Source organism: Lontra canadensis, unplaced genomic scaffold, assembly GCF_010015895.1.
Source record: "Lontra canadensis isolate GAN:19392208 unplaced genomic scaffold, GSC_riverotter_1.0 scaffold5, whole genome shotgun sequence".
In the NCBI taxonomy this organism is placed as follows: domain Eukaryota; kingdom Metazoa; phylum Chordata; class Mammalia; order Carnivora; family Mustelidae; genus Lontra; species Lontra canadensis.
Window position 1 is genome coordinate 1,807,594 of NW_022630999.1, and position 71,738 is coordinate 1,879,331.

General features: G+C 42.3%; 2 protein-coding genes across 3 annotated transcripts in view; both read right to left on the minus strand.

The window, feature by feature from the left end:
• Positions 1-11,483: 11,483 nt before the first annotated feature.
• On the minus strand, positions 11,484-45,564 carry AGXT2 (alanine--glyoxylate aminotransferase 2). 2 transcript variants are annotated; one of them, XM_032851308.1, is made up of 14 exons: positions 45,418-45,564; positions 38,773-38,858; positions 37,059-37,243; positions 34,153-34,276; positions 32,808-32,902; positions 31,231-31,324; positions 30,465-30,558; positions 26,434-26,534; positions 25,778-25,870; positions 23,332-23,464; positions 21,030-21,121; positions 19,348-19,497; positions 14,704-14,802; positions 11,484-11,632 (listed from the first exon to the last, which is right to left on the minus strand). In XM_032851308.1, the coding sequence occupies exons 1-14, from the start codon at positions 45,503-45,505 to the stop codon at positions 11,525-11,527; spliced, it is 1,542 nt and encodes a 513-aa protein (XP_032707199.1). In that variant the 5' UTR covers positions 45,506-45,564; the 3' UTR covers positions 11,484-11,524. The 2 variants fall into 2 exon arrangements, with proteins under 2 accessions (XP_032707199.1, XP_032707200.1); XM_032851309.1 differs by lacking the exon at positions 38,773-38,858 and having other exon boundaries at positions 45,418-45,507.
• An 18,100-nt stretch (positions 45,565-63,664) lies between these two features.
• PRLR (prolactin receptor) overlaps positions 63,665-71,738 on the minus strand; it is a 16,846-nt gene continuing 8,772 nt past the window's right edge. The window contains exons 5-9 of the mRNA XM_032851310.1: positions 69,523-69,664; positions 68,171-68,270; positions 67,557-67,626; positions 64,751-65,723; positions 63,665-64,653 (exon numbers count right to left, since the gene is read on the minus strand). Coding sequence (XP_032707201.1) covers positions 64,595-64,653; positions 64,751-65,723; positions 67,557-67,626; positions 68,171-68,270; positions 69,523-69,664 — 1,344 coding nt within the window. The 3' untranslated portion in view covers positions 63,665-64,594. The remainder of the gene's footprint in view (positions 64,654-64,750; positions 65,724-67,556; positions 67,627-68,170; positions 68,271-69,522; positions 69,665-71,738) is intronic.

Sequence of the window (71,738 nt, forward strand, 5' to 3'; positions counted from 1 at the left end):
TAGACCCAGGTCTTATTTTCTTTAAAATTTAATTAACATTTAGTTTAATTCTTTGTCCTCATCAGTATTAGCACAGTCTCGCTTCCTGAGAGGATGAAGTAATGACCTCTCCCCATTATCACCCTTTGAGGGGGGCTGATAATAGCATTATACATTTTTAAATAGCCTATTTGGGAATTATAGGGGTTGATTTGTTACTTCTGTGGAAGCCTTAACATCCAAAGCTTCATTGTTAATTTTTTTAACACATGGCTTACCTTATTAAGCACAAACTCCCAATCTCTTGATCGATTGTCATTTGTGCCTGACACTTTCCTTATGCGCCATCAGCTTTATCACAGGATGGAAAACAGTGTGACCTGAGAGCAGACTGGCTGGGGGGATGCCGAGATGCCCCAGTCAGTGCAGATTCATGGAGACAAGCCATCAAGGGAAGCCTAAGGCATTTCCTGACACCTTCAAGGAAAGAAAGTCTTCCATAGTCCACATTCTCAGGTCTTTCCAATTTCCCACATCGTTAGCGCCACTCACATCCATACCCACTTAGAAACATGCCTGCTCTCCAGGAGACCTTGGAACACCGGACTGAGCGAGTCTCTGACAAGCACATCCCGAAGTCACCGAGCCCAGACCCTTCAAAAATCCACTTCAGCTCTGTTTCTAGGAAAAACTATACCACAGCCCTCTCAATGTACCTGCTACTTGTTTAAAATTTCAGGGAGCAGCAAAACACAAGTGCCGATATGGATCTTAGAGTTTATCTATCTAGTTCAACCTGCTCGTTTTACCCAGGAGAGTGCATGCTTCAGGGAACAGAATGTCCCTTGTTTTGGTAAGGGATCTCAGTGGACAGTGATCACTGCTGGTGTTTACATCTACTTGCAGATGTAAAATTCCAAGAGGTCCCGCAGACCCAGGGTTTGGTATTGAGAAACCCAGACGCAAAGAGAAGTCATGTGTCCTCTGTGCACCAGTGAACATTTTTTTCGCAACCAGATACAGAGAAGTGGCTTTAAATCGGCTGGCTTTAAAGCAATGGATTCCCTGTGTCATTGCGTTGCTTTGTGTAATCTAAATCTCTATGTTAATCCTGCATTTTGTGCTTGCTGGAGAAATTGTTCCCTACACATGAGTATTTTCTTTGCAAAAATGTTTAAGCTCATAAAATTTACTGTTTCCATTATTTCCAAGTGCACAAGTCAGTGGTATTAGGTACATTCACAGTGTTGCATGACCATCATCGCTATCCATTTACCAATTTTTCATCACCCCACACAGAAACTCTGGACCTGCTAACCAATAATTTCCCATTCCCTCCCCACCCAACCCTTGCTAATCTCTATTCTACTTTCTTTGTCTAAGAATGTGCTGGTCTGGGTTCCTCACACGAGCAGATCCATAGAGTAGTTGTCCTTTTGTGGCTGGCTTATTTCACTTAGCGTCATGTTTTCCAGGTTCAGACGGGAGGTAGCACATGACAGGACTTCCTCCCTTTTTAAGACCGAATAACTATTCCATCATTATGCATAAGCCACAGCTTGTTTACCCATTCATCCAGAAAGCACTTGGTAATTTCCACCTTCTGACTCTTCTGAATTTGGCTGCTACAAACACAATTGTACAAATATTTGTTCAAATCCCTGCTTATTTTTTTTAAGATTTTATTTATTTATTTGACAGACAGAAATCATAAGTAGGCAGAGAGGCAGGCGGGGCTGTGGGGAAGCAGGCTCCCTACTGAGCAGAACGCCCCCCCCCACCCCGCCACCCCTCTGAAGGCAGAGGCTTAACCCACTGAGCCACCCAGGCGCTCCCAAATCCCTGCTTTCAATTCTTTTGGAAATGTACCCAGGAGGGGAACTACTAGATTGTATGGTAATTCTGTGTGTTTCACTTTTGGGGGCACTACCACACTGCTTCCATAATGGAAAACATTCCCACCAGCAATGTACAAGGTTTCTAATATCTACATATGCCATCCCAATACTTGTTACTCTGTGTCTGTACGTGTCTGTATGTTTGGGTAATAACCATCCTAACAGGTATAAGTGATATCTCATTGTGGTTTTGATTTGTATTTCCCTAATGACTAGTGACGTTGAGTTTTTTTTTTTTTTTTTTTCCAACGTGCTTATTGGCCATTTGTATATTATCTTTGGAGAAATGGCTAGGGAAGTCCTTTGCCCATTTTTGAGTTGGGCTGTTTTGTTGTTGAGTTGTAGGAGTTCTTGATATATTCTCGATTCCTAGTCCTTATCAGACATATGATTTGCAAACAAATTATCCCATTCCATGAGCTGTCTTTTCACTCTCTCAATACTGTTCTTGATGCACAAAAGCTTTTAATTCCAAATAACCCCAATTTACCTGTTTTTTCTTTTGTTGCCTTATCCAAGAAATCATTGTCAAATCCAATGGCATGAAGATTTTTTTTATTTGTGTTTTCTTCTAAACTTTTAAGGTTTTAGCTCAATATTTAAGTCTTCAGTCCATTTTGGTTAATTTTTGCATATGTTGTAAGGAAACGGTCCAGCTTCATTCTTTTGCATATAGGTATCTATATGCAATACCATTTGTTGAAAAACCATCCTTTCTCCATTGAATGGTCTTGGCACCATTTTCAAAAACTAACTGACCATTTACAAGAGAGTTTATTTGAGAGCTCTCTATTTTATTCTATTCGTCTTAAATTGTGTCTTCATTCCAATACCACACTGTTCTGATTACTGGAGCTTCATAATCAGTTTTGAAAACAGGAAATGTTTTCAAACATCAAAATCCTTCAGTTTTGTTCTTCTTGTTCAAATATATTCTTTTAAAATGGTGCATTGGGACAGTATACAGTTCTAAAATATATTTTCAAGAGTGGAAAAATCTGAATTTTCAAAACTTTGATACAGAAACTAAATGGTTTTTTGCGTTTTCTTTGCTGCACTAAAAGGATTAAGTGAAGATGCATCTTGCTCCTTCTACCCAAACTCACCACCTCCCCCCACAATCCTTCCCAATGGGTTAGATGAGTAAGGGAGGAGTTGATTCTGGGGGTAAAGATTCTACTTCAAGAAGCACAAAGAGAGGCATACATGTAGGGGAAGGCAATGCTTCTGGGAAGGGAAAAAGCTTCCTCCTAAAAAGAAGATGGAGGGTAGAATATTGCTAAAAAGAAGGAAAGTGTGTCTAGGAGTTGACTCAGGGCTGTTACCAAGGATGAAGAGGGCCGTCTAGCCCAGGTAGGTGGAATTGACTCAGGACCCGTAGAGGAGCCTGGATCAAGTCCCGATGCCAGGTCCTGGTGGGTGGCAGTGCCGAATGGAACTTGCTAGAAGAGTGGTTTTTAATGACACCTCTGCTAAAGTTCATTTACTATATTGATGTACCCCTAGTACCATCAGAGGAAGAAAAAAAAAATCCTAAAAATATTTTATTCCTGGCATAATTTCATTCTCTCCTCCTACCTTTTGCTTTTTAAAATTTTGCTCCAAGTGGCAATCAATGATGCTTCCACACTGAGGCTCTGAGCTAGAATAGAGAAATAGTTAGATAACAGGAACCACCAATGGTTTAACTCTTGCATGGGTGAGGATGGGGACGACTGGCAGGGTGGGCCATGCCACAAGGAAGGAACAGGGCAATTAGCAAGACAAAGAAGGTCCAAAAGGTACCAAGGGCCATTGCTGAAACACTCCCAACTAGTCATGATGGCCAGGGCTAGGGCAGTTAGAGGAGATGAGGAAGCTGTGGCCAGCAGGTATGGGGTAGCACAAAGGGATGGCAGGGAGGCAAGCTGGAGTTGGAAGTTTGGGCTGGGTGGGTGGGGAATTACCGGCACCAAGAACTTAGAGGAAGAAGGGGGCTGGATCAACCTGCGTTCCAGGAAGGAGGAAGAGAAGGCAGAAAGCATTTAGGGGGAATGTTCAAGAAGTTGCTGACAGCATGAGTCTCTAACCCATGAGGCCATTGTTCTGGAGCTACTTCTGGGAATCCTCAGCATCTAGATAGTCAAAAGTCTGACATCATGGATCATGGATGAAATCACTCAGCTGAAGTATATAGAGAGGGGGGAAAAAGAGCTTAAGCTAAAAATACCTGGGGTATAACAGCATCTGGAAGCAAACTAAACAAAAACCAATGTATAAGAATACAAAAGGCTCAAGAGGTGGTTAGATGGTGGGAGAGTATGGAGCAATTATGAAAAAAAAGTAGAAGAAGAGAATTTCTAGAAGAAGAATGTGACCAACAGCCACAGAGATGCCAAGTAAGGTGAGCGCTGAAGACATTCTGTTGAGTTTAGCAGTTCAGGGGGTGTGTTAGCGCCCTCCAGAGAAACAGAACCAATAGAACTGGGGTCCCTGGCTGGCTCAGTTGGTAGAACATACAACTCTTGATCTTGAGGTTGTGAGTTGGAGCCTTACACTGGGTATAGCGATTACTTAAGAATAAAATCTTAAAAATAAAGAACCAATAGGATCTAGCTAGCTAGCTATTTAGCCATCTATCTATGTAAATAGATTTTCCACATGTATATATATCTATGTAGAGAGATATATAGCTATATCTAGAAATAAATTTATTGTAAGTTATCGGATCACATGATTAGGGAGGCTGGGAAGTCCCACAGTCTGTCGTCTGCAGGCTGGAAACTGGCCAGCTGTAGTTTGAAGACCCGAGAACCCAGGAGAGGAGACAGAGGTGCACATTCCAGCCTGGGGCTGAAGGCTTGAGAACCAGGGATGCTGGGCAGGAGGAGATTGATTTCTCAGCTGGTCAGACAGAGACAGGGCATATCCAGTCTTCCTCCACCTTTTTGTTCTAGTCAGGCCCTCAGCAAATTGTGGGATGCCCACACAGGCTGGGGAGGTCCATCTGCTTTCCACTGTCCACCAATCCAATCACCCTGATAGACACACCCAGAAAGAAAAGTTAATAAGAAATCTGGAAAAATCTCATGGCCGGTCAAGTAGCCACATAAGAATGACCCTTACAGGGGTTCCAGGGGACTTTCAAAGATTTATTTATTTGTTTGTGAGAGAAAGAGAGAAAGAGAAAACAAAATAACTAGAGAGCGAGTGTGGGTTTGAAGTGGGGCAGAGGGAGAGGAAGAATCTCAGGCAGACTGTGCACTGACCATGGAGCCCAATGTGGGGCTCAATCTCACAACCCTGAGACCATGGCCTGAGCCGAAACCAAGAGTTGGATGCTGAGCCTACTGAACCACCCAGGCACCCCTAGTTACTGGTGACTTTTAAAATAACACGTTTTCAGGAGCCAGCCTGCAGGACACTGAGGAAGTGGGAGGGAGGAAAGTTTGGAGCTGCACCCCACAATTTCTTCAGAGCAACATCACTTTTAAGAGGAGGAGATGAGCTTAAAGAAGTTTTTTTTTTTTTTTTTTCTATAGGACAGAGAAGTGCATTTATAGGTTGAGAGGAAGAAGGAAGAAGAACATAGAAGAGGAAAATCCAGCAGAGAAAGAACGATTTATGCAGCAAGATCCTAGAGAACACGAGTGATTGAGGGGGAGAGAACAAAGGTTTCTGTGAAATAACAACCCGTCCCTGAACGTGGCTGTGGGCTCACAAAGGATGAGGAAGCGGTGGGTGGGAAAGCATATGAGCGTGGCGGGGGCAGCAGTGCGGGGGGGGGGGGAACACAGGAGGGTGAGCACAGGTCCTGGGAGAGGGAGACCAGTGTGAGCACAGCAGGGATGTGAACTGGGGACCAGAGGAGACTGCTAAGAATTGGGACATCCCCTTGGAGAAGGTAAGAGAGGTATCTGGGAACCCTTTCAATTCTTTCTGTGGATATAGGGTCTTCTCACAATTCATCCAAGGGCTGCTTCCTTACTTTCTAAAATAATCCCAGGGGCACCTGGCTGGCTCAGTTCGGGGAGCATGGGACTCGTGAACTCAGGATTCTGAGCTGGAGCCCTCTGTTAGGTGTAGAAATCACTTAAATAAATAAAACGTAAAGAAATAAACAAACAAAATAATCCTAGGTACTTTGTTACCTGAAACTCTATACTTATGTAATATATTTCCAAATACATATTTCTATGTTATATATGTTTCTAATTACATATTCCACATGTTTAAGAATATGTACTATATATATTTCTAAACATAGAGGTTTCTGAACAAACATACACACGAGCCTGTATCCGATGGCTCATTGTTTATTTCAGATGGACTAATTGCTCTCTTCAACTGTTGGTGACATTGCAGCATCTATGGATAAAAAGCAGAGTTGGTTCTTGCCTTTCTGTGAGGTGCACTACATTAGGCAGGCCCATGAGGATGGAGAAGACAAGGTCACCTGCCAGTAGCGTCAAGTCTGAATAGGGAGAGGAGTTGTATATGGGAGAATAAACGTTAGCCCGAGGTGGTGAGGCCAAGCACGGACCAAGGCAGTTCTGTGTCAAAAGGCAAGGGACGCCAAGGAAAGAGTTAACATGAATTGAGCAGCTGTCTGTGTATTGTCTTATTTAATCCTCACACGGGTCCCACAAGGTTCTATTATTCTCTGGACAGGGGAAGCTTTGGCATAGGAAGGGGAATTTGCTGGAAATAAATCAAATGGGGAGAGGGTGCAGGCTCACTCCCTTGCATCGTGTTGCTCCGACTAATTAAAAGTTCGTGTCTGCCCGAGCTGCCATCTGCAGTGACCCTCCCTGCCCAGTTCTTAATTAGATTGTGTTCTTGACATCTCTTTGTGTGGCTGCTCCTTCATCATGGACGCTAGCATGACACGTTGCGTTTTGCCAAACACTTCCTGCGTCTGGACTGGTACAAAGAAGCCTTTGTTTCTGCACCTTCGCTCTTACTGAACAAGGAGGACCCTTTGTTTTTGTTGAGATACTTTGTGGAGTTGTATTCTGCTGTGCCCATTTTTAATGGGGCAAAGCTATGACCTGTTTCTACTGCTTGTGCCCAGTAGGAAGGGAGCTTTCAACTTTAATGAGCCCAGAGCGATGGGCTGACGCCGGGCCCCGCAGCCTTCTATCTGCTCTGCCCATGACAACGATGCTCTGGGGTTGGCATTCTGATGACTGAGTGGCAAATGTTGTGATTTTTTTTTTTTTATTATTCTTTCATGTTTCTTTATAAGAAAGGGAAGATTTAAGTGGGATTCAAAAGGTAGAAGAACTAAGTCCCCCCATAGTTTAGAGATACCTTCTGAGGGTAGCTTGAATTAGCCGAAAGTCAAAAACTACACTGATATAAAACAATGGAGTTTTATAAAACAAATAAGGGCATAGTTTGCTATTCCGTTATCTCTTTATAGTGTTATTTTGCATCTCTTTATAACCATTAATAATGGTATAACCAAAGATTGATTTGATGAGGTCCTTGTTTTTTTTTTTTTTTTTAATTTTAATTACTCCCTCCTGCGTGGATTGGCATTTGAATGCTTAAAGAGCTGCGAACATTTTACTGTTTTATTCTAATCACATGATGAACTGTCGATATGTTCCTTGTGTGGAAAAAAGTTTACTGGAGTTGAGTGTTCATTACCTTCACTCTAGACCATTTTCACAAGGAAGGAAATAAAAAAGAGCTTGGCACGAATGTGGGCTCCTTGCATTATGTAAGCTGGCTTACCTCCCACCTCCTGTGGGTAGAGCAGAAAATGGAAGGAGGGAAATGGGGGTGCGAAGCTTCTGCCCACGGCTCCAAATGGAAAGAAACAGGCATCCGTCATGTCTATAAACTCGTGAGAGCAGTGAATGACCATCCAGCCTCGGAGGCCATAATTTTTGCCCTTTCTGCTCCATGCCTCTGATGGCTTGTGCATCTTAAGTCCCCAGATACTCTTTAAGAAAGAGGAGCAGCTTCTCCCCACCAAGAGGCACTCAGAGCCACGCAACCGTCATAGTCAGGAAATGAGGCCCGGGACCCCCTTACCGGGCAGAATTCCATTGCCGGATTTTACTCTAGAGGGACCCCTGGAGGTGAGAGAGTAAAGTGCACCGTTAGGCATACGCAGGATCCCGTAAGACTCTGGAAGCCACAGGGAATATGTTTTAGGAATTTATCTGAACCACTAAATTCCTTTAGCCCATTTCTTCCAGGATATGATGTCCTAGCATTGGCAGGGACCTGGACTAGAGTATGGAAACATTTTGTTTTGCTTTGGTTTTATTTAAATTTGTGTTTTATTGTTTCCTCTGCACGTTTTGCTAAATTCCCAAATGGTTATCATAAACTTTATTTTCAGTGTTCTTCCCTTTTACTTTATTTTTAAAGAAAATGAGTATTGAAAATGAGAAGGCTTTGAAGAAGAACAAAGAAGTAAGTCTTGGTTTCTTTGTCCAATCCCTCTGACCCCATAATTTCCTTGGACAAGGAAGAGAGGAATAACATTCCAGGTAGAGGGAACTATAGGATCAAAGAACCTATGTGCGTAACATGGAAGGAACAGCAAGAGTAAAGCTCAAAAAGGTGGTTTGGGGGCAAATTGTGAGGTCCCTTGAATGTCATAATAGTTGGGAGTTTGGACTTTGTTCCATGGACAAGAGGGAACCCTCAAAGTCTTCAGGAGATGAGAGATGTGATCATATTTATTGCTCAAACAGGTGGCTCTGGTATCAGTGCAGAGAATGGATTGGGAAGGAGTCCAGAATACCAGTTAGGAGGTAGTTTAAATCGTTTAGAAGAGAGAATGATGGTCCAAATTAAGGCAGTTTCGGTATAAATGGACATATAACCAATATAGTATTGGCTAAGAAAAACAATGTTGGAGAACATATTCATGAGACTTAGTCATATGAAGGGCAAAACAACTTGAAAGAAAATAATGCCCTAAGTTTTGAGGCCAACACCAAAAGGTATCACTAATCCAGAAGGAGTTCCTTGGAGGAGAGATATTCAGTGTGTTTTATGTCAGAAATGCTGAATTTGAAGTGTCCTTGTGACATCCACATGAAGGTGTCTAGACAGCTAGAATCTTGGGGTTGGGGCTCAGAATAAAGGAGGAGACGGAAGATGAATATTTGGACATCATCAGCATAGTCAGGACAGGTGAAATTCCTTGTCCTGGGAAATTCCCTATTCTACTTAGAGGAGAGAGTATATCATGGAGGAAGTGATGGCCCAGGACAGACCCAGGACAGAACCTTGAAGTGGAAGAATTGCCAGGAAGGAGACTTAGGGGGAGCCATCTGAGTTAGAAGGACCACACTGTAGAAGCCAAGAAAATTATATTCAAGAAGGAGCAGTTGTTTAGAAAGAACATTCAGGGATGCCTGGGTGGTGTAATTGATCAAGCGTCTGCCTTCGGTTCAGGTCATGATCCCAGGGTTCTTAAATGGAGCCCTACTTCCGGCTCCCTGCTCAGTGGTGAGCTTGCTTCTCCCTCTCTTTCTATGGTTTCCCCTATTTGTGCTTTCTCTCTCTCTCTCAAATAATTAAGTAAAAGGAAAAAAGAAGAACATTTAAAGGAAACATTAAATTTTGGCCATGAGGAAGTCACTGATGGCCTTTTGACAAGATAGTTTCCAAGGAATGAGAGGTGGCAGTGAAAATTCTAGTCGTTGAGACATGGGCAGGAAGCAAGAAAGGATCACTGAAGCACAAAAAACTGTTCTTAGGAGTTTTTGTAGTAAAGGGAAGAAGAGAAATGGAGCTTGAAGGGAAGAATTTCTATTTGCATAGTTCAAAGTGCTTTTACATTCAGTAGCTTACTTGATTCCCAACACAACTCATGATGTAGGAAGGGCAAGTATCGATAAGCCTGGGAACAAAATGAGGTTTAAAAATTGGTTAGAAGGCTCACCCATCGTCATCTAGAGCAAATAACTGGTGGAAGAACTGAGCTTAGAATTCAGATCATTTGGTTCTCAGTTCAATGATCTTTCCACTTGTCAAAACAGAGCATTTCGGAAATGTTTGCTCTGTTTGGAAACTGGATACAGGAGGGCATGGAGCTCCTTGTGAAAGGGGTTTTGATCTTTTATTTGTATTTTTATTTTTTAAAAGATTTTATTTATTTATTTGACAAAGATCACAAGTAGGCAGAGAGGCAGGCAGAGAGAGAGGAGGAAGTAGGCTCCCCACTCAGCAGAGAGCCCGATGTGGGGCTTGATCCCAGGATCCTGGGATCATGACCTGAGCCGAAGGCAGAGGCTTTAACCCACTGAGCCACCCAGGCACCCCAAAGGGGTTTTGATCTTATCCAGGGTGCAGTGGGGAGCAACTGGAAGGTTTCGTACAAGGGAATGCCATGTTTAAGTCGATATTCCCCGGGAGACAGATTTGGCAGTGAGGTGTAGGATGTGTTAGTGGAACAGAAACCCCAGGGGGTAGGCCACAGGAACATGACATCAAACTGGACACAGTTCAAATAAACATCTAACTGCATTCTGAGAAAGTTGTTTCCCTTTCAATTCTGTGGACCCTCTTCTGTTAGTGTTTAGGAGAGGGCATCAGTTTGCTGGTAGTTTTTGACACCCTTCAAATACTCTCTAATCTCCTTTTGAACAAAGAGAGAACAAGCCTCAGACTGGGAACTTCTACAAGCAATGTTGTCTCGCTAGAAATAAATCACGTTGCTTTGCATTCATTTTATTTGTATGAGTACTTTCCAGTATGACAAGAAGTACTGATTTCCCATTTCTTATTGTTATAGAAAGGTTACCATCAAATACATCTAAGTGAAACAAGTTAAACTAAGGAAAAATGTTAAGTCAATTCTAAGATGGGTGGTGCATCCATACGGGCAAAAACACTAGGAATGTGCATTCTAATGACTAAAGTTTGGAAAATTCTAGTCTTGGAGGCTATTGCAATAGGAGTAATGAGGATTTAGTTCCAGGTGAGGTGATGGAAGCAGAAATTGAGAAGAAGGTTCTGATGGCTATTTTAAGGGAGTTAAAAAAGAAGGGGACAGTTATCTACCTGGGGTATTTTCTGCATCATTTCTTAGGAGGCTTATGGCTGCAACCACAGATAATAATTTTCAATCAAAAAGGCTGTGCAATGCACAGAGTTTATTATCTCATATAACAAGAGGCTCCAAGGTAAGAATCTAGGATTGGTTAAGTCAGAGGCTCATTGACCTTACTAAGGACTCAGCTTCCTTCTACTTCCAACATCAGCAAAGAAGCTTTGTCTTCATGGTCTCAAAATGGCTGACATAGTTTGAGCAAGAAGACATGTCTTCTGGTGATGAAGAATGAAGAGTAAACAAAACTTCACCTTAAGGCATCTCCACCAAAATATTTTCTTTCAGGATTCGTTGTCCCCAAGTATTGTCACACGTGATGCATCAACCAATCACTGGCAAGGGGAACTAAATGACCATAACCAACCTAGAATAATTAGGATTTATTCTCTGAGTTAGTTAGTTTAGATCCTTTCTTGGAGGATGGGTTTCTCAAGATAATGGAGGCTCTGGTAACACATTTGGCTGGTGGGCAGTCAACCATGTCCTATACAACTTACACCAATTATCTAATGGAATTCCTTAAATTAACCCTTGAACAGAAGTGGAAAGTTCTTGAAGCTTATGGATTTTATTTTTAAAAGTTTTATTTAGCTCTTCTCTCCATGTGTTGGATTAAGGCAGACCGAAATACTTCCACTGCAAAATGAACATCTGGTTTAGTGATGCACATGGAGGGCGCGATGCGGAATGTCTGAGGAGACAAAGGGAAACAGCAACAGATCATCATAGAATCAAATATTGCTTTGAGAAAATGCACTAAGCTAAGACTCTTACCTTATTTTTATGACATGTCTTGTATTGCCCTCCTGGGTTGGTCTCCTCCCTCACCAATGCTGCACCCAGGCCATTTCCCTTCTAGTCTAACAATTCTGGTGCCATCTGGCTCTGCCCCTCTTCCTTTATTGCCTTCTGCTCACCTCCTGGTCTTTCCACCACCTTCACTACACCTTCACGGACACCTTAGCTACACCTCATTTCTGCGAGTGTTGAGGCTGGCCTCCACGTCTGGGTATACAACCCTACGAACTAGCTTCTCAGTTTCCTGATCGCTGTGACTCCGCACCCCCTCTCCCCTCTCCTCCAAACTCAGCCTGCAAACAAGGAGACTTACAGGTCTGCCAGCCCAAATTCAAACCACACCAAACAAAAAGCTGTCACCTCCCCCACTTCTAGCCATTATACAAATGCTATTGTCTCCTTTTGCCCAAACTGACTCAAAAGAGGCGTTGGGGCTTATTGGCCATTACTGTTCACTCTGCCCTCATCTCTTCGCATCCCAACCCAGGGCAGCCCGGGTTGGCTCTGCTCCATCAGCCTTCTGACGCCACTCTCACCACAGCCGCCAGTGAGCTGTTAAGTGGGGAGCCTGGGTGGTAGGCATTTTTCAGTCCTCACCCTCCCCGCAGGGACACTGTCTGGGTCACCTGGGTCCCTCTCTCCCCTTGAGCTTTGCCCCCTCCCTCCCACCTCATGTCTCTTGGGCTTGCTAACTCTCCGGGCACCTCTGCCCTTGCATTTCCTCCATCTGGGCACCTTGCCTCCCACCGGTCCTGTAAACACTGGTGCCCCCCAAAATGTGTGTCCTGCTCTCACTGCGTTTCCCATGAAGACTCCCCCGCAACCTCCGAGACTTTCTCCTCTCACCACTGAGAGGCTGACAACTCAAAAAGTCGTGACTTGGCCCCAATTCTCTCCTCTGAGCTACCAACTTATCTGCAGAAACAGATGTCCATAAACTCCTTAGCCCAAGCATGTTCAAAGCAGCGTTCATCTTGGCCATGTCTCAACCAAGTTAGACATGAGGCTTGGTCCTCGACTCTCCCTCATGCTTCGCATCCCAGTCTGTACACTCCACACTCCTGGAGTTGTTTTCTGAATGTCCCCTTAATCCCAACACTGTGGAGTGGGTTCAAACAGCACCATCAGCCACCCCACCCACCCACTCACTGCTCCCTGTCTTGGCCCCTCAGGTTTGTTCTTCCCAGAGGACAGACTCAGAAATCAGGCTGCCTGAGCTTGGATCTTGGTTCTGCCACTAACTCTAGCTGTGTGACTTGGACAATTTACGTAACCACTCTGTGCCTCTTTTTCTTCATCTGTAAAATTGGAACAATAGCAGTATTTATTTCATAGGCTTGTTGAAAAGATTAAATGAGTCAATGCAAAATGTTTATAACAGTGCCTGACCAGCATTAAGGTTTTGTATTATTCCACTCAGTGCCTCAAACCTTATGCCTCAGCCACACTGGTGAGTGTGTAGCTCTTCACACTCTGCAACATTTCTACCCAAGCTTTAGGTGTTTATTTCATTGTGTAAGGCTCAGCCTGGTTAGAAAATCTGGACCAGGAGTCCCTTGTCTTTCCTCCTGTGATACCCCTTTATTATAGCTGTAGATGAGCTTGCTACATTGTATCCTAATTGGCTGTTTATATGTCTTTCTTTCCTGCCAGTTCTGAGAAGGGAGGGACTGGATCTTATCATTGTCACATTAGTTCTAGCATAGCAAATGCTGCCTAGTGTTTGAATATTTTCCAGATAACTAAGAAATAACTAAGTAAGTAAACAACTGTTTCATGTTTTTATAAGTTATAGGATTTTTAATCATTAATTTGTAGAGAAAAAATATTTGTGACTGGGACTAGAAATAACTCCTCGAGGATGTCCCACCAAAAGTGCTCATTCTGGTTTTGTTTGAGGTGGTTTGGTTTGGGTGGGAGAGCTTTAAGCTTATTTCTTAACAGGGTGAGGGGAGGTTGAGGAAAAGTTACAGATACAAGAGAACACAGTGATGTCCCCTTGAACAAAGGTAGAAAGTGTCGGGAGTTAAGATCGTCAATCCAGATCTGACAGGAGAGACACCTCATTCCCTGAATCTTCAGGAAAGGAAGTAAGAAACAGATGTGGGGAACAGATGAGTTTACACAGAGATCTTATTTAAGAGCTTCTGTGTTCTCCGAGAAGTAGGAGGCAAGCACGTTCACTCAACTAGAATGCGGGGCAAGAAGGGAGCAGGAAAACCAGGAAGAAGGACGGACATTTAAAACAGGACAGAAAGAGGACAAGGGACAAGAACAAATTAGGGGAGGAGCAGAAGCTACCCTAAATCTTACATGTCTGCCCTGGAACCACTTCAGAGGGAGGGTCCTGCTGGTGTGAGAGATCTGGGGAGAGGGCTTTCCTAGCAGGATCAGCACTCGCCCACAGCACCCACGGTGCAGAGCTGCCCCAGGACCACACCTGCTGGGGCTATCCCTGGCCTTTTCAAGAGGGAGCAGGGAGAGCTGGACTCTGCATGGGTGAAGGGCGCTGGGAGTGGCTGATTTTGGGTTCTCATTAGGGACCCAGCCAGGGTGGTATCCCACCTCTCCTGAAGGGTCACCTGGGTCGGCCAGGACTGTTAGGTTCCTCCTGACTGGAATTGCTTTCACAGGGTTAGAATTAATTCATACATGAGAGAAATTAGTCACTGCATGATTGTGATGACTCCACTGTGACCTGTACTGTAAATCCTCTGGTTGGTTGTATATCTCTTTATTATTTTGGTTGTATATCTCTTGTTAGAGCCTAGAGCCCCGTTAACTAAACAATTGGAACACAGCGCCCCCGCGTGGTCTTCAGGCTTCACTGCACCTTTTTCAGGAAAAGATCAGAGCATTATGCCCAGAGGAAGTGGGGCTGGGTCGAGAAGCAAAGAGACCAGCGCTGGGACGTCAGGGATAGGCCTACCGAAAGACACAGGGAAAGACCAGGCTTTCTCTTACCTGGGCAAAAATGCCACCTCGGCCAATTAGAAGCCCCATGCGTTTGCAGTCGTCATGGATTTCATTGACTTCTTCCCGGGGAAGAGGCTGGCAGCTCACCTGCAATACATTTTAAAATATATTTTCTAGGGCACCTGGGTGGCTCAGTTGGTTGGGCGACTGCCTTCTGCTCAGGTCATGATCCTGGAATCCTAGGATCGAATCCCCCATCAGGCTCTCTGCTTAAGGAGGAGTCCGCTTTTCTCTCTGACCCTCCTACCTCTCATGCTCTCTCTCTCCCTCTCAAATAAATAAATAAAAACTAAAAATAAATAAATAAATAAATAAAAATAAAACTGTTAATTGCTGGATGGAGTCTTTTTGGGGGTGGTGTTATTAAAAATATTTGTTTTTATTCCAATTCATTCCAAATGCCTAAAGAAAAAATGAAGTTGAATGCAGATAGCCAGTGAATCTTGGCTCTGCCAATGGCTATCCTGGGAATTTGCTTCTTTCCTAGCCAAATTTGGAGTCGGCTTTATTGATGTGGTAATTCTCAACTGTTCACTTTGTTTTGCTCATGTAAAGGGCTCATTTCAAAGTCCAGGAAATGGTTCCAAAGTTACACAAGGGCATGAATGATCCAGGCTTTCCCTGGGCCATAGTGTGGCTAGGGCAGCTGGGGTGGTGCCGGCCTTCCTCATCTCTCTGGCTTGTGGAATTTGCTGGGGGATCCAGACATGCCACTTCCCCTTTGGTGCCCACTGGGCTGGGGGCCGGCGCCTTTTCTGTGTGTCTCCTGTCTTCCAAGCCTGAGTACAGACGCCTCCCTCTGTCTTAGTCATTTCAAGTCTGGCTGTGTGTGTGCACCTCCTGGAAGCCTTTCCAAACCACAGACATTTGGGGCTCACGCTCGGCCTATGGAATGAGAAGGCTTGGGGCAGGCCGGGGCATCTGGATTGGTGAAATGCCTGGCAGGTGCCTGTGTGGGAATTGCTGCTGTGATCCTGTCTTGAGCAAGGGTCTGTCTTCTGTGGCACATGGCTGTGGTAGCATCAACACAGGTCTGGCTCTCTGGTTCACATGTAGAGGGAGGCATGATCCTGGCTCCTGGGCCAGCCCCTGTCATCCTTGTGGGACACAGGAGGACCCCCTCTAGGGGTCCCAGCTTTGTCCTTCTCAGGGCTTCCTACCTACTCTCCCTCACTCTCCCTCTAGGCTTCAATATCCATTCCCCTCCCCCAACTCATGCCCCAACCCTTCCTTCCTGCTCAGATCTCAGTGTCTCAGCACAGAATAAGACTGGACCTCCCAGAGATGTTTGTGGTGTTGTCTGTCTTAAAGCTTTGAGATAAGGAAAATAAAATTCAGACTTTCAGATTGCAAGATGATGAGGACCTGGGATGGGGGATGAGACCAGGATCTTCTCACTGATTGTAAAATGTCATCATGCATTCCTGCTTGCCCTTGACATTATCTTCAGGTAGACGGGGAAGACTGAAATATGACAAAATAATTGAGGTAAACTGTGAGAGCCGTGAAGTGGTCAGATATGGTGTGGAGATAGTGAGAGGTCAGAGGGCATTCAGCACCCTCTGGAAAGGTTTCCCTAGGGAAAGTTGAATTGGTGGGGTCTTGCTGGAGAGTGAGGGTCTGCACAGGTGGAGTCTGGCTTCACTCTGGACTGGGCCAGCACCCACTCTGCTCCCTTGCCCATTTTATCATCTCCTAGCCTCAACTGCTGTGACTCGTTGAACATCTTGTATTCATTCCACAGAGAAGAACAGGGCAGAAAACTCTGAGGGACAGCCCCAGGACAGCTGCTCAGGCCCTGTGCTCAAGCCTGTGTCCCAGCTACTTGATAATCGAGTGGGGAAGTTCTAACTGACCCCTTGGTGGGTGTGTAAGTGTCCCTTCATGTTTACCTTTTTCTTGTCCCCACCAAATAGATGTGCAGTTAAATAAAATAATCCATAGTTATTGAGAAAAAACCTTAAACTGAAATGGAGGTGCATGAAGTGGAAAGTTTTCTCTCCCCCAATCTTACTCCTAGGTTTACCCCTTGTTGATAATTTCATGTGAACCAGACACTTTTTCTATTGTTCAAATTCATCTATATGCATATTTAGAAAAATGAGTCCTACTTTATAATGTTTTTCAATTTGGTTATAACAATTTACAGTCTATCTTAGACATCTTCGCATGTCATTGTATTTGGACCTCATCTTCTTTTTATAAAATTTAATTTTTAATTTTTTTAACATATAATGTATTATTAGTCACAAGGGTACAGGTCTGTGAATCGCCAGGTTTACACACTTCACAGCACTCACCATAGCACATACCTCCCCAACTGGACCTCATCTTCTTAAAGGTTACCAGATATTTCATAGTTTGTTAGTAATTTGTTTAATCATCTGTTGTTGGATATTTTTGTTGTTTCCAATTTTTTATGATTATAAACAATGCCACAAACATCCCTGCTCATCTACATCTTTCAAACTTCTATCAGTATTTATTTCGGGCATATTTTTAGAAGTGGAATCGCTAGGTCAAATGCATACTTTAAAATGTTGATAGATGCAGGCAAATTGCTGTGTAAAGGGCTGTACCAATACATGTCCTCACTAACAGCAAATGGGAGTTTCAATTCTGGGTTATGGCGGACAGTGTTATAGGCAAGTTCTGAGCTGTCGTAATTATGTGAACATGGTCTGAATTGTTGCAGGGACCTGAACTCAGTCAACACACACTTTTAAAGTACTTACCATCTGCATGATTCCTGGCCTCAAAAGTGTATAACTTATTTAGGTAAGTAAAATATTTCTATATGAAACCTGAATCAAGAAATACATGGTTTTGAAAGATCTTTTCAGAGGAGCTTTTTAGGGAATGGGTGCTAGGGGGCTTCTCTGAGGCCTGGAGTCCCTGTCTAGGGGAGACACAAACAAGCTAGGGAGGAGGTATGATGAAGAGTTAGACCTGGAAGAAGGCTAGGACTCCACAGGTAGATACAGACCGGAGAGTACTGTGGTCCATGGCTGGGGAAAAGTGTGAGTGGCATTGGATGTAGGGGAGTGAATGGCATTGAATGGATGTTGAATGGGACTAAGGAATGGAGAAGCTGGGATGTAAAGCTGAGTGGTCAGCCTTCGGAGGCTATGCTTAATACTACCAAATGGCAGAGCTCATTCAGTAGATACTATTTGATAGCCTGTTTTATTTTTTCCGTCACACAGTTTGCATACCTTTCTCATCGAACATCTAACTCTGCCATTGTGGGATGGATGTACCATAGTTTGGCTTGTCCTGTATCAGTGGCCATGTGGAGGATGCTGAGGTTTAATCATGAATGATGAAGTCCTGGTGAACATTTTGTTCGTGTGTCTCTGAGTACGCAGAAACTGGGTTTGGAACAGCGGGAAAGACAGGAACACTTTCTCTCTCGTTGGGTTTTCCTCTGTGGTGTCTGGACTTTAAAGCATGGATTCTTTGGGGGAGCTCCTGAGTTGGGGACTAGGATGGACTCTTCTGAGCCTTAAAACAGCTCTTGATTGGACCATAAGCTGAAGATAAGTACTTGTGGCTTATGAGCCAGAAGGCCTAGTCTCATGTTACTCATATTTTGTTGTTTTCTTCCCTTAGCTTTAAAATCCTGTTTAAACATTCCAGTTTTGTACTGGATCTGCTGTGTGGCATTAATGGAAGAGTCTTATATCCATAGTCTTGTCTGAGTCCTAAAATAATTGAGCATCAACCCTCCTCAACTAGGATGCTGTGTTAAGATAAATAGCAAGAAGCCACTTAAGAGAAAGTTGGACAAGAGTTAGGGTGAAGGGGTTAGTTAGTCTGACTTTGTCAGCCTGGTGCCAAGATTCTCCCCCTGTTGCTCTCCTCAGTGGGTCTAGGCTTTGCTTTTATGAAGGGGAGGGACATAGGCTGCAGGGACAGCCATGGAGACACAGGGAAGGATTTGAGAGACTTGGCAAAGAAAGGATCCACAGGACTTGACACTAGAAACAAGGAGAGAAGGATTTTCAAGTTATTTTCTGGTTTGGAGGCTGGGTAATTGGGAGAAGAGTGGAGGGTGAGAAACAGAAACCGCGAACTTGGAGGAATAATTGGTTTGGAGGGAAAAGCCAAGTTCAATTGTTGTCATTCTGAGTTTGAGGTCACAGTGGGAAATGTCATCAGAAAGTCACACCCTGCCTGGTTACTTGGAGATTGAAAAATATTCACAAACAGAAAAATTCAAAATCCTGTAGATCCTTAATGTCCTCACCCCAAAACATCCTCACAACTCTCTCCTGGCCTTCTCCCTCACTTCTTTGAGCTCTCTGGGACACCAGCCGCTCCCCAAATAACTTCCTCCCTTCTCCATATCCATATGTCTGATTCTAAATATTCAGTTGTCACCAATATTCTTTGCCTTGAGTGGCAGGAAAAATACCAGCTCCCTGTTCCAAATGCCCTCCCTCACTCTTCTAGAACTCTTGACCTGCTGGCTTTTGGCACTCCCCACTTGTCTTTGCTGGGCTTAGCTGAGCTCGCTGGCATTGTGTGCTCTCCCTGAGAATGAATGAAGTGACCTTGTGGCTCACGCTTCTTACTTTAATTCTTCCCAACCCCAAGAAGTCACACGGAGCACAGCAGATCAGAACCTACCTTGTCCTTCACCATTTCTATTCCTACCATGAGGCCTTTGCCTCGGACATCTCCGACAATCTCAAACTCATCCCGCAGCTCAGCAAACTTCTGTAGCATGTAGGTGCCAACATCATGACTATTTTCCTGTAGCTTTTCTTCTTTAATCACCTGTTTAGAGAAAGTCGCAAATGGCCTTGCATTAAAAAAAAAAATTCTAATATTGACTGAGAAACATTGAGAGATAAATGTGTACAACCTTCTTTATAGAAACTTAACCAGATGCTTGGAACTGAAAGTCTAATGGAACCAGGTCCTGTATAACAAAGAGCTTTGCTGTAAGGAGAAAAAAGAGGCTTGGTATAGCAGATATGGTCCCCAAACCCTCCTCATCTTCAGGGGTGATTAAAAATATAGGAAAGAGTAAAGACATGTCTCCACGCAGTCTGTAACGCCGACACCATTATCCTGAGGTTCATTATTACCTGGCCTGGCTGAGAAGTAGGATACAGTCGTGGGGAAGACAGTGCTCTGAGGGGAGACCTGTCACAGATTCTCATGCTACTGGGAGCTTACTGGCCTCTGAAGAGTGGCCCTCAGCCAGGCACACACTATCATTGCTTGAGTGTCCCACTATAGGGCAGTGGCCTGACAGACTGACTGAAGACCTGTGTAGGCCCAGAGTCAGGGCCCTGAAGATACGAAAAAATTTTCATCTACTTCCACTCCTGGGAGACACCTGTGATTTTTATCTCCTACACACAATATACCACATTTATATTTAGCTGATAATAATTAGATGACTTAAGTCCTGCTTATTCACCTAAATCCTCTCTACCGGGTCACGGGGACGCAACACTTAAACAAAAAGTTGGCAATGTCTACTGAATGAAGCAAATGAAACACTCCTCCCCCAACTTTTCATTTTGTGATTTTATCCTATTTGAAGAAACTTTTTAATCAGCAAGGGAATTTTTATTTAAATATACTCAAAATTTTTAAATCGGTGAGTCATGTGCCTTGTTCAAAAATCAGAATGTATGAAAGTGTATGCAGTACAGCAGTCCTCGCTGACTCCCATCCCCCAAACACCAAGTCTCCCTCCCCACAAACAACCACAGAGAGTCATTTCTTGGGCATTCTTCCAGTGATACCCTGCACATACTTAAGCAAATGCTCTTATTATGCACATTAGCAAGGGCATTTACCAGAGGAGACATCAGGGAAATTGAGGGACAGGGTCTGAACAACAGCTGAATTACCTCATTGGTCCCGATGAACGCAGTTTCTCTTTATGACTGTACCACCAAAGGAAGGAAGACAATAAAGGCCAGGCCAAAATTAACCTGAATTCAAGGATAGCAGTTGGTGACTATCCATTACATAGCACTCAAATAAAAAAGAAATTTCAGTGCTCTCAGCTAGTGACCTTTTCTTCTATTTCCTATGCATATGAAGCTGATTATGAATTATTTTGTATCTCATACTTCAAGCACCCAAAGTAGAACTTTAAAAAGGAGTGAAAGGGCAGAATAATCACTGGAAATTGAACTTAAATGCATGGATTGGTAATTACCTCTTCACTTGAATAATATGATGTGACAGAGGTCGGATAGTGTGTGTGTGTGTGTGTGTGTGTGTGTGTGGTTTTGAAGTAGCCATTCTGTGAAATGAGAGATGTTGATGTGGCTGTTGGAACATACCTCGAGCACAGCTGACCCAATGGCACAGGCCATGGGGTTTCCTCCAAAGGTGTTGAAGTGAAAAAGGCGTGTAGCCAGAGACTTGGCAATCTCTAGGGGGAGAAGATAAAAGGTGAGTAGAGAGTGAGACGTTCTTATCTATTATCTCCCAACACACCATTTGAATTATATTGACTTTTGGGTTGTATTAATAATGTATTTCATGGCATCATATCCAACGCATTCTTCCTTCACCAGAGAGCGGAGGTTATGGGTGGAATTACGTGTCTCCCCGCCCAACGACCCCTCTTCAGATGTTGACAATGTGGATATATTTGGAGATGGGGCTTTTAGTGAAGTAATTAAGGTTAAATGAAGTCACAAGGGTGGGGGCTTTACAGCACTGGTGTCTTTCTAAGAAGAGAAAGAGACACTAGAGCTCTCTCTCTCTTTCTCTCTGAGGAAAAGGACATGTAAGGACACAGCAAGAAGTTGGCCATCGGCGAGAGAGATCTCACCAGAAATCAACTTTGTTGGCCCCTTGATCTTGGATTCCAGCTTCCAGAACTATGAGGAAATAAATATCTGTTGTTTAAGCCACCCAGCGTGTAGTGTCTTGATATGGTAGCCCTAGCTGACTGATCCATGTGTCCAGTGGATCGGGAAAAATTGCTTGTTCACCCCATGAGAAGTGTGATAACAAAATCTGTAATGTGTTGTGTGAGTTGAAAAATACCTTAATGTTTGATTTATGAGAATTTACATGGGATCTTCATTATTAACCTTTCTTTCTATATTATACTCTTGGGACTAAGAAGGAAAAATTTTTCTTTTTTAAAACAACACCAAGGATTTTGTAACATTATTTCTGGATTGTTTCTGGATGAGCATATATTTGGCTCATTATACTTTACTTTCTACATCCACATTTTAATATCTGTAACAGGTAGAAACATAGCATATCTGATTACATATTGTTTCATTTTCCCTTGTTATTGTGACCTATAGTTTAGAAACTTCTGCTTCACCCTGCATGTAGACGTGCTAATCACTGAAGGAATTTTGCTTATAGCTGAGATTTGCATAAACTTTTTTTTTGTTTGTTTGTTTTTTTACCTGAAACCTACATCACTTGAGGAGATAAGGAAGTACAAACAGAAATACCAATGTTATGTTTAAGATTTACAGGAACGAGGGGCACATGGGTGGCTCAGCGGGCTAAGCCTCTGCCTTTGGCTCAGGTCATGATCTCAATGTCCTGGAATGGAGCCCAGCATCAGGCTCTCTGCTCAGAGGGGAGTCTGCTTCTATTTCTTCCTCTGTGTTCTCTCTCCCTCTTTCAAATAAATAAATAAAAATCTTAAAAAAAAAAATTTACACGACACCACCAGATACCTGTAGACAAAGAGCAACTGACCAAGGACAAAGAAGTTACAAGACCTTTCTCAGATATCTACAGACATGGGTCACCTTTGTCTCCAACCCCTTCCTGCTTCCCCCTTTTGCTAACAAACAAGGAGTTTAGACTTCCTGCCCAGGGGAGACATTCCTTAGGATGACAATCTGCCATCTCCTCAGTTTGCTGGGTTTTGTGCCCCCAATCTTGCCTCTCAAATTATTGGCCTGTTGTGTGGAGAGCAAAAGGAGCTTTATTCATTCAATAAAAACACTGAAATATCAGAGCACTTAATTATCCTTTAGTATATCTAAAGTGTGCTTCCTACTGGTGGGAAGAGCAAAAGGGTTTAAAGGCTTTTAATGATAAACGGTTCATAAAAATAATTTTCCGTAAAACCTCACTAAAACTGAAAATAGGGTTTATTCTTATGTTCATTTTATAGAATATTCTGACTAAATGAGATGTATTATATTCGGCTGTTTTGTTGATGAGACAGAAACAGAGAAAACTGTGCACTCTGGACCCTGAGTTTATAACATAGGGGAATAGCAAGCCCAAGGAAGAGTCTCCCTCAAAACATGATTCCCTTGGAAATCTCACAGTTATCTTCAGGTTGGTTAAAAGGGGTCTCTTGTGTGGGTTTTGTTTTTGTGGCACAATTTCCTATACCTTGTTGGAGTGTGAGAACCTGCCTTGCATTGTGGGCGTGGGAGAATTAATCTTGCTTACAGCAAGAGCAAAAAGGACTGGCTTTCTTCCATCTCTTCCACCATCTGGCAGACTGTCTCTCTTTATTATCGCTTCAGAAATGCACGTAGAGCTCCCACCACTGTCTTTAACACACACAAGTTCTGAAACACCTGTTTTCTACCATCGCTGATGGGAGAGACCCAGAAGAAAATGCAACTTCCCTGTTGGCCCTACCTGGGGTTGTTACAACTGCTGCCATGGGAAAGCCATTCCCAATCCCTTTAGCCATGGTGACAATGTCTGGCAGGATGCCATGGGTTTGGAAGCCCCAGAAGTGAGAGCCCAGTCTTCCAAATCCTGTCTGCACCTGATGAAAATAAATGCCAAACCATTGGAAACCTTTCAAGAAATGATGGCTTTTCTGACTTTGATCACTTCCCTCTCCTCCTCTTCCTCTTCTGTATCATCGCTGCCAGTCATCAGCATCACCATCTTTGTAGGATCATGGACACAACACTTAATCTGTGTCTGAGCTTTCAGTTACCAGATCCCATTTACTAGCTTCGTGGGATTTTGGACATATTTCTGTAGTCCTCTGAACCTACGTTAACTCTGTTAAGTAGAAATAGTAATAGCAATACATCACAGGGCTGCTGTGAGGGTCAGATAAGTAATGCACATGAAAGGAACATTCTGGTTAGCCATCTTTAATAAGGATCTCCAGTGGGTAAGGCAGCAGGGGAGAAGCTGCAGTTATAGGGAGGGGATTGGGGCTGGTATGGCTGCTGCCTGATAAAACTGGGGCACCAGCTGGCTGAGTCAGTTGGCCCGCTGATTCTTGGTTTCAGCTGGGTTTGTGATCTTGGGGTCCTAGGTTTGAGCCCATGTGGAGCTCCATTCTCAACAGGGAGTCTACTTGAGATTCTCTCTCTCCCTCAGCCCCTCCCCCACACTCATGCCCTCACTCACTCTCTCTCAAATTAATAAATAAATCTTTAAAAAAACAGTGATAAAAACACCCATCTTAGAAAATTCTGAAAGTCAGGGCACCTGGGTGGCTCAGTGGGTTACAGCTTCTGCCTTTGACTCTGGTCATGATCCCAGAGTCCTGGGATTGAGCCCCATGTCGGGCTCTCTGCTTCACAGAGAGCCTGCTTCCTCCTCTCTCTCCCTGCTTGCCTCTCTGACTACTTGTGATCTCTGTTTGTCAAATAAACAAATAAAATTAAAAAAAAAAAAAAAGAAAATTCTGAAAGTCATATATTTTTAAAATTCAATCTACTTTCTCTCATTGTTAGCCCAACTGTGGCAGCTTCACTAAGTGTTGATTCCAAAGGTTAAAATTGATTCTCTTGCTGATGTAGCAAATTGTTAATCTTCTTCTTCTTCTTTTTTTTTAATAGCAGTTAACTTTCTTCAGGACTATGTTTGGTTTGCATTCCCTAAACTCCCAGTAGCAGGTAGGGGAAGGGGGTGTGCAGTGGGTTGGCCGTGTGTATGTGTGCAGCACTCTGGGGGGCCATCCCGGCCACCTGGGGTTATCAAAAACCTGGCTGCACGTGAGGAAATTACCAAAAAAATTTGCAGAGGGGACAGCCCAAAGACTTCCATAGGGAATGTTTAGTTGAGCAAAAATGTTCAGGTGGAAGACAGCAGGACTGAAACAGGTGGGAAACATAGTCACAAGCGCCCACCTGTTCTTGGTGGGTGGAAGCGCTTGTTTGTAGAATCATGACTGGTTACCCAGGAATGAGCCAGGGGCTCTCTGTGGTCCTGGGGACTATCCTCTGGTCCTTTGACCTCTGTTGCTATTCTCGGCAGACAAAAGACTACTGTCTTTGATATACCCTAATATGAGGTGTGATTATGATAAAATTGTTACCTTTAAAAAAGACACAAGCTAACGCTTGCAGAATTGGTGAATTTTGTTCCCTTTGGAGTGTCCCCTTGGTGCTACTGTATGCTTATTCCTCCAATGATACCTTAACTTCAGCTATTTTAGAATTTTTTTGGAACTAGTTTTTAAATATCTGGAACGGTGGCCCTCTCCTTTCTTAGATGCTGCATTTTTTTTTCTTTTGTGGGAGGAGGGGCAGAGGGAGAGCAAGAGAGAATCTTAAGCAGGCTCCATGCCCAGCGCAGAGCCCGAGCTGGGGCTTGATCTCATGAGGCTAAGATGGTGACCTGAGTGGAAATCAAGGGTCAGATGCTTAATCAACTGAGCCACCCAGGTGCCCCATGCATTTTTTTTTCTTTTAATATCTTTTCCAAACAAGTTTTTTTTTTTTTTTTTTTTTAATTAAGGTAAGATGAATGTTGCCAGGCTGGTTAATACTATTTTGGAAAAATTAGGATGAAAACTTGGTTATGAAATTAAATTTCCTGTGTGGTTTTTGAGCTACCCCTGATACAGTCCCCACATGAGAACGTAGAAAGTGCTCACTAGCCACTCATTTGATAGACTCCAATTTGGATATTTAAGTTCTGTTGTGCTTGTTAAATGGACCAAATAAGACACTAACCAACCAGTCAACTAGCAAAGGCTTCATTAATTCATACCCTCACCCTGGAATTCCCACAGGAGATGTTTTTGTCTTGGATTTCGGAGGGAGGTTCGAAGAAGTTTCTCCCTGTGGCTTTCCTACCCTGGCTCCCTACCCACAGCCGGTCCACAGCTCACCTCATCTGCGATGCATACGCCTCCCCGCTCCCGCACCAACTCGAAGGCTTCCTGTAGAAACCCCTTTGGATACTGGACGACTCCATTTACCCCCTGCAAAAGACCAAACCTGAGTGTCCTCTAAGAACAGCATAGTCCTTTGAAACTATTAAGGAAAAAAAAAAGAAGCTACATCATTATCATCAGTAGTATTAGTAATACTAGAAATTTTTAAAATGGTCTTTAGAACTGTTCCAACTGTGGGTGAAGAGAGGGACCATTACTCTCTGCCATTCCTTTGGGGAAAACGAAGCAAATGCTTATTTCTGAGATTAGATATAAAGTGGATGAAGGGGATTTGGTAAAATTGAAGAGATACTCCCCCTGGAAGTATGGGTATTAAACAACTAAAATATGCTGGGGTTTCCATCTCTTCAGAATTTTAGGAATTCAGTAGTTTCATCTATCTGTTCAACCCAGGAGTGCAGGAGTGTTTGAAGGTCAGTAGAGAATCAGGGGACCTCTTTTTTTCAAGGAGACCAAGAGAATGAATTGAATTGGGAGAGGGACACAGCAATGGTCACTTAAATATTTTTGAATTCTCTAGAATGTCTGAGTTAAAACTCTCTGATAATTTAAAAGTCAGCCCAATTGATGTCTAAGGTCAATATACCCACTTGAATTGGCTCTGCAAAAAATCCAGCAATTGATTTGGCCACAGAAGTGTTCAGAGTATCTTTGAACTGTTCAATATACTGGTCTTTCGCTTGGCAGCAGTCTGCAAAAAACAAGAACCACCAACCAACAAACACACAAAACATAGCATTTGAAGATGTGAGAATGGCATTCAGTAGAATGGGGGGAAACAGAAAAAAAGAAAAGAGGATGAGTAAATTGATTAGAAACCTTAGAATGCAGTAAACAGGAAATGAGGGCATAGCATTCTGAAGGGGGGACATTCTTTTGCAACAACTTGCACTTTAGTTTGAGCAGAGAGAGTAGGAGAACCATACAAACATACAAGAACCACTTCAGTCACTTCCATCTGACGCCCCAAAGTATCACTGAGTCTGGAATACAGAGCTATTGCACCCAAGGATGCCTATCCCCTCAACTGGGTAGATTTAATTCAAATGTAGTTGGAGCGTGGATTTCATCTATTTGAAAATAACTCTATTTACCTTTTATTGCCCCTTAATCTGATGTACCGTTTTAAAGCTATAGAGTGTCTTGATCTTTAGAGTTAATAAATATGTTTATAGAACAATTAGAATCTGGTCTAAAGAGGAAAGTACTGGAGTCCGATAATGTTCACCCATGGTGACAGGGGGCAGGAAGCCTTTCCCAGAGTGACTGCATCCATACACGACTGAAACTTCAGAAATTTTATCCATGTCTCTAATTTGATTCTAAACAGCACCACACAGCCCGTATCCATGGACAGCAGAAGGGTGCAGAGGGAGGTGTGGATGTGGCAGAGCCCCAGTCCCAGTGACAGTGAAAGCAATCTGGGAGGAGAGCCACCACCTGCCATCCCAGCACTTGCTGAGATGCGGGGAGGTTGTCTTATCTCCTGACGTCTAGAGAAAAGGGACAGAAGACTTCCATCATCATCATCAACACGGAGGCACAAATTATATTTTTTACTTCAGCTCTTCATTTAAAAATGGGAAAGAACACTCCCTGGTCCCAAACATATTTTAAGGTACATGTGGTATTTGGGAGAGCTGGCTCGACCAGGGTACCTGACATCTTCGGTTAGTTGGAGTTGGGGGCTGGAAGTGCAAAGAAGGAAGTAATGGAAAGGGAATCAAGTCCAGAAAGCACATTTTTTGTCATCGCTGAAGTTGTTTGATGAACAGGATATGCTAGACAAATAAACCTATGCCTCTAGAGAATGGATTTTTAAATTCTTAGTAAGAAAGGAAGAGAAAACAGTCAAAGTGACTCTAAAGGATGGAACATATGTTCAAAAGATAAAATTTGGACATTTAGCAAGCTGAGCTATAAAGAGAGAGATCAGAAGGTGGAGCAAAATCAACCCTAATGGCTTACATTTGGACAAAACCAACCCAAGACAAGGTTTTGCTTAAACTGGTGATAGACCTTTCATGATTTGTCCCCCACTGCCCACAAGTTCAGTGATGAGAGGGGTCACCTGCTGTAATCAGCTTCTTATTTCATTTCACATTTCACATTTCCTTCCTGAGCTCGTTGCTGTAACTCCAGGTCAGGCTGCTTTTGGAGAGGGATTGGGTGCAGTGGCATCACCATGACAACAACAAGGGTGTAAAGAGTGGATGTTCTCCTGGAGACCATGCGAGCAACAGAGTAGAGATGGAAGCGTTTTTACTTTAGCTGCTAGGGTAGAAACCGTTAAATGGAGCGAAAGGCCAAGAAAGAACAATTCTTAAGGAAAAGGAAACTCATTTTGCAAAAGGTGGGGAAGAATGACATGATAGGTACAAAGTCTGGGGTTTCCAGGGGCTGTGGACTTTAGGAGGTGAATGTCATCATGGGTGACATCTGAAGTTCAGGGTCTGCAATGAACACTTGAAAAGACAAAATCCTGACAAAAGGATAGAGGAAGGTAATGAAGTCTCCCACAGCAGCGACTAGATAAGGCTCACAACATGGACCCTGCTTATGCCCATGTGGACCGTGAGGACCTAATCCTGAGATGAAAGAACTTCTACCAAGATTGGCACCTGTATGCGCCCAGTGAACAATCCCTAAGAGGAATTGAGAACTGGAATCTTCTATACTCAAACTATTTCATACGTTGGCTTACTTCTGCAAACCTATGAATCTGCCATTTTACAACAAGGACCAAACACTTCTCAGTTCCCCAAAGCCCTGGAGGAGGCTGAAGTCCTTTTTTGTATTCCTAGTCCATTTTATATATTTAAATATATATCAGCGGTGTCTCTTGAAGATATGAGTTAAGAAAACAGCTGACTTCAGATATGCCAAAGACGACAGTCCAGAGAAGCAGAAATGGATTCTGTCACTATCATTTAGCCTCCAAATGCCACTAGAGAGATGACCATGGGGTTCTAGCATTTTCAAGTTGGCTTGGAGCCCAGAAAGCCTCAAAGAAGGAGGAGGTGGAGAGGATGGAAAGGGAAAGGGACCCAGTGTGGGGAGGGAAGGCAAGAGCTATCTCTTGAGCACTTCTGCCTGCTAGGTTCCATGCTCATGGTTTTGTGGTTGAGTTGAAGTCCAAGAGGTACATGAAACCAATTGTAGTTCTTGATGCCATTTAGGTTGGATCCACAGGTCTGGCTCTATGGGTACACTTGACATTGCTATTATCTGCCTCCCTGTACAGAAAGCTCTCTTCCCTTGATCTCATGAAGCCTAGTAATGAGAGACGGGTACAGGTGCTGCTATCTCCATCTTCCAAATGAGAAAAAAGACACAATAGGTGGAGCCTTTGCTCATAGCTGAACCAACCGGGGTTGGGAGTGGACTCCTGGTCTGCTGACTTCACGGGTCTCCTAAGTCTGGCCAGCAGAATGGGAATTATTGTCAAGCCTGGGTTCATCCTGCTGGAATGTTAGTGTGAACAAAGATGGCCATAGGCTGGGAGCACTGGTTTGGAGTCAGAAGGCTTAGGGTGAAGTCCTAGCTCTCCAGCCTCCCCACTGTGGGCCTTGGTTTTTTCATTTTTAAAATGGAGGGTATATATCTATCTATCTATAGTAAATAGATAGATAGATAGATAGATAGATATGTACATACACACACACACACACACACACACACAGCTTTAAGTCTCCTTACAGTCTTCAGTTCTGGGACCACAGCATCCTGTTTCAATGCTCATTCTTTCATCCTCCAACCTCCATTTTGCCATTATCCCATCTGAACTTTAAGGAGACAGGGATTTTTCTTCCTTTCAAAGCTCATTTTTTTAAGACTTCCATTTGCATTCTTTTTCTCAAACCCCAATTATTACTCAGACTCTGAGCCAGACTATTTTGTCAAATACCTTCCGCAGAAGCATTTAGCTCTTTCTTTCAGCACTACTTAGTAGCAGCTATTGAAAAGTCTTACTTGATTAGCAAAGAAGAGAGTCTGCTTCCAAGCCTCCTCTCAGGATAAGAATAGGTAAAGAATGTCACTAAAACCGCCATGGGTAAGTGACAGCTTTCCTTTTGAGAACACCTTTAAAACTTGCAAAAGACATCAGCAGCCTTTGGGAAAAATGGCCCTAAGCTTTGGCAGATGCTGTCATTTTGGCTGGCACTCTGAATCCCTGGGGGGGGGGGGGGGGTGTGGTGCGCTTCCTGTCTGGCATTTCAAGAGATTGCAAAAAGTATTCTCCCCCACCCTTCCCCACTGGGAATTGGTAAACAATTCTACCAGCCTTATTTTCTTTTAAAATTGATAGAAGAGCTGTTGCTAATAGAGCTAAAAGAACCCCTTTAATTAAGCACCAAGTGATTGTCTGTTTAGCCCAGCTATGATAGTGTGAGATGCTTTTCCTCACAGCCAGACAGCACTGCGGCTCGAGGCATGGGAAATGATGATTCTATGGGGGTGGGGGTGGGGTGGGGTGGGTTTCTAGTTTTGTTTCCTTGACTCCTCCCGTTTCCATTTTTTTTTTTTCCAATCTGTTCACTTAGGAATGGTACAGCCTTTCTCTAGTTTCCTTGCCCTTCCTGACCTTCCACCACCCACCTCCCTCCCTGACCCCTTGAACCTGGTGCACAGCTGCATTTCCTAATTGTTTGCACTGGAGAATCTCGACAGTGGCTTCCTCCCCAAGGGCCACGGAAAACATCTGGGCACATTGTCTGCAAGTGACAAAAGAAGAAATTTGGCAAACTGGGAAGACAAGGTAGCCAATTTGAAGGAGAATGTGATGCCATCAGGGTAAGAGGGCTTCTTAGTTTGATACTGAGATGCCTCCCTTGCTCCTCTCCCACCTCAGATGAAACTCTAATATTTTGGTTTGAAAAGATAATTTTTTTCTTAGAAATCAGTTATGTGGGCACTTTACAAAGGAAACTGATTTCAGTGTCAGCCTGGAAAGAACTCACTCAAGAGTTTGGAGAGTAAGGGCATCTGAAAGAATAGGAATAATTAGGTATCTGAGTCTTCTGCTGAGGTGGGTATATATAGCAAGTGAGGACAGAAGGTGAATACAGGGATGATGGTTCTATAGAAATCTTAGGCACTCAAGGCTCTGAGAACTAGTTTCAATGTATTTATTGGTAGTTTACTTGATTTTGTTTAAAAGCAAAACAAACTTTAAAAATCTCTATCACTAATTATTACTCAGACTCTGAAGGCCTTTCTAATAAACATTTCCTCCAAGTGGGCTTTGGTTCCACTACATCAAATTCAGCCCCTGATTAACGATAGGCTTTATATTAATTTCGAATCCTAATACCTGGATAATCTGATCAATCATAGCACCTACCCAGCAGACTTTTGAGAAACAAGATAAAAATCCCAGAACTCACTGATTGGCAGCCCATCCCACTGGGGATCTCCATCTTGTAGGGCCCTACGTTGGTCAGGCCAAGTGTGTAAGGACTGCACCCATGGTAGCCTCCTCTACAGAGAAGAAACAGTGAGAAGATGGGGTTAAGTTCATTTTTCTTCAATTCAGTAGAACACCATTGACGTGCAACTCCAGTGATTTCTAAGAAATCTTCAAAGGCTCTGCCAGGAGAATTTACTTATTTGTCTTTTCTCCTGGGGTCAGAGATTTGAAATGGTGAAAGGAAGCTTTGGAGAACATCTGGGCAGGAACTCTGACCTTAACTGATGCCTTACTGGATTCCTCTACAGTAATGAGACCCATCTTTCAGCAACATGCCAGAGATTAGATAGCCAATGAGCACTAGTCTTCGATGTAGTCACCTTGAGAAGCCAAGTATTAGTTCCTGAGATGTGGCTGCTGCACAAATGCCTCAAAAGCCACTTTATTTGGTGTATAAAGATCACAGATTTTGTTTCTTTTTGAACCCAAGACGATCATATTTTGTCCATATCATCCTCATCACCAGTCTTGGCTTCAAAGGGGTTTTGATGGTTCCCTAAATCAAAGTCACCCTGACACGAGGATTTACAACTATTAAGACCATTCAAAAGGATGGTCATCTATCTTGAAGGAGGAGACATGAATGTGTGTTGAACCCCAGTAACACATGACTGTTTTGAATAGATCAACACTTATCTGGACATGTATATTCTGGGATGTTTATTTGGGTAAAACATCAATCACTTTTTTTTCTTGCCGTGTTTCTTTGTTAACAAATGTTTCCTTAGTTACTACATGTGTTTTATACAGATTATGCAGTATTGGACATGCTGTGGTATTCAATCTTCTTTTGAATGGAGACAGAAATTATGGCCAGACAGGTGACAGACCAGGACTACCTCTTCATTCCACCTACTTTGAGTATAAGCTGCTCTTTGACATAAACCTTATTATAAGAGCCTGTTTCAGTGTGCTATATAAAATTACCCAGAGGACACAACTGCAAACAAAATGCTTAATTTTCTATTATTTTAACGCTAGTACAGTTGCCAAGGGTTTATAATGAAGTTATTAAATTATCAGTTTTCAAAAGTCACCAAAAGAAGGAGAAATATACAGGTTAAATATGCATCCTCTGCACTTAAAGAGAATAAAGTTAAAGCCATGAGCATCTGTGGGTGTTGACCAGTCATTCACTACTCGGCATTTGTCCTGGTCAATACCATACCTTCAAAATAAAAAACAAAACAAAACAAAAAACTGACATATGACTATCTCTTTAAATTTATAGGAAGATCTGTGACATAACTAGTACTCCAACCTGTTTGTTACCCATCAGGGACCCATAACTTAGGGACTCCTAACTTGGATCAGGCCAGTTTAGATGGGTTTATCCAGTCATAAAATTCACTGGACTGATTCTTTCCTAACACGTAAAATTAGAACAATACTCCTGGGAAAGCCCCCTTCCCCTCCATGCTATGTTTTAAAGATGCCCATTTAGTACTGGAGTAAGTCAACGTTATTGAGGTTGAATATTTCAGGGCTGGTTACCTGAAGGAAATAATGTCTGCGCTGTTTGAGTGTGCTCTGGCCATCAGCATGGCTAGATCATTGGCCTCTGAACCACTATTCACCAAGAAAATGACCTGGAGGGAAACAGAAGACACATGACATCATACGTTCATTTATTTCCTTTTTACCCAATTAATCTGAAGTTGCTAAAGACTGTATGTCCCAGCCTCTAATTATTAAGGCGAGTTCCCTGTAGACAAGCAGTCCCATCCTTGGATTACTATGTTAACTCTACAGCTTTTCACTGAACAAGCTGCTAATTGCTAGAGATACAAAAATGGCCAAGGGATCATCCCGATTGTGAAACATTCCAAGGTTTCACTGGTTCTCGTCAATGTTCTGCAAAATGCCAAGATAGGGAGACCCGAGGCAGGGTATGGAATGGTTAGTGGGTGAATGCGTCTGAGAACTGGATCATTTAGCTCTTGAACTTCAACCACCTGAGTTTTGAAGGCTGGAACAAGGCAGGCCCCTTGACTCTGTAGCCCCACGGGATGTCCTAGCCTGTCTATTCAGTGTGTGTGAATATTGAAAAAACAAGCAAATGAAGAAAAAGTGCAGCTCCTCCTGGTTAGAAGAAAAGGGAGAAGTGAGGGCACCTGGGTCCTCCGGGCTCAGGGCCTGCGCCCCTGCTGACGTCTCTACTTCTGCTTCTCCATGAACATGACTGGGCTGCACTTAGGTTGCAGCTGGTCCAGCTTTCTTCAGCTCTATAGTAAATAGAGAATCTAGAGAATATAGAAAATAATCCTAAAAACCAACCCTGGGTGCTGGGTACTGTTCTAGGTACGACATATATTAGTTCAGTGAATCTGGAAATGCAAATCTTGGCCAACACTTCAACATCTCAGTTCAGTTAAAAAGAGACCTATTCAGTCATTTTGGATGCAGAAAAACATCTCATTTAGCAAAACTATCTCAGTGCCTCCTAGGTTGAATGGACTGAATGGGATTTAATTTTAGTAAAAAATGGCTCCACTCTGTAAAATGAGCCATGCAAATGACTTTGTAGAGGGGCCCTGGAGCCAAGAGAAGGAACTCTCCCATCATCCAGGAACACAGAGGAGAGTGTCCAGGGAGGAGGGCTGGGCTTCTGTGAAGCGACTTTTGCAAACCCGTGGCCAAGGACAGGCAGAGGCTGGGAGGTGATGTGTGAACATTGCCTGGCTTCACCAGCGATTCTTAAGTCCCTGTCTTCTTGATCCCTTTCAGATATGGCTATTAGTTCACTATTTCAGATGCTCAAAGCATGGACCAGATTCGCTGTTCATATTCCTGCTTCCCTGGGATCATGAGACTCCTGTTCCTTTGAAGAGCATCGTACCTTTAGAGGCTCAGGAAGAAGTGCCAAAAGCTTCTCTGCGAACTCGTGGATTGGAGAGTGGAAGAAGAGGGAACTTGTGTGCCACAGGCGGCCCAGCTGCTTTTGCGCCACTGCGTTCACCTTCCTGGAGCAACAGAGAGCAGAGTTCCCCATGCTGCTGGTGGCCATGTTCCCCCCAACATGCACACACTGGCCATTCAGCCCAAACATGGGGCTACTTCTCAAATAGTTTCAAGAGGCTGGTTTCATCCACACATGGGAAGAACTCTAACCAGCAGAGGCTGGTTAACCAGTAGAGCTATCTGGCAATGGGCTGGGTGGTCTTGAAATGTTGTGGGATCTTCACCAAGGGAGGTGTTCCAAAGGAGACCAGATGACAATCTTGCAGGGATTGTAGAAGAGAAATTCCTACTTCAGGACATAGACTCTTTTTAAATTAGGTTTCCTTATTAAATATCCTTTGAACAGTTTGGAAACTAGAGATGACTAGGTGTAAGACTGAGTGTCTTTTCATTTACTCTTCTAAAGAGTTATAGATCCATCATGCATGTGTATATAAGGACCACATTTCTTTCTTCAAAGGAGAGTCAAGTATCTGATTCCTAACAGTGGTCAATGTTGATGGACATTTTGTGACTCTGAAACTATACTCTGTCAAGGATCAGAGGGCTCATCTTGAGGGTATGTAGGACCTGACTAGGAATACCTTGAAGAGATAGGCCAGGATGTTTGAACTTGATCTAAAGGACAGCAATGGCTAGAGTTAACGCACCAGTTCTATCTGTTAGTAATAGTTGTTCACACATACACACTCACGCAAGTTCAGGGCTAAATAAATAAATAAATAATGAAGAATTAAAAAAAAAAAAGAATAATTTGAGAAATACCAGATCAGACAGATTTCTTTACTCTAGGACTTGCCAGTGCCTTTGTTAGCCAAATACCCACTGTTTCTTCCCAGGAGGGAGATATAGTTTAAAGTGTTTTTAAAGCTTATTTTGTCATGGGATGCTTTACCAACTGACCTCTCCTGAAATCGGGGTTCCACGACTCACTTTAGAAAATTGCAGAGTATCAATAAACTCTTAAACAGAAGAAGTAATTGATAAAAGTGTTGTTCAACAAAATAAACATGTGAGCCATATGAGGGTAGGATAGATAGAGGAAGGCTGGTAATGGTGAGTCAGCCAGGAGGGCAAGGTGGCCTTCCAGGTATGGGAGGAGGAAAACTCCTAGGAGGCCGGGAATTAGTGGGGTACCTGTGGGTATTAGTGGGGGAATTAGTGGGAATTAGTGGGGGGCCGGTGGGAGAGGCATTTCAGCAGAGGGAAAGCTAGACCTTGGAATCAGGTGGGCTAAGGGGAGTGAAAGGCAGGGACGAGTCAAAGATGACCTCACCATTCTTGCCTGTAACGTCAGGGAAACTCCAGGATTAGTCAAGAGATGCAGCCAGTGGCTGCCAGCTCCTGGCAGAGGACCTTTGCAGATTGCGAGGCTCATGTGTGCTCCTTGAATAAATGAATATGCAAGTAGAAACAGTATAGTGGAGGGTATGAGGGGTTTGGCCTCAGTAAGGCTGAACTTCAGCTGATGGTGGACTATCATGGAGAGGGGTGGGGATGTCCTAGATGCTGTGGGAAATGTGGGGCATCCTAATGCCCACTCTGGGTTTATTGGAGTTATAATAGTAGCTTGGTGAGGGGTCAAGTTGAAGAGACAGAGCTGGGAAAGGCTGTGGAAAGTGTCACTCACTGACCAGGAATGGCCCTATTCTATGGGGGAAATAATAAGGCATGAGGAGGTTATAGAGAGAAGAGCAGAAGGCTAAGGAAAGGGTCAGGGGGTCAAAGGGCAAGCTGCAGGGTCAGAGCGAGATCAGGAGAAGCACAAAGGTCATGAACACCATTGAGTGGTCGACTCACAGGGACAACATCTAACATTATTAATGAAATCCAATTTTTTCTCTCCTTTGTTTTTCTTTCCTTCTTTCATGTGTGCTTATCACATATTTTAGACTGCCTCTGAATTTTATTTTACAAGCTCCTTTGGACCTTACATGGGATGAGTGCCTCCCAGAGACAGAAGCAGGAAGGAGACGGCTGTGGGAGGAAGAGGTAAGCCTAGACCCTGGAGGTAAAACTCGCTCCTCCCACCTGACAGCTGCTGGAGGGGAAGATCTTCATTCCTGCTTTGACAGAAGGACCCAAACTTACTCAGTCGATTTCGGCTTGCTGCTGTATTCTGGCCTTACTTGAAGTAAGCTTTGTTGGATGGATGATTAAAGGCAAGAGCGAATAGGCAGGAAAATTAGAGTGGCATCAAAAATAAAAGAACCATAGAAGAACCTGCCCAGGGTATTTGTGTGGGTGGGTTGATAACGAGGGTCCAGAGAATCCCAGGATTAACGGATCCATGCATTTCTAATGTAAATTTCCAGCTCTGATTACTCCTCTCTTAGCATCCTTTCTTTCCTCATCCATCCATCCAACAGTCAGAGGTGAGGAAGATCCTTAGGCTAGAAGTGATTTCTCGATTCATCATCCCACACCTGACACCCAGCCGCCCCACGGGTTTACGAGAACTGCTCGCCTTTTCCTCAGTACTTTGCCTCTCTCTGGAAAGCTGTCACTAGTGAAGACAAGTACAAACATACAAAACCACACTCCAATCACGTGGTACACGCCTCATGGCATGAGAATGAATAAATCTTGCATTGTCGAGAAAATAAAAAGGGCAGTGTTAAGATTTTTTTGTTACCCAGGAAATAGGGAGCACGGTGGCCATAAACCAGATATGCCTAAGGAGAGAGAATTCGTAACCAGAGTCCTGAATCACTAACGTGATCACTAGCCTGGTCTCCATATATTCTTCAGGAGTGAAAATGCCAGAATTTTAAGGATACTCACGGGTGGCAGTGACCGACACTGACAGTGACAATCCCAGAAAAGAAATCCAGGTATCTGTTTCCCTCATAATCAAACAGCCATTCCATGTGACCCTGGTGAAGCAACAAAGGCTTCGGGAAATACGCCGTCGACATGGGAGCGAGGTGTTGACTGTGGATCTCCAGGACACGTTCATAGGCAAGGGACTGCAGATAGGCAAGATTTAAGGGTTTAAGATCTCTTTTTCCCTCACCTTCACATTTCTTACAAGATCAACAGCAGGGCCTAATGCAGCGTCTTGCCTCTATGCTGACCGAGCATAGGCTGCCATCCTGTGCCCACACCTGGGGGTATTTGCCCCACATCCTCCTTGCCCAAGGTCCTTCCTTCCTCTCCAGTACAGGAAATTATTAATGTGGCCCTTTGATCACTTTCTAGATCAAATATGAAGAAGGAGGCTGAAATTTTCTACCTTTCAGTGGAAAGCCTTGTCTTTGAATTCATGTTAGCTGTAGGAAAAAAATATAAGGATTTTAGAAGTAAATGTCTGTGGTAATGTTCCTCCCTCCCTCCCTCCCTTTCTCCCTTCCTTCCTTCCTCCCTTTCTCTCTCTCTCTCTTTCTTTCTCCCTTCCTTCCTTTTTTTCCTGCAGTTCTTTTTAAGGTTTTATTTATTTATTTATGAGAGACAGAGAGAGAGAGAGGGAAGCAGAGGCAGAGAGAGAAGCAGATACCCAGCTGAGCAGGGAGCCCGATGAAGGACTTAATCCCAAGACCCTGGGATCATGACCTGAGCTGAAGGCAGATGCTTAACCATCTGAGCCACCCAGGGACCCAGTTTTTTTTTTTTTCTTTTTGAGTGAAAAGAAAGTGAAGTGCTGGTGGTGTTCATGTCTTTACCAAACTTTCTCCTATCCTTCTCTTCTTTATGGGTACCTCCTGACTATTGACTCTACAATTTCTAACCTATGAGTGTTATATAGAATAAAGTGGATGGAAAGGAAGAAAGGGAGGAAGGGAGCGAGAGAGGGAAAGAGGAAATTAGGAAAAGAGGGAGGGAGGGAGAGAGAAAGAAAGAGAAGCCCAATATTTCTTAGTCTGAGAGCAAAATTATAATTTTATACTTTGGATGGAAGGACTCCTGAAGGTCAGATCACGCATTGCTGTATGAGAGTCAAAACAACATTTTACTTATTTTTAAATTTTTTACTTTTTTAAAGATTTTTAAATTTATTTATTGGTCAGAGAGACAGCAAGAGAGGACACACAAGCAGGGGGAGTGGGAGAGGGAGAAGCAGGCTTCCCACACCCCGATGTGGGGCTTGATCCCCGGACCCTGGGATCATGACCTGAGCTGAAGGTAGACGCTTAAGGACTGAGCCACCCAGGCACCCCTCAAAACAACATTTTAGAAAGCAAATGTGTAGAATCACCTTTGTGATATATGTCTTTGTGTGTCTCTATCTATATTTATATCCCTGTGACAAATAGAAATAGTCTCCTCTTTGTAGTCTTGGTCTGTCTCTGCTGTGTCCTGCACATGAACAATTCACACAACATCACTGAATGGAGTAAGAGCGTTCAGACCCTTCCAGTGACTTAAGGGATAGAATATCTAAGATGTGAGGGCTCAGTAGCAGGCAGGGCCATCTGTCTGTCTTTCTTGAGAAAACAATTAATTTAGCCCGTTCAAGAAGAACCACTTCCTTGGGTTTTCCTAAAATTCTGACTCTTACCTGGTATTTTTCAGGTGTGAAGTCACAGGGAGGCATTCTGTGTTTTGTATGAAGACCAAGCTTGGTCACAGATGTCCGGAAAGCACCTATTAAAGGTGAAGTGAGTTAGGGTCCTCAATTAAACCTCAAACATGCCTGTTTGGAAAAATCACTTGTATGTGTACACAATCTGAACCAAGATCTGTAGGCAACTTCATTTATTCCTTAGTTTAAAAGAATAATTCAAATCGACATTTGGTTTGGATTTAAAAACTGAGGTATCTCAATAACAAGTTATTGGGAGGAAGAAAAGGAGAGTTTCTTTCAAATCTAGTCCACAAAAGCATGGAGGATATTTGGGGGAAGTCCACTTTTTTCCCACTGTGGTCCCTCATGAGCTCCTCCACACCCTGCACAAGGGATGACATTTCTCTCTACTGTCCACCAAACTTCTGTGCATTCCTGGAATAGATCTTCTTTATAATAGAGGCACTTTCTAAGCTTTGAGTGGCATAGTGCCCACATCCTGGTGCCAATCTCAGTTCCTGATACCAGATTGGACTTCAGTAAACAAGGCATGAGTGGCTGTTGACTATCCTTGTAGAGAATGAGGAGAGATAGGTGTTAGGCAATGTAGTATAATAACAAATACACATAAATAGGTCCAGAAGACAAAAACCATCCTCCAAAACCCAACACAAAGACCATGATAACACAAGTCCAGACCATGGCAAAGTGAAGATAAGGTGAGCCAGGGGAGTCACTTAATATTTGGAGCTAGAAGGGGCCTCAGATTATTGTTGTTGTTGTTAAAATGCTAACTTTATAGATGAGGAAACCAGCCCCAAGCAGTAAATTAATTTGCTTAAGTTCACCAAGCTAGTTAGAGGCAGAACAAGAATGAAACTCCAAATATCTTGCTCCCAGCCTACTTCTTTTTTTCTCATTCATTGGCTACCTTCACCTCTCCTTTCCAGCACAGGTTTTGACCTGTCGTTAGCAGTGGGATGGGATAACGGAGTTACAGAATATCATAGTTTGGAAGAGATGTCTAGAGACCTTGTAAGTACTCTTAGAAAAGAATACTGCTACTTTTGAAGATTCAGTGTCAGTATCAAGATCATTCTACAGGTGGAGAGAGCTGAGAAAATCATGCCTCTTATTCAGCATGAAGGTTTGAATCCATAGATGAGATGTTGGTGTTTTGTGTAGTGATGAAGTCACAGTCCTGAGCAACACAATGAACATTTTTGTTTTTAAATGAATCTGGAAAGTAACAGCTCTGAATATGTTTTACTTCCAAGAGATCTCATTCACTTTTGTCCTCTAAATAATCACTAATGTCATTAATTTGCTCTTACCTTAAAAACAAGTGACTTTAGGCTATCGATGTATTAAAATGAGAAAAAAAATAACAGTTTAAGTTTCCTGAGAATTTCACCTTTTGAAAAGCTTTTCATTGTGTATCTCTGCATTAGTTACTCTTTTGAAATGGAAAAAAATATTCTGAGTGTTTCCAAGAATTCAAATTCCCTTCACTCTTTCAGTCCTTTTTTCCTACCTGCACAATTGGAACTGCCCATTGAGAAGACTCTAAGTTCTCTTGACTCTGAAGCTATAGGGATTATGAAAGTTAGTTGGGGGTGGGGCAGAGTTGGGGAGAAGGATTTGATAAAGAAGAGCCCAAATTTCAAACAGTCAAGGCAGGTTTATTCAGTTCTTTTTTCACCAGACTGATAGGAATGTGATAGTGGAGTGAGGGATCCAAATGAAATACATAAAATCTTGTTGGAAGGAAGGAAGGAAGGAAGGGAAGAAGGGAGGAAGGGAAGTGGGAAGGGATAAGGAAGGAAGGAAGGGGAAGAGAAGGAAGGAGGGAAAGCGGGAAGGAGGAAAGAAAAAGGAAGGAAGGAGGGAAGGAGGGCGAGTGGGAAGGAGAGGGAAAGAAGGAAAGAAGGAAGGAAGGAAGGAAAAAAAGGAAGGAAAGAACGGAGGGAGGAGGGAAGGTAAGTGGGAAGGGGGAAGGAAGGAAGGTAGGAGGGAGGGAGGGAGGTAGGAGGGAAAGAAAGAAGGAGGAAGGAAAGAAGGGAAAAAAAAGAAGAAAGGAAGGATGGAAGGCGGGAAAGTGGGAAGGGGGAAGGAAGGAAGATAGGAGGAAGGGAGGGAGGAAAGGAGGGAAGGAAGGAAAGTGGGAAGGAGGAGGGGAAAAGGAAGGATGGAAGGAAAGAGAGAAAGTGGGAAGGAGGAAGGAAAGAAGGAAGGAAGGAAGGGAGAAAAGAAGGAAGGGAGGAAGGAATATTTGGAAAGGAGGAAAGAAGCAAGGAGGAAAGGAATTAGTCAATAGTGAAGTCAATCTAGGTAAGAGCTCATAAGTCTATTGCCTTTCATAGCTCCTCTCTCACCAAACAACTCCAACTCAAAACTAGTATTAATGATAATAGCTGATGGACATAAAGAAACAAAGGCTTTTCTTTATTTGGTTTTCATTATTTGCTAGAAAAAAAAAGCAAAGTCTAAATATCTGGATATTTGCCTGCATTCTTTGTTCAAAATAGCCTCTGTTTTGAGGATGACACAAGAGTTGAGGGTTAATAAACTTCCGGGTTCTGGGAGATTGTGGGTGAGCACATACACACGTGGGGGCTATGTGTGTGTGTGGGGGGGGGGGGGGGAGACAGACCCAAGAGAGGTGGGGGAAGGGAAAACTGAGATCTGGGGTCATAAAATGGAATTGCAATGGAATTGATCTATTTCTGTATAGGCATTTTTTTGGGCTTCTTTGTTGTTATAACTCATCTCATGTTGCCCTTTTAGGCCTGATGCTAAATACTGATGACAGTTAATGATTTTCATCCAATTCACCAATTTTCTCTCCAGTTCACCTGGACAACCCAAGACATTTAAAGGTGGAATTCTCTTTGGAGAACACTACTGCCATTGTATAAGAAATGCAAATTATAAATGGCTAGTTGGGTTTAATTTTCCAGCTACTTAATTCTCACAGAGTTCCACTACAAAGTCACATTAACTTGGTTTTCTTTCCCCAAAGTATCAAAATACTATGATCATAGTATCAAACAGTGAAAATCTGTTGGGGCAAGATAAGGGAGGGAGATCAATTTTTGTGGGCATTTGAAAATTCTGGGCAGAAATTCTCTCTGTAATGAGAAAGAGTTTTCTAACATTCATAACCAATTTTCAGTGCAGGGGGTATTTAATAAGATCTTACTACCTTTTCAAATAAAAAAAGGTATAAATTATTTTGTAATACACAATGAACATAGTTTGCAGAACATTAAGGTGATTTATTAAAATGCTAACTATGACTTATTTCTGCATAGCATATTAGGTAACTTTAAAAAAACTTGTCACTCGGGGCACCTGGGTGGCTCAGTCGTTAAACGTCTGCCTTTGGCTCAGAACAGGATCTCAGGGTCCTGGAATTGAGCCCCACATCCGGTTCCCTGCTCAGTGGGAAGCCTGCTTCTCCCTCTCCCACTCCCTCCGCTTGTGTTCCCTCTCTCGCTGTGCCTCTCTCTGTCAAATAAATAAATAAAAATCTAAAAAAAACCCCAAACCAAGAAACTTGTCCCTCAAGATATCTCATTTTCATAGGATAGCCAATGAATTAAGAAAGGAAGATCTTATTCACCTAAGGGCCAAGGGAGGGACAGATTGCATAAGGGACATTTGCAGTTTTGAGAGACTTTGGTAGGGCTGAGGGCTAGAGAAGCTGTCTCCCATGGAAGCGTGTTGAGATCATGTTGAAGTCTGGATGAATGCAGGGCCATGGTTGGCGGGGGAGAAACGTTATGTCATCTGCTTCCAGACCCAAGAGGGGATCCTTTTCCTTAGTAAACTGTTCCACATTCTGCAGGAAGTTACAGGGTACACTTGGCATTGAGCTAGAGCACTAGGTCCCTCTGAACTGTGTGCTCTCAGTGACAGGATACTCACAACAGGTGCCTGCCTCCCACCAGTGAGGCCAGGGGGTTGGCACAAGACCTCCAAAGGATGAACAAGGTGTCCCTTCTTTAGGATGTGGCATCTTGAGCAGATGCCCCCCATTGGGGGGAATGGCTGCAGGCCCTCATCAGAACCAAGACCTGCTTCCGAGGCTGTTCTGCAAGGAGGGATGCTATCCCTCCTAGGCCCTCCTGATGTCTCTTCACATTCACTCCTGCCCACCTCCTCACCCTCCCACTGATTCTTTCAGTTCCCTACCTCCATATCTTTCCCATCCGGGTCTTTTCCTTAAGTGAGGCAGGATGATTGCTGGTGTCCACAAGCAAGAGGTCTGCCCGAATCCAAGGCTGGTGGGTCCATCCCTTCTCTTGGCACTTTTGGGAGCAGGCCTGCCCCTCCTGGACCTTTTCAGGGGTTCAATCAATTCTGCAGATGGCAGCAAGGACTGCCGGGGGGCGGGAGACCTCTCTTTAGGGCTCATTTTAATACCTCTCTTGGAAAAGACTTTGCAGGAGTCTTGGGAAGTTTCTCAGCTGGAAATGAGCACCATTTGCCATCCATCTGCCCTCTGGCACACCCTTCCTTGTGGCAAAGTAGGCAGACATGGGAAAATGGTACTTTCAAGCACACAGCCCATCTCCCTAGAGACGATATACACTTAACAACTATCATTAGTAAGGAAGAAGGCACCTGGGAGATATTTTTTCTCTTCTTTTATCTTGAAACAAGTTTCTTCTATAACTCTGTGCACATGTTTAGCCCCAAGTGCCCGTGCATATCAGACATAGGCAAGGCTGAGTCCTTGACGCGCACATATATCATACAGACTAGATGCAGGTGTTTTACAAGGTGACATATTTATTTTCGCCTGCCTGCCCACACTTAACACCTGGTGATCTCCCCATCTAAACCAGACTCTGCCTCCCTCCTCTCCCATTTTAATTTTCTATCTTCCCACCCTAATTTGGTTTTATTCATCACGTGTATCTCTACTGGGTGTTTTCTACATATTTATCTGTTGGTTTGTGCTCTGTCTCCCCTACTGGGATACAAAACAAAACCATGGCTTTTTGCCCTGCCATGGCTCTTTTCACATGTGGGTCCCTAGTAGGCACTCAGATACTTTGCTTGCATGTGTATCTTGCACAGAGTGTGTTCCTAAGAAAGGGGTGGCCAATGAGTGTGTGTTGGAATGAACAAACCCAAGCAGGTGTGTATCTAGGTACAATAGGTCAGAAAGTATAAATAAAGGCCCAGAGTTTCTTGAAAGGGCAGGTAGAGCATGGCATGGCGTTCATGTCTCTGTGGCCTAAGTTTGCAAGAGGAATTTCCCTCTGTAGTTTCTCGGTGCAGCTATGGTAAGGAATCCCCAGGACTTGGTCAAGAAGATTTCACCTGCAAGCTTCACCTCTACCAGCATCAGCCCAGCTCCGCAAGGGTTAGGGGTTAGGCTAGGAAAGGGGAAGGGGGGCAGAGAGGGCGCTCTCTCCTGCTTCGTCAGCAGCTGGTACTTGCAACGTAGTATCCTCCTTATGGAGCATAAGACTCTGGGTATAATTATAGCTCCTTCTCAGAAAATGACAGGGTTAAATGATATTCTGGCAAAATCCCATGACTGAGGAAAAGAGAAGCCCAAATAGGGTTGGAAGAAGTATAGGGAAGGAGGGGCCTGGTGGAATCATTCTTAGAGCCAGACTGGGTTTAGATGGCAAGTTGTCACTTCTGTGTTTCTCTCTTTGACCAACTTTCTTAATTGCTTTTACTCTTCTGTCTCCTCAGCTGTGAAATGGGTTAATAATACTCACTAATAAGTTTGGGTTAAAGATGAAAGAATAATCCTCTAAAGCATGAGAAGTATTAAATTTGAAAGAAGAGCAACTGTTGGGAAGTTATAAAGCAAGTAGGAGACGAAGGAAAGAGAGAGAAAAGGGAAAGATAAGAAAATGAAGATCACATTGATCATAATGGGGGATGGAAGAGGATTTTCTGTACCTGATTCGGGCCTGTGAGCACACGGAAACCTGCAGACAGCTGCTTACACTCAGGTTCCGTGAGGGGAATTGCGGAGGAGGTGAGGTTCAGGGAAATTCACAAGCACAGAAGAGAGAATACATAAAGCCACCAATGGCTGGTGACCCCGGGTCTTCTCACACTTTGTGTCCCCGCTGGAGAGAGAGTCTGAGTGGAAGGAGAGGGCTCAGGGTCTAAGTCCTAGATCTTGGGTGTCTCTGAGGAAATGGCTGCACTCCTCTGAGTCTGTTTCCTTGTCATTGCTTGAGGTGATGGTACCACCTCCTGCGGGCATGGTGGGGGCTTCATGAGGAGGCTTAATGCCTTCCAAAGTCATCGGCCTTGAGTATCTATTTATTGCAGTTAACAGTTAATCATGAATGGCTTTCCTTTTATTTCTCCTTTATAATACAGCTAAGTTACCACATTGTTTTCATTTGGAAATTGTGCAGCGTTGGGTTTTATTATCCATGGATTTCCGTTCAGGCAAGGGGAAGGGTGGGGGTGTAGCAAAATATTGGGCTTGAACAGGGCAATGGATCTGCAGGGTGAGGACCGCTGTGTCAGATGGCCTCTCTCCAAGCCCCCATGGCAGGCTTAATCCCAGAGCCCCAGGCAACAGGTTCTGAGCTCAGCCCAGACCCTCTGGCCAACACTCAGCTGACCCACGTGCCCCTGGTTTCCACTCACCGCTCAAGGACGGGCACATCTTGGGGATCCTGGAAGAGGAGGTCTGCAGGTACCAAGCTCTCAGCAGGTGTCTCCAGGCTGGAGTCATCCCTCCCAGTCAGAGATCGAGCCCCTGGCAAAGCAGGTCTGAGGAAGGGCTCCAACTGCTCATGGGCCAGCTGGACTTTGAGTTTAGGATGGAAGGGGAGGAGCTCCAGGGGGGAGGGGGGTCCTGGAGTGGTTACTGCCTTCACTTTGGACAAGTCCCAGAGCTCCTAGGGCAGGACCTCAGGGAGAAAATTTCCCAGTCCGTGCCTTAGGGGAGAGAAAAGAAAAGAAGGTGGAAGAGAGAAAAGAGAAAGAAGGCAGGCAAACAAAGTCAAGGCCTTCTGGAGGAGTTTGGTTAGTTTTCTGTTTCAGCAGTTTCTTGTTAGTAGGAGCATCTGTCTGTGAGGGTGGTGGTGGCTGTGGGGGGGAGGGGGAGGTTCCAGAAACAGTTGAAGAGGCCAGAGACTGAGAAATGAAGCGTGTGAACCCGAGAGAGAAAAGGAGGATGTGTACAAAGTGAGTGGATGAAGAAATTGCTGTGGGTATGGAGAGTCTCTGAGGAGGAGAAGGGGACTATGGGAAGTCCCCTTCCCATAGAAGGTCCTCTCCCATAGCAGAAGAAGGGGCACAAAATAGCTAGGAAGGCTCTGGACAACGGTGCATCCGAGTAGGGCGAGAAGTTGAGACCTGAGGAGTAAGGGTGCTTTATTCTTATGTTTTAATTTCTTTTCTTTTTTTTTTTTTTTAAAGCTTTTATTTACTTATTTGACAGAGCGAGATCACAAGCAGGCAGAGAGGCAGGCAGAGAGAGAGGGGTAAGCAGGCTCCCCACTGAGCAGAGAGCCTGATATGGGGCTCAATCCCAGGACCCTGAGATCATGACCTGAGCCGAAGGCAGAGGCTTTAACCCACTGAGCCACCCAGGCGCCCCTATGTTTTAATTTCTAACATTCCCATTTGTCCCTTTTGTGTCCCCCACCCCTACTATCTCCATAGGCGACTATTTCACATATTTAATATGTATCTTTTGGTTGGCATGTCTTCTTATAAAACTTGTATTGTGTGGCGTGGATGTGTTCTCAATTTCTAAAAATATGTCCTTTCTCTTTTGCTCAGAGCCATGGTTTTAAGACCCATCCAGGTTGTTTTCAGTACTGTGGCAGACTGAGAGTCAGTGCGCCTGTGTGCGGCAGGGCCTAAGGGGACAGCAACAAGGGCATTTGGAACTTGGTGGGGGAGGGTCCTGTATGCAGAGGGTGCAGAGGGCTGGAAGAAGAGGCAGGCTGCTCTGGATTGCTAGAGGGTGGGGGTGGGGTGGGGGTGGTGGGGGAGGAATGGGGGGATGGGAGAGTGGTGGGAGGAATGGGGGCTGAGGGGGAGCTCTAAAAAGCAGCAGAGCTTCTGAGGCTTTTCTTGGGGGGTAGCCACAGGCCAAGTACATCTCTATATGGTCCTAGAATCTTCCCAGTTTATATAAAGGACTTAACTAGGTTAACTGGATTCTTTCTTACTAGGTTAACTGGATTCTTTCTTAGAGTTTCCACCTCTGAGGTAGACCATACAGAGGGTTCCAACCATACTCTCTCCAGGCAGAGCCTTTGGAACTGCTCTCAGTGTGGGAAAGGTGAGCAGAACATACTTTCTAGGTCATTTCTAGGACAAAGGAGGGATGAGGGAGCTTCTAAGCGCCGGGGTCCAGCTCTGAGGGCCACAGGAGGTCCCATCCTCTCCAAGACCTCCTGCCCCAGTGGTGGGGGTTGGGTGCACACCATACAAGGGGACGTCTTGCATCACCCCGCAGGGAGGCCATCTGGCTCAGTCACGTTCTCCATGGACAGCTAGGAAATATTTTACCCCAAATGCCCAGAGGAGGTGAGGGCCCCAGATAAGCACAGGAAGTGTTTCAAGTTCATTGTGAATTGTCCCCTTCGGCATGGGCTCCCAGCTTCCAGGCCATTTTGCCTTGCAGGCTCTCAGGAGTGGATAGGGCAGCTGGCTGGCCAACGGCCATGTAGGCAAGCCCGTGCTGGGGCGGCCAGTCTGTTGTGCCTCGGCCTGAGGTGAGGACATGCTGAGTTGCTGAAGTCTGGAGTCTTCAGTTCCACTGGGCTGTGATGGGTTTTGTGCTTGTGAACACTGTAGGCTGCAAACTCCTTTGACTTAAGATTTTCTTGGGTTGTCAGCTTAGAGACTGTTGTGGTGAGAGGCACCCAACACCATTGGGGGCTGCCTTGGGTGGGGAAGCCAAACACTGCATGCTCCCTGACTTCAAATTGGGAAGTTGCACCTTCATTATTTAAAAGGGAAAACGGGTGCCTGGGTGGCTCAGTCAGTTAAGCATCAAGTTTTGGGTTTTAGTTCAGGTCTCCCTTTCAGCCCTCCTCGGGCTCCCTGCTCAGGAGGGAGTCTGATGGGGAGTCTCTCCTTCTACCCCTCTGCCACTCATGCATGTGTGCACTCTCCTCTCTCTCTCAAATAAATAAATAAATCTTGAAAAACATAAAGGGAAAAACTTTTTTTTCAAGTGAAAACATTTATTCTGATTATCATAATACAGGACACATTCTTTGTGAAAACAGACTCAAGTCTAGAAAAGCCCAAGGAAGAAAGGAAAAACCTCAACAGATCTGACCATTATATTTCGGTAGAGTCTTCCAGAAATCCTTTATTACATGTGTACACCTGTGTATACACAAACCATTTCATTTCATAACCTGCTTATAGTCAATAATACAGCCTTTTATGCAAAAAATATAGATCTGAGTCACGATTCCTACTTCCTTCACAATATGCTGTCACCTGTTTTATTTGATTTTGGAAAATTCTTTAGCCATAGTCGTTTCAGTATTTCTTCTCCTGATGAGATTTCAATTGCACATATATTACACCTTTTGTAATTGTGCCACAGTCTCAGAGGTTCTGTTATGTTACCCACCCCCTACCTTTTTTCTCGCTGTGTTTTAATCCAGCAAGTTTCTATTACTCCTCTTCAAGCTCATGGATTCTTTCCTCAGCAGGGTCCCGTCTGCTCATGAGCCCATTGGAGACAGTCTTCATTTCTGTTATAGTGCTTTGGATTCCTAACCTTTCCTTTTGATTCTTTCTGAGAGCTTTCTTCTCTCTGCTTACATTATCCATTTGATACTACGTCATGTCTGCCTTTTCCATTAGAGCCCTTAACATATTAATCATTTTTACTTTAAATTGTTCGATAATTCTAAAATGTGTGTTGTGTCTGAGTCTGACTCTACTTTTTACTTTGTCTCTAAAACTGTATTTTTTTTTCCTGTCAGTTTAGCATCTCTTGTAACGTTCTGCTAGAAGCTGGACATGTTGCATTGGGTAATAGGATCTCTGGTGAATAAGTCTTTGGTGTGAGGTTTTATGTTAATCTGGTTAGAAGTTGGGATGTGTTTAACATTTGCTGTAGCTGTAAGAGCCAAAGGAATCAAATTCCTGTAGTTTCCTTATTTTGGATTTCCTGTTGTCTTAGGGCTTCCCTTAAAAACTCCATAAATGGGTTCAAGATCTAGCACCTCTTTGAGTTGTAATTCACCATCATTACACAGGAAACTTAAAATATTATGATTAGATCTCAGTCTTAGTGGGTCTATGTCTCTGGACGGGGACTGCCACATGTGTTTCTCCAGTGTGAAAAAAAATTAAAACATTTTTTAAACCTCCTACCCTCTACTGTCCTTCCTGGCCTTAGTTTTCCCAATCTATTTCCTTGAAACCTTGACTTTCTTCTTTATTTCTCTCTTATCAGTGAGGTAGGAAACAGAGACAGTGTTGGAGAGGGAGAAATGCCCTTCATGCAGCAGGCACAGGGCTCTGATCTGGTCATTTCCCCCAGAAAAGAGATCTTTACTAAGGTGAAGTCTCTGTGCATATTTCACAATTATTATTCTTCTCCTTCCCCAGCCAGAGGAATGAATGGAGCTTTACAGTGACAACTTAATGATATTCCTCCTGTAGGTACAGCTCCTAACACTCTGGGGGGCCTCCAGTGACTCTAGAAACTAGGGAGCTTCTCATTCTCACGCTAGTCCACACTCAGCAATTTGTCCAAACTTCTATTTAAGTGTTTCTTCCAGTTATGGCTCCAGTGGCTTCTGTTCCAGGTAAAGAAGATCTAGGCTGTGACTTTCAAGATTTGTCTGTATCCCTAGATTTCACAGTGACAAGCCACCCAGCAACTTCAATTCCTTCAGAGGTTCAAGAAAATTCGTTCATTTTCCCTTTGTTCAGCTTCTTCTTGTAAGGATGTTGATGATTCAGCTATATGCTGAAGAGAAAGTTGGAAGTCTCCATACATTTTACTTAGTAAGTCCCTATCGACAGACAGCTGTATTTATTGCATATCCTAGGACATAGAATTTTGTGCTCTAAATGAACTAGTTCCCGTTTTGGATAAATCCTTGAAGAGGGCTTTCCAGGTCAGAATGTCTGTACATTTAAAATGCATTCCAGTAAGAAGGCATCAACTAACACTGCACAAGACTGTTTTCCAAGATGGTGTGTCTTTTTGATCACTTCGGAATTACAGTGATATCCACTGATTCTGAAAGCTGGATGAGGGACAAGCTTAGACTGCCTCAGATCTTTATCCTCTGTCTGAGAGTCACTTGAAATAGCAATCTAAGATCTGACCCTAGGTTCACAGACAACATTACTATTAGACAGATGTTATCTCAGGGACCCCTGGGTGGCTCAGTCAGTTAAGCATCTGCCTTTGGCTCAGGTCATGATCCCAGGGTTTTGGGATTGAGTCCTGCATTGGGCTTTTCCCTCTGCCTCTGGCGGCTGCTCCCTCTGCTTGTTCTCTCTCTCTCTCTCTCTGACTCTTATAAATAAACAAATAAATAAATAAATAAATGAAATCTTAAATAAAAATAAACAGATGTTATCTCTGAGTTATTAGGGACTTTAGGAGACATCTGCTCTGGGTTTTTTTCTTTTTCCTTCACACGGATTAGATATAATTTTCTCCATTTATATATGGGACTGGAGAAGATGAAAAAGGACTCCACTTCACATGACTGGTGACTAAGAGGGGCAGGATGTCAGTTAAGAGGCTTTCCATCTCTATTTCTCATACAATAAATTATTTTGAAGCTTAATATGTTTTATCAGGTAGGAAAATATTGGAATCTCTCCTGGAGAAAGGTAACTGATAATTATGGAAACAATGGGAAAGCCATGGGGAAGTAATGGGGAAAATTATTCACCTGACAAAATTCTGTTGTCAAGTTACTAATTATGGGGGATTTTCTTTTTTTTTTTTTTTTGGAGCTCAGGTTTGCTAATGATTTATCAGTTAAGTCTGAGTGAACTTTGCTCTTTGATCCTAGTACTTCTGCCAGTGACAGAGCAGGGTCCATCAGAATTACTGAGAATAAATAATACTTTTCTGAAGTGATCCTTTCTCTTTCTTAACTTGCTTAGGAGTCCTGGAGTGGAGGGAAAGGGAAAGTTCTGGAAGGATTTCAGATAAAACCCAGTGTACTGGAAACCTCATATTTCAGGTATCCTATTTCACTGTGAATGGACTGTGAAGGAGGGCAGGGGTAGAGTGCTCAGAATGAAGTAAAGAGATGGCAGGTGAGTTCAAAGAGAACAACTGCATGGAAATGTGCTCTGGTACCAAAACCCTTAGCATTTCATATAGCACTGATTTTCTTGAAAATACTCAAGAAGTTCTCAGAAGTCACATGAAGCAAAGCTGAGCGGTTGACTTTGAAACAGTGGTTGGATTGTACTCTAAACACTTAACACCTCAGATCAGCTGCACAATGGCATAGGATACTACTTCCAGACAAAGGGTAAGGAAAAAATGCATACATTCGCAGTCTCAATAGAAATATATGAATACATTTTTTTCAGTTTCGTTTTATAGACATAGACACAATCAAACTGAAATCCACAAGGACAGATTATAAGTCATTATATAATTATTTTCATTTGTATTACATGATGAGTTTCACGATACACGGATTATCTGTTTTAATGCATCGGACAGTTTGGAACCATGTAAAGCAGTAAAATATAAAATAATATAACAGTTACATTAAAGTCAGGAATGTTACATGGCTAGTACATCCAATATACCACTGAAAGACAGTCAAAGCACGAGACATGGTAGGTATCTTTCATTTCTAACCAATAAGCAGCTTTGGAGAAAGGACTGTAGGACAAGAAGGGGAGGTAGTTACTTCTGAAAATTCAAATTCCTTTAATTGTTTATTAGGATGAACTGTTTGGACCAGGCTCATTTAGAATTATTAGACTTAATATTTTTAAAAGCCATTCTGGAGAGCAGGACACACAATGGTTACCTCAGCTTCCCAGACTAGTGTGTGATGCCCAGGAGGACAGAGAGTTCATCATAAGGATTCCTGCATCCTGGCATGGTGCCTGGCACACAGTGCCTGTCAAGCATCACTTAGTAATTGGTCTGGTCCAATAATTGACAGGTAGTTGAGGAAGATCTGTATTTAAAAGGAGGATCTTGGGGCATATGGATGGCTCAGTTGGTTAACGACCCACTCTTGACTCTGGGCCAGGTCTTGATCTCAGGATCCTGGGATGGAGCCATGATTTGGTCTCCAAGCTCAGCAGGGAGTCTGCTTCTCTCTCTCTCTCTCCCTCTGCCCCTCCCCCAGCTTCCCCGCCTGCTTGCCCATGCTCACTCTCTCAAACACACAAATAAATCTTAAAAAAAAAAAAGGTGGGTCTTGAACATCCAAATTAATCTTTTTTCGGTTAAATGTATGGGAGATATTTTATATATATGTATTTTGCATAGGGCCCTTAGCAGCCGGACTTCTCCAGTTGCTCATTCCCTTGAATGTTGTAACCAGAGGACAATGTCTCTTCCAGTGGTAGCAGAATGAGCTTCAGTGTAGAATTTGGCTCCCCATAACTGGGCTTGCTCCTGACTGAGAGAAGAGCTGGGAGAAGGCTGAGTGCCTAAATATAGGCACTCAGATACAGTGAATTATCTAACCAGGACCTTTTATTTATATCCTGTTCTTTTAATGATTATTATAAAATTGGCTGACTAAAATTACAAATTACAAATTGATTCACGTTGCAAAAGAAAAACAAAGGAAAGTTTCCAGAAGAGCAAAAGGAACTGACTTATCACCTATAGGAAAAAAATCTCAAATAGAATGAAAAAACAAAGTCTAGCTATTTGCTGTTTATAAGATGCACTTAAAACATAGTGATTCTGAATAATTGAAAGTAAGAAGATGGAAAGAGACCCACAATAGAATTAACCAGTGGAAAGAAAGCTAGTGGAGAAATATTAATATCAAAAAAAGAGACAAAACATCATTAAGGACAAAGAACATCATATTTAACAATGATAGACATAATTCATTAGGAAGATTGAACATTTAAATCTATATATACTTAATAATATAGCCTCAAAACAAAAACTGATAGAATTACAAAGAGAAAGGGGAATTTCTATAATCCTAGATGATTGTAACTTACTTACAAATCACCTAAAAAAATTATATCTCAAGTAGCAAGAGATGAATCTTATGAACACAAAAATCTTAAAATAAAATTTTAGCAAGTTGAATAAAGCAAAGTTTGTAAAAATACATCATAATGAAGTAGAATTCATTCCAAGAACATGAGACTAATTTAGCATTAAAGCCTTTCTCCAAATTAATTCTGTAATAATTTATATATTAACCAAATAAAAGGGGAAAGCCACATTTTTGTATCAGTAGGTGTAGAAAAAAAAATTGTTGTTAGTAGATGTAGAGCTTTTAACACCAATTTGAGATACGAAATCCATACCAAATTAGTAATGAAAGGAATTTCCTTAATATATCTGAGAGTATCTGTAAAAATATATAGGAAACCCTATGCTTAATGGTGAACTTTTGGTAAAATTCTCTTTAAAGTCAGGAACAAGAAAGAATATCCACTACCTTCAACATCCTACCGGAAATCCAACCCCAAGAAATAGATCAGGAAGGAGATACAAGAGATGTATATACTGGAAAAGAAGAAACAAAGTTGTTAACATTCTGATGATATTTGTAAACTACCATAGTTGTAAAAATGGAAAACCCAAGAAAACTTACAAACTACAAGAACTAATAATCAGAGTTCAATGAGGTTTCAGGACTCAGAATCAATATTTAGAAATTGTGGTTTCTATATATAAACAACAACTTCTCAGAATAAAATAATTTAAAAAAAGATACCATTTACAATAGCAACAAAAATTTTATAGTGCCTATGAATGAATCTACTAAAACACAAGCAGATATTTATGAAGGATAGCATAAAACTTTAGTATATACCACAGATAATGAAGCAGTAAACCATGTTCATTATTAGGACACAATAGTATAAAGGTCTCACTTCTTCCAGAATTAACACAAAAATTCAATTAACAAAATCTAATTCCTAACACAGTTTTTAAAAAAGTTGATAAGCTTATCTCAAAATTCACATGATGAATAAATGTCAAGAACAGCCAGAAAAATCCAGAGGAAGAGATGGAGGTATAGGAATTAATATACCAGATAACAAGACTGCATAAAACTGGGGTACTTAAAACAGGAAACATCAGGGCATAGATAGATGAACCAACCACTGGGCTGGAAGAGAAGTCTAGATGGAAGATTCAGACATATGTAGAAACTTGTAGATGACAAAGATGACATAAAAGATAAGCAGGTACAGGATGAATTAATTAGGACAATGAAAGTTAAAACAGCAACAGTGTATCATTGAATGCTCATCAAATTGTCAAATATCTGAAAATATCAGGTAATGATTAAGGAAGGAATGGAATCATCCGCACAGCTGCTGGTGATGTATATGGGTACAGCTGTTTTGGAGAACAATTTATCAATAGTATCAATAAGTGTCTCTGTATTCATTGACCACAGTCACATAAACAGGATATGTTTTTCCACTTTATGCATCTCAGTACTTCTTGAGATCAGAGCAGAGATCAAAGGAATGGAGGCAGATAAGACAATAAAGGGCATGTGGTATTGTGTTATGTACATCTCTTAGCCATAAACTCAGAACACTGAATAGATTACAGATTCACTTTGCCCAGTAAAATTTGGGTTTCACAGGCTACTGTTGGCATTTTGTGGAATCCTGAGATGCCCAGACCTCTGGAAATGTCCTATTCCCTATTTTTTTCATTTTATTGAAGTACACAATTGCAGGATTGTAGCTGTCCCTGGAGAGGGAGGGGTAGAGAATTTGGTTACTGAGAGATATGTACTATTGCATCTGTGATGCTTTGCCTTTTTTTTTTTTAAGGTCAGGAATAGATAGAGTAAAATGTTAGTATTTGTGAAATTCGGGTGTTGGTAAATGTGTCTTTGTTATATCCCCCTCTGTAACTTTCAAGTGTGTATGAACTACTTTATGCAATCAATAGAAGATGATAAGTGGGAGATTAAATCATTGCTGAAGTTTTAGGTGAAGACAGGATAATTCTAGGTAGGAGGAATTGAACAAAAGAAAATGCGGAATTGGGGGCATTGAGATTTGTGGTTTAAACTTCATTTGGGAAAGTTGATTGTGTATCAGATTTGGGAACTCTCCTTTTGATCATTCTTTGTTGTTCCCAGAAGGCCCAAGGAACTTCTCAATGTTTCCAAGCATATTTGCATTTTTTAGGCTCTGGTCTGGCACATGAATAAAGACTGGGTGATCTTGAGGGCAGTGGAAAAGGAAGATGTAGTACTTAGCTGAGTTGGAAGGAAGATGTCAATTTTGATTTAGATTTATTAAAAAAAATACAGAGGTGTTGAAAGATAAGCATAAAAGGGCATGCCTGAAGTAAATCTCTTTGAAGAGTGTTCTAAGACAAATACTGCAGCATATGACTATGTGTTTTATTTCCAGAAGGACTTAGCATGACATTTTCCCCTTCATTTGTTTCTTTATTGTTTTGAGAGAGAGGGCAGAAGGAGAGGGGGAGAGAGAATCTCCAGTAGATTCTCTGCTGAGTTTGGTGCCATTGGTGGGACTGGATCTCACAACCCTGAGATCAAGACCTGAGCTGAAATCAGGACCTGAGCTAAAATCAGGAGTAGCAGGCTTAATCAACTGAGCCACCCATGCGCCCTTTTCCCTTCTTTTAAAAAAACACATTCTGGGGTGTGTGGGTGGCTCAGCGGGTTAAGCCTCTGCCTTCAGCTCAGGTCATGATCCCAGGGTCCTGGGATGGAGCTCCACATCAGACTCCCTGCTCAGCGGGGAGCTTGCTTCTCCCTCTCCCTCTTCTGCTCCCCACCACTTGTGCTCTCTTTCTCTATAAATAAAAAAAAATCTTAAAAAAAAAGACATCCTAATAAGTGTGTTGAAGCAAAGGAAAAACTTCTTAAAGTTGTATTTTCATAAAATACTTGTTTGACATGTATATAGAAAGATCCTCCAAAACTGTTGCTTAGGAAGTAATTTATTGATTCGGTTTAAACTAAGCATCATTACCATTGCAAAAGCAGTTGCTCTAAAGAAAGATAGAAAAATACACCATAAGGTTACATAGTTCAGTAACAATATCAATATTGATCATGTTAAGTAAAACTACCAACAAGCGTCATCTAAGCTTATCTTGGAATTTTTAATAATTTACGGAGTGAATGGGTGTCACCTTAAAAAACACCTGTGACATTTTACAAATTCTTTCAAACACATTTATAAACACAGTAATAAAAATTCTTGTGCTCCCTTTTCTTATCCCAGTGTTCACCAACCCACATCCATGTAGTGTTTTATTCGCCTGATGTCTTCTAGACTTTCCTTAAAAAAAAAAAAAATCACATTCATAAAAATATCTGTGCTTCAAGGCTGTTTGTCAGCCTAAGTTTGAATGTGAACCTGATCATAATAAGAGAAAAATGCTTGAGACTTATGCTGGCAGCACAAGTCAAGGGGTGAGGTGGGATAGGAGGCAGAGGTTGTGGGTAAAAGAATTCCGCTGTAGGTGTCAAGATCTCCAAAGTAGGACGTGCTTATCCAATCTTATGAATGGGTTCAGTCTCACCTGCATGGTTTGGAGGGACTCTCAGAGGTAAATACAGCAGGAATATGCTTCCCTGGCCTTTGAGGTCTTTTTCTGGGCTTTTTCAATCAACCTATTTCCTATATCCCTGCCCAGTCCCACCCTACCTCCAACCTGCAACACTTCAAGATTGTTATTAAATGGAAGCTCTATCTCTCTGTCCCTAAAAGATAGGGAATATGTAGAATGTATACCACTTGGTTAGTAAATTGTAGGAAGTCTGGTGAGGTTAAGGTTTTCAGATGGGATTCTGACAAGAAGTGGTAAAATAGAATTTGTTTTCTTGCAGGACGTGCATTCTATAATCTGGGGAAATTGGCTACATATTTCTTCTCCTGCTCATCACTAATTATATGAATGTTGTGTCTGGTGACTGACACTCCAAATTTTTCATTTAGAAGTAAAAGTGTGCCCAAGAATTAAAGCATGTGTTACCAACATAAGCATGGTGTGTGGTTCTTCAATGGAGTCCATTTTGGAACGTGCTACTCACTTAAGAAACTCCTCATTGTTCTTGTGACACAGGGTATGAAAGAATTAGGAGGCAGAGAAGAATCTGTAAAGCAAACCCCCACACTATTCCATAATTTTTCATACAAGCATGGACAGTAGGTGAAGGTTTCTAGATATAGACCCATAAAAAAGAAAAGGTTATCATTTTACACTTAATACGATGATTTTGTCAGAAAAGATTGTTAGTAATGTGGACAAATCATCCCATTCAAGAGGATTCCATTTTTAAAAATGGTTTGGTCTTTCCTTTGTTTCATAATATTTAAGAGAGTTTCTTATGTTGCTCATTCCATCTCACTTTATTTTTTAGCAGCTTCTCTTGTAAAAGTGATGGGGTGGAGGAAGGAAAGTGTATTTTGCAATCATATGGAAAGACGAAGACAAAGGAGGAAATTGTTTTGGTTCAACGTATACCAACAGTTGCCAGATTATAGATCCCTTAGTAGCAAAAATGCTTCCAGAAAATTGTTTCAGACACACACATGTTATTCTGCTTATTTACCCATGAAATAAAAATAAAGGAAGGGTAGGCAAGGGAAATAAACATTTATTGAGCCAGGCACTGGACTGGGTATTGTCAATAACATGAATAGAAATATAAAGACCATATCATACGGGGATGTCTAAGATTTTGTTTGGCAAGCATTGTTTTTGGCGTGCAGTAAAAGTGAGGATGTTATGACAATAGCAGTTAGCTTAATCTCCCATACTACTGGCAAGGATTTAATGGTCCAGGTTGTCCCCTTGAAATGGAAGGAGGCAAACAAATAAATCCACGGAAAACAGAAAGTACAATGTGCGATAACCGAAATCTTACAGAATTAAAAATTCAAGATGAATCAGACAACTATAGTCCTCTAAAATTCTTTAAAGCAAGAAAGAAAAAAAGTAGGCATAACAATAAATACAAGCAGAAATGTGTTTTTAAATCAAAACAAGACTATTTCTGATATATGGCTGACTTTTCCCATACCATTAGATATTTGATGGCTAAAATCAAATGATGAAAATATTTATTTCTAGGGATGTTAGGGAAGTCAAATTGTGAGAAATATCATTATCATGGCTTTGGGTAATCACCTCGAGGTGACTCATCATTCGGAAAGAAATCTGCACTTTGTGGTTTTGTTGGTCTTTCCTCTGGTGATTTACTAAGTATTCTTTCTGGCCTTTATTCATCAGCCAGTTTTTATAAAATGTAGAAGTGGTTATTGAGAAAACCTAGCATAAACCTACAAAGTGGTGAATTAGAAGGTGTATTCTCATGTAAAAACAAAACAAAACAAAACGAAAAAACCAAACCCAAACCAACCCCCAGCAACTTACTGTAACAATCACTTCTAATTTCCCACTTCATGTTGAAGAATTTTGCTTGGTATTTCCTAGGGAGAGAGGTAGTGAGAAATCCGAAAATATGGAAACTTGCTATTACATAGTCTTTGCTTCAATATGGCTTTACAAGAAGACACAGGTCACACAACTGGCTGGTTCTAGATTGCTTTGGTTTCCACATGAGACTCTTATGAAATTGTTTAAAATGAACGACTGAGCACAAAAGCAAGCCTCATGATGCAAATAACACTCAAGAAGTTCTCAGAAGTCACATGAAGCAAAGCTGAGCGGTTGACTTTGAAACAGTGGTTGGATTGTACTCTAACACCTCAGATCAGCTTAACACCTCAGATCACTGCACAATGACAAAGGGTAAGGAAAAAATGCATACATTCACAGTCTCAACAGAAATATATGATTACACTTTTTTCAGTTTCATTTTACAAACACAGACACAATCAAACAAATCCACAAGGACAGATTATAAGTCATTATATAATTATTTTCATTTGTATTACATGAGTTTCACGATACACGGATTATCTGTTTTAATGCATCGGACAGTTTGGAACCACATAAAGCAGTATAATATAAAATAATATAACAGTTACATTAAACTCAGGAACATCACATGGCCAGTACATCCAATATGCCAATGAAAGACAGTCAAAGCATGAGACGCGGTAGATATCTTTCATTTCTAAACAATAAGCAGCTTTGGAGAAAGGACTGTAGGACAAGAAGGGGAGGTAGTTACTTCTGAAAATTCAAAAACATCTTACCAGAAATTTTATAAAACAAATTATTTTTCAGAGGTATCTTTGCCATACAGATTTTGACGTCAGATTAACATATTAACAAGATTTTTTTTCTCCAGGATTTGTGAAATTTGCATGGAGAAACTCAGATGGTGTTTTGAAGTTTATCCAGGTGAAGCATAATTTAAATGTAATTATTAAAGGTTATTTTTGATGTTACTCCTTCCCTCAGCAAAGGTTTTAAGGGTTTTTGCTCTTTTATTTAATCAGGAGCAGGTAAAAAGTTAATTAATAGAATACCATTGTCTAAGGGTCTCTGTATTCATTGACCACAGTCACATAAACAGGATATGTTTTTCCACTTTACGCATCTCAGTACTTCTTGAGATCAGAGCAGAGATCAAAGGAATGGAGGCAGGTAAGACAATAAAGGGCCTGTGGTATTGTGCGTTATGTACATCTCTTAGCCATAAACTCAGAACACTGAATAGATTACAGATTCACTTTGCCCAGTAAAATTTGGGTTTCACAGGCTACTGTTGGCATTTTGTGGAATCCTGAGATGCCCAGACCTCTGGAAATGTCCTATTTCCTATTTTTTTCATTTTATTGAAGTAGATACCATGATGATCTCAGACCCCTAATCACCTTACTGAAAGACACAAGCCTAGGGAGAGAACTATTTGATTTGGATTGTATCTGGTAATCATGGATTAAGTCCAGGTCTTAATTATAAATAGAACTTCTGGTTACAGCATAGGTTCTTGAGCAATCATTTTGTATTTTTAAATTTCTACCTAAGACCTCTAGAACTGAGTCATCGATGTACATTTATGGCCTTTGAATTAATGAAGCAGTTAATGAATTGAGTTAGCAATTTCTAACTATGCAAATCTCTAAATGAGGTGACTAATGACCCTCAGTGTACAACGTGGTATCTGTGTGGCTGATTTAACATCTGACCTCGTCCTCTGAGGGGGCCAAGGTCATTGTTGATGAATGACTTAGTTTTTAGTGGATCCTATGGTTGCTAGTGTACATAATTGACTCTCAGAAACAAATACATGCCCTAGAGCAGACAAGCAAAAAGCCTACAAGTACAGAAAGCTAAGAAGAGAAGAAGAAGCCAGGATGTTAAAACAAATCAACCCGACTTGGACCAACAGATGTCTATCGTTCTCTTAAGCTTTGTGACAATGCACGTTATCAGGTTAAGGGCATGTCAGCAATACTTTCCTGCATTGCACCTGCGTCTTTGAAGCCTTGGATTTTTACTATTGTGCTTGAGCCGAAAAGGCAAAACAAGAAATTTGTCCACTGAAGCACACACAAGGCTTTCATCAATGGGAAATCTATGTTAGTGACACTGGGGAGGGTAATGCAGAGTCATTTTCATTTTTTCTGTATGCATACAAGCTTCCACTGTGCATGCATTGTCCTTTTTAGGCCCAGGCATGCGATTTGAAGCCTTTCAAAAGCATATCAATATGTTTTTAAATTGAGGAGTCTCGATTCACAGGGTGGGGGAGCCGGCATATCCTTAAATCCTATCAATTTCTCGTTAGACAAAATAAGTTACACTATTCACATCAGCTCTATGGTAATTCATTTAAGCAATAAATACAAAAATCTGTGGAACAGTTGCTGGTTGGACCTTGGATCATTTTGTCATTCCCTTTCAGGTTTCTCCATTCTTTTACATAAAACAAGTAAAATTTACTTTCCAATCTATACGCTTTTCTTGCAAAAACAGAACTTTTTTTTTTTAAATAAAAGTAAAGAAAGGCACTTTGTAAACTATATACAAATCTGCTTCTTTCTTGTCTACACTAAGGAGATAGAGAAGACAATAAAGGCAGGGCCAAGTCTTTTTGCAAGTGACTACAGCCATGGAGAATCTCAAGAAAGGGCCAGATCTCCTCCATAGCCAAACCACATCCTGGAGCTCTTGAACTCATGGCTTCTCTGATTCACTTGGGCACTACAGGACAAGGGGTCAAACTCCTTGGTCTGATTCAGGTGGTAAGGGACTGACCCATGTTGGACCAAACCAGCAAAAGCAAGTTTTTTGTACAGACCTACCTACCAGGATTGGCCTTAGGCACTTAGGAAAATGGACATTCTGTTAAATGTCAGGGATGCAGCTGATAATAACTTGGGTTCACGCCGAGGTGCCTTAAATCCATTCGTTAAAACCGACCAGAGAACATTTTGTGGTTGGGGTTAGAAGATTCCATAAATCACCCATTGGCTAGCTCGTCTCTATGTGCTTTGTAATTTGAATATTTAGGTGTTTATAAAACCATGACTTTTTATAATTCAGAGTGTATGGTTCTGTAAAAACCAACCATGCAATAGTGGTTTATAATTCATCAGAAAGAAATAAAAACCAGAAGCCACTTTTTTCTAAAAATCAAAGGCTCATTCAGTATGTCTTTAAAAAAAGAAAAACCAAAACAGCTCATGCATCTTCCCTCTACACACATACTTACATGTTATCTTAGACACTGATGCTGTATCTACATAATTTATAGCATGCTTGTGTCATATGTTAAGACCGACTAGAACTGATGATTTAAAAGTGAAATCAGAAGAGCCCATCCCTGGTGAGTGCTTGTGTGTCTCTGATGAAAGGCAATGATTAGTTAGCTTACTTACGATCAAAGCACTGGGTAAATTATCTTTGCTGGAAAATATTCAATGAGTCATGGAATCAAGGAGCCAGAGTTTGAAAGGATAGTAGAGATGATTGGCCTGGCATTTTCTTCAGAGGAAACTGAGGCCCAGGAAAGGCAATTGTTCTGTCGAAGGCAACAGAGCCAGGATTGGAACCTGGGTCTCTTGACCCCCATGTCTGGATCCTTCCATTGTACCAGCTGTCTCCTTGATAGGAAATGTGCCAGAAGATGAAAAAAGAATCCCACTTGATTCTAATAAAGGGTGTTAATTGACCATGGAATTGTAATCTTGGCTTACTTAGTAAGTGGCTAACTGGGGTATCTTGGAGATTTACTTCAAGGTGAGTCTTTCACCATAATATTTTTTCCCCCCACACATGCCGAGTCATATGCCAAACAGGTTATTTATGAATTTTCAAATTATCAGAGTGATTGATGTACATTTTGGAGGAGAATGGACTATTTTGGGAGAAGTTTGGTCTGGACTGGCTTGGAAAGGTAGAGTTTTGGCAGAGTCTATCCCACATGGAGTATATTACCTAGCCTTCTTGGAGTTGTATGTACTTTTGCAAAGTTATCGTCTATCACCCTGTAAATTTGAACCCTAGATGGATTTTTCAAAAAGTGTGCCTTCTCCTTACATAGAGGGTCACTGTGTACACGTGAGACTTGACCTGTATTTCTGAGAGAGGATTGTTTCTGGGCACTAACACACCTTTAGCGGAAGTGGTCACCTGGGACAGTGCTTCTCAAACTTCCTTGTGCACATGATTCATCTGAGGACCATGGTAAGATTGGGATTCTTTAGGTCTGGGTCAGGGGATCAGAGAGTCTGCATTTCCAGGCAGGGTCAGGCGATGCTGAGACAGCTGGTCCTCAGGGCCTACTTTGAGTAGGAAGGACCTAGGGCACTGGATGAACTTGGGCAACTTTCCCAAATGTTCCCCTCACTCTTAATGCTGGTATATATTGGGAGAAGAGAACTCAGATCGATTTACTCTGGCATTTCTGGAAGCCCTAGCGATGTGTTCACTTGCAAACATCAGGGCCATGGCAGAGTCCGGTTCCTGTCAGCATGGGCTTGCTGGGGGTTGGCTATTTAACTCCCAGAGTGGAGTTCCTATTCCCTACGTCCAGCTAGTGAGTGAACACAGAGAATGGCTTTGCCATCAGATGAAATGAAAAACAGAGGGAGGCTGTTTCATGAGTCACGAATGCTCTCTTTTAAAATGGAGATCTGGGCGTTTGAATGCCCTCTTCTCTCTCTGGAAGGCTGCCCTTGGAACAGACGTGGGGATTCTTGCTACCAGACCCTGCCTTTGTAGCTGTTGCCACCACTCCACAGATGCCTGCCTCCTTAGAACTTGTATTTGAACGCTTCTGGGGTGAGTCCTGTCTCTGCCTCTGCCAAGGTTTCGCAAATGGATTTACTTCAGAGAGATACTAACTCTTGGCTTTGCTTACATTTTCTTGGCTGCCCAGAATTTCTCAGAACACCCAAACCAGAAAAACCCTCTCTCTAAAACAGTATGTGAGAGGTCATGGCTCACCTTTTCATGGTGGTTTTATGACTACCCGGAGAAGAGCAGAAGCCCCAGAGTAGCCCTAAAATGACAGAAGTGATTTCTAGTCTGTGAAAAGCCCTAAACTTTCTAGGCTGGCGACTGTTCAAAGTATCACACAGATAAAAAGAATCAGACAAACTATAGTACGCTGTGCAGGAAATTGAATATACTTCCTATTCCTCAGTGGGCTGTGGGTTGCTATGGCGTTTTACTCCACAAACAGGGACGGCATATACTACTACATACTGCAAATACTCATTATAATCTCAGAGCAGAAAATACCGTACTCACTAAATACGTAAACAGCTGTACTGGGAAGATAGAAAATAGTCTTTTATTTTACCTAAGTGATAGAAAAATAGTCTTCAAAAATACATTGTGAAACTTACGGGTTTATATTAAAGTAGAATTTGTATGTACAGTAAGGCAGTATTTCCATTAGCATCCTGCTGTGATTATCTTTTAAAATTAGTCTTTGGGGATTTGTTTTTTTTTTTTTTTTTTTTAAACCTAACAGGAGACTAGGGTGTATAATAAATGATCTCTTATGCTGGAATGAAACAGGAAAACATTTTAGAAGAATTTACCACATGAAACTCATTTACCTGCCATGTTAGAAAATTTCATTTTCCAAAACTATTTTCTCTAGAGGCTTCAGAAGAAAATACAACTCAGGGGGAGGGAAAAAAAAATCCATACTTATTAACAAACTCAAACCATTTTAAGAAAAAACCGGAGGCATCATTTTGGCTTGCATATTGGCAATGTATCACTAAGGGGATAGGAACCCATGTAAACAACGTGTCCAGTCTTCTGGAATGCATTCTTTCTTCAAACGGGTCATATTTGGTTAATCCGAATAAAATGAAAGAGGAGTGCAAAAGTTAAGCAAAGGTCAAGCAAAGGTTTGTTGGTTTTCAAAAGCGGTTTTCATGGCATTTTTCTCACATCTATCATCTTCCTGTGGTAAACAACTGTGAGTATTTCATTTTCTTCTGTCACATGTCAAACCATGAAAGCCCCTTCCAGAGGATATACTTAACGGCGCTGTCCCTCAAGAATACTAAACGGTGTGTTTTTATTTCATTGAACACATAATTTTATAACTAACAGAAAAAAAAAGTCAATCTACAAATCACAGGAGACAAAACGATTTGTTCTGGAATCAGCTGTTGGAGAAAGAGGCAGCTGGTTGAAAATGGTGCATGACGAGAGAACTATGGGCTGTATAGTGTCATTCTAACCACATTCTCCAGCATTCTCTAGTAGGGTGCATTTCCCGTACTTTGTAGTGTTACCTGAAAAAAAAATCACATTTTAACCAATCATTCCGTGAATCAAGCTATCACTGGAAGGAGTGCATAAAACACGTGGGATCCAGGTAATCCAACCCACCCAGCTGGAGTCCACAGCTGCTTGGGGCTGAGGAGAAGGAGGCCAGGTCTTCTCTGGCTGGATTCTGCTGAAGAGATGGTGGAGCCTCCTTGGCTGGTTCTTCAAACATAGCCAGGTTCTGAGCTCGCGGATCCTGCACTAATACCAGGATGTTGTTATCCATCACCCGGGACACCTTGGCATACTCCTTACTGCCTTCACAAGTACCGGACTTCTCTGTCTGGTGGCTGTTCTCTTTCTGTTTTGGGAGCAGTGACAGTGCTCCGTCTTTGTTAACCTTGTGAATCTCCACGTAATCCAAGGGTTTCACAGAGATAAAAGGGGTTTTCTCCTGGGGCAACAGCCATGCTGTGCCTTGGTCAGTCTTGGAATGGAAGCTTTCCACTTCCTTCTGCTCAGCTGCCTTTTCCTCCCCTCCAGTCTTGGTGGTTTTTGAAGATCTTAAAGCTTGTGTGTCTGTTTTGTCCAACAAGATGGCCGATGTCCCCGTCACGCCCAGGGCCAGCTTACACATGTCAGCGATGTTGTGGTAAGAAGATCTGGGGCTGTGTTGGCTAGGGGGTTGTGGTAAAGGCCATGTTGAAGATTTGGAGCCGTCAGCAGGGAAATAGGGGATTTTGCCTTCTAAGCGTGCGCTCTGGGCGTCCCGAGTGTGGGTAACCTTTGTTTGGGGATTCTCTGGCTTCTCGATGCCCTCAGGAGTGTTAAATGTGGAGGGATTTGCCCGGGCTTCCTCACACTTTTTAGACAAAAGGGAAGGGCTGTCGCAGCTGCCTCGGCCAGAGTCACTGTCTGGATCCAGGGATGTGGGCTTCTTATCTTGCCCCGGGTGTTCTTTCGAATGGGCCGGCATCAGCTGCTGGTCCTCGCTGTCATCCACTTCCAAAAACTCCACCAGCAAGTCCTCACAGTCGGAAATGGGAGGGAAGTCTTGGCACCCCAGGGCACTCAGCAATTCTTCAGACTTGCCCTTCTAGTAAAAGGAGAGACGGCCGTTAGCTTCTTATCATTTCACACTGGCATCACAGCCAAGCCCGCAGTCTTGACAAAGGGTGTGTGGGACGTGCTAATGGTCTCCCAGAGTTTCCCAAATGTCAGACATGTTGGTATGAGGCTATCTATAATCACCTCCTGGACTACTATACATCCCATATTTTTCTTTCAGTCAATTCATGATTTTAACTTAGTGTCTTAAGCAGTCATGATTATGAGTTTAATGGGCTAGTAGTATATGCACAAATAATAAACATATACCTATTAAATACGAAGTTTGTGAAACATCAAAAACTACAGTGCTCATGCCCGCATTTGGTGTTTTGGGACCCACGGGCCCTGAGATCTGGTTGCTGGTCTCCTAACCAACTCCATCACCTTCTGGAGTCTGGCAGTGGTCAGTAGATTCTTGTCTCTTTCTTCTTTCTCAACTCTTCCTCTTCATACTTCTTCCTTACTCCTCCCTTCTCCTCCTACTGTACTCTTTTCTTTCCTTATGCTCCATTTCCTGTCCTTCCTCCTACCTCTCCCTCTCTCCCTGCTGTCCCAGTTTCCTTCCTCTCCTCCTCTCTGTTCTCCTCCTTCTCTCCTCCTCCTTGCCTCTTGTTTTCCACTTTTCTTCCTGATCCCTTGACTTTGGTCAGGAAATGGTACCCAAATCTTGACTCTATCACTTTTTAAAGGGTACTGACTTTGGATGGGCTTCTCTATGGTCCTTACTTTCTCCATCTGTAAAATGGGAATAACAGTACCCATTTGCGAGAGTTCTTTTGAAGATGAGAGGTAATTGTGTTTAAGAATATGAAAACTTTGTGTGTGTGTGTGTGCGTGAGAGACACACACACACACACACACACACACACACACACAGTAGTTATTTTATTATTAAGTCCCTGTGGCCACAGGATCAAATTTTGAGCTAGACAGTATTTAACTTACTTAGTTAAGATGTTCGTGCTGGCTCTATGAAGGTCAGTACTAGAGACGGGTAGTGCGGTAAGAGCACTGGACCAGGAGCCCAAGTTCTGGGGCTCTAATCCCTGTTCCAATACTTGCAATCAAACTGAGTGTAGTCAAGCCAAATTCCCTGGGACTCACTTTTCACATTCTTGCTGTGTTGTTAGCCTCACAGTGGCTGGGTCAAGGGAGCTAATATGCAGGCCATTGCTTTTAGATACGGGATTGTTAAGCTGAAGTCAAACTGAAACCATATATTTCCATCTGGGCAGAAACATAAAATGTCCTAACCCCTCTTTTTATTCAAAACAGTTGAATTTAAATCCCTTTTGCATCAGCCTAAGTGGGCCTGGGCAAATAGCAGCCCCCTGGACTGATCCAGTCTCTACTGAGTCCTCACGGTGAGCAACAATTACAATAGGATACTGCAATTGTGCAAAGAACACTCCAGTGAAAACTTTAATGGAAGTATGACAAAGGAGGTGGTGGTGGGTCCCTGTTTCATATTAATCAAAATATTCACCCTCTTTCTAAATTGGTTATTTGCACAAAATGTTTATTTCTGTGCTTATGAACAGACCTGTTCTGTTCATAAGTAATACTTACCTTGCAAGTATTACTATGTGTTTTCATGTTTTCTTGGCTTTCTCTCCTTGCCCTCTGACATCTAGTGTCTGAACGTTAAGGACCCTCACACCTCCAGCCATCTTTCTGTAAACACATGTGCCAAGGAGCAGGGCAAGCTGGGCAGGGACTTAGCCTGCCAGGCTGAACTGATGGCAATTGTGTGTGCAAGTGTCCAGGTCATGATTACAAAGCAGTGAGTCACGCTACCTTCTCCACCTCTGCTACTTACCTCCAGCAGATGAGTATCAAATCCCTTTATTTTTGGCCCAGGAACTGGTGGAAGGATGCAGGTGACCATGCTATAAAATAATTTGTGAAGAAGAATTAGATGACTCACTTTCTCACTTTGTAATTTTTGAAAGATCAATATTCTTTAACTGCCTGTTACATGGGCTATGGTGGACAGGAGTTAGATTTCTGGAGCTCCATGAGACTAAAGATCAATGGCAAAGACAATAATTTTAGGGGCTGACATTGTAATTAGCTCTGGCTCCTAGAGGAGGCCGATGTTGAAATGAGTAGATTTTTGGGACTACTTGCTTCTCTTGATTGGAGCTGCTCTTAATGAGAGTTTAACTAATGCACCACTGGTTTGATGGAAAGAGCACCAGTTTCAAAGGAGTCCATCCTGTTCCTTTTGCTAACACTGATAAAAGATTTTCTATGGACACACTGTAGCGAATGACTCAAAGAAAGTGTGCTTGACATATCTGTAGGTTTCCAACATCTTTGCATTATCCTTTTTGCTGCAATTCCCGACAGCCATGATTGGGAGGAGGGTTGACAGACAGTGAAGTACCCGACAGCCATTATTGGGAGGAGGGTTGACAGACAGTGAAGTACCTATGGCCTTTCAGAGCCACGGCTGCGACCATAATCAGACAGATGACTGCGGAGAGAACGGCCACAAAGATCCATACAATGGTATCTTTCATGGAGACGTCTAAAAAGCAAACAGAAAGATTTGATCAAATCAAAGCATCATTAAAAACAAAAAAACACAGCGAAAAAGCAGAAGTTATGAACAAAACAGTTCTCCCCACTTACCTATACCTCTTTTGATTTGAATAACAATCCAAAGAGAGTAGCATCAGTGACACATTTAATTTTTATTATTAAATCTTAGTATGTTGCATATGTTTTTACAGTACTCTACTAATTTCAAAATCCTTTTACATATTATTTTATTTGATCCTTTAAGAGGAAATTCAAGGTCACATGGTCCATTGCAGTAATAATAATAAAGGCCATCATGTATTAAGTTCTTGCTAAAGCCATCGAGGGTGCTAAACCCTTTACATACACTGCCTGGTATATAAAGATGAGGAAATGGAGGCTCAAAGAGCGATTTCCCCACAAATGTGTAAACTATAAACTACTGTTGGGATTTGAACCTGGACCTTCTGCCTCTAGACACTGTGCTTTTATTAATTAATAAGAGCCAAGGCTGAACTGGATGCATATATGAATCTTACGACCCACAATTCAGGGCTGTTTCAATGCCAAGCCAATGCAAGCTTTGTGCTTTGGCCGGGCGAGTTGGTAGAAGAGCTAGGCTTTGCCATGTGGTTCTGGGTAAGATCTCTAACTTCACTGAGCTTCATTTTCCTCATTTTTGATTCCTAATGCTAATCTATTCTCTCTGAAGACCTGAGAAGGTTGGAAAGGGTAAGCAAGGTCAAGACTTTATAAACCATAATGTACTTTAGGAATGCAAGATGAATCATTCTCTTGTAGAGCACAAGCCACCATGTTTATTGGCACTTAGAATTGGGTGTCTCTTTCATACTGTACCTTCATACAAGGGTCAAGATGTAATTGACATCATGGACTGAAAATTGATTAATGCCTTTGAAGTGGCAAACCACCTTACAAATTTTGGGACAACTAGATGATGACCTTGAGCAAACGGAGAGGGCAGAATGACTGACCATCAAACCCTTTGAGACATGCCAAACCCATGTTTGTAGTCTTATCCTAGAAACAGGTCCTCACTGAAAGTGACCCAGAGAGCAGTGCTACATTTCCAGGTATCTTGGTACTAGATGGAGAGATGATAAACCCACGTCTCTTTATTCTTCTGGTTAAGGCTTAAAACAGTTTTTTTGTTAGTAGTTACTACATGCAAACTTACTGAATTTATTTTGTTTTAGAAATATTTTGGAGTATATGCAAAAGGGAGGCAAGATACTCACCATTAGGTATCTGGATAGAGCTCTCTGGGCTCCACTCACTCCAGAATCCATGGTCTGGCTTGCAGCGAACCTGGACAAGGTATTTCTGTCCTGGGTATAAGCTGAGAATCTTAAACTGAGTCTGCTGTCCAGCAAAATGAGTCTAGGGACAAACAAGGAAGATAGAAGTCATTCCCCTAGATAATAAACTATTGGAGAACCGAGGCCAGCAGATTCAATTTTGTAGATAAATCTCTGTTCTTCTCACCATTCCACCCTCCTAGCTCATCTTTTCCTCCTCACAGGGCTCACACAAAAATTAATGGGTTTTCTACCTCTTCATGGGGAACTCTATTGACATAGAGTCAACTATTCTGCTTCCTATTCTCTACCCACTTCTAAATTCTACTTTATGGAAGACAACCAGTGAATACAATTGAAAAGTGGCTATTTTGTCAACCCTAATGACTTTATTGATTCATATTACCAATTAGCTAAAGCCCCTAGGTGAAAGAGAACAGGGCCTTCAGGTTTATTGAAACAATAGCATACAAGCAAAACAATCAAGGGATGAAGTCATCATCTCTCTGATCCCAGAATCAGCCTTAGCATCATTTCTGGTGGGTTAACCAGATGATTTCCATCTCCTGGCATGAGGCACCTACAATCACTTCTGAAGTATTCTTGCTAAAACTTGTTCAACCCGAACCTGATCAAATTTCTAGATCTAATTGTATGGTTACAGGAAATACAGGGCCAGAGAAATTAGCCAAATGACCTCACAGAGAACTCATTAGACGAATGCAGAAGGTGGGCCATTCTATAGGACAAATGACCCACTCTCCCGAGTATGTTGAGATGGAAGCGACAGAACAACCAGCCACGTGTGGTCTTGGAGTGGATTCTGGTTTGAACAAACTAGCTGTTAAAGGTATTTCTGGAAGTAATTGGGGGAATTAAAATAAGGACTGGCTCTTAAATGTTATTAAGGAACTTTAATTAATTTTCTTTGTGTAGCCTTATTATTTTGGCTATGTTTGGAAATGTTCCCTTTTTAAAAATTTTATATTGCTATCGTTGCTAATGGGTTTGAGAGTATCTTTTTTTAAATTGAAGCATAATTAACATAGAGGTGTTACATTAGTTTCAGGTGTTCAATATAGTGGTTCAACAGTTCTATACATAACTCAGTGCTCATCACAATAAGTTTACTCTTGGGGCGCCTGGGTGGCTCAGTGGGTTAAGCCTCTGCCTTCGGCTCAGGTCATGGTCTCAGGGTCCTGGGATCGAGCCCCGCATCGGGCTCTCTGCTCAGCGGGGAGCCTGCTTCCTCCTCTCTCTGCCTGCCTCTCTGCCTGCTTGTGATCTCTCTCTCTGTCAAGTAAATAAAATCTAAAAAAAAAAAAAAAAAAAAAAATAAGTTTACTCTTAACCCCTTCACCTATTTCATCCATCCTCCCACCCACCTGCCCTCCAGCAACCACCAGTTTGTTTTCTGTATTTGAGAGACTGTTTTTTTGTTTATCTCTTTTTTTGTTCATTTGTTTTGTTTTTAAATTCCACATACGAGTGAAACCAAATATTCCTTTTTTTTCTTTTTATATTTTAAGTAGGTTCCATACCCAGTGTACGGCTAGAACTCACAATCCTGAGATTAAGAGTCACACACTTCACTGCCTGAGCCAGCCAGATACCCGTCAAATGTTCCCTTTTTAAAAGAGAATATACAGGGAAAGGGAGGAAAAGCTGAATTGGAAGAAATCAGAGAAGGAGACAAACCATGAGAGACTCTGGATTCCGGGAAACAAACTGAGGGCTATGGAAGGGGGTGGTGGGCGGATAGGGTAAATGGGTGATTAAGGAGGGCACGTGTTGTGATGAACACTGGGTGTTATAATGCAACTAATGAACCGTTGGAGACTACATCAAAAACTAATGATGTACTATATGCTGGCTAATTGAACATAACAATAAAAAATAAGAAAATAAAATAAAAGAGACACAGACTAAAATATTATATAATATTATAATACTATAAAATATTTAAGAGTAGACTATTATAATGCCTATAATTTACTGTATTATTTCTTCTTTACATTGAAGTATTTGCAAGTGAATAAAAATACCATTGATCACAGACTGGTTACACTGAGACTTTTTCCTCCTATTTAGTGCCACATAAGTACACTCACAAGTATCTCAAACTAAGATATCCTGAAGGACATGGGTTGGAGATT

Coding starts and splice junctions, on each gene's coding strand:
- AGXT2 (XM_032851308.1), bottom strand. CDS start 45,505: ATGACTCCAGCCTGGAGACACCTGCTGAGAGCTTGGTACCTGCAGACC. Junction 23,465..25,777: donor GCGTATGCATCGCAGATGAG/GTGAGCTGTGGA, acceptor TATTTTCATCAG/GTGCAGACAGGATTTGGAAG. Junction 19,498..21,029: donor TTGGGTCAGCTGTGCTCGAG/GTATGTTCCAAC, acceptor TTCTCTAAACAG/GTGATTAAAGAAGAAAAGCT.